This window comes from Homalodisca vitripennis, chromosome 2 (assembly GCF_021130785.1).
Source record: "Homalodisca vitripennis isolate AUS2020 chromosome 2, UT_GWSS_2.1, whole genome shotgun sequence".
Taxonomy (NCBI): Eukaryota; Metazoa; Arthropoda; class Insecta; order Hemiptera; family Cicadellidae; genus Homalodisca; species Homalodisca vitripennis.
The window spans coordinates 65,929,840-66,001,928 of NC_060208.1; positions in this window are offsets into that span (position 1 = coordinate 65,929,840).

Below are 72,089 nucleotides of genomic sequence, written 5' to 3' on the forward strand. Positions count from 1 at the left end.
TATAGCACAAGGAAAACAATTCCAGAAAAGACCAATCAAAGTTTTCCTATCAACTCCGATATCTTACACCAGCTCTATCCGTTGTTTACTTCATTACAACAGACATGTGGTATTAGAAAGTTTTGTAAAATATTAAAATCCATCACCTTTATTTACAGAATATTGTTGTGTGTTAAATTTGTAGCAGTTTAAGATAATGTCCATCAACACAAAAAATTGTTCATGTACTGCACGTGAAATTTCAAGTATTTAAAGAAGGAAATTTAGATATTTTGAATCAGGGCAAAGATAAAAACTTGAAATTCTTACATCGTGTACATACATACATTGTAGCTTTAGGGACTAACAACATCTAATTTCCACTTAATTTAATTTTAAATAAATAATTTCATTAAATCTTAAATAAATTATAACATTTTGTATTTATGAAATCATTAAATGAGTTGCTCAATGCAAAACTATTAACAAAGAGAGTTTTTGGCGTTATCATTGCGTCGTTAACATTTAATGTTTGAATATATTCACCATATTATTTTTCAATTTTAAAGTTTTATTGTTAAAACACGATAAAATAAATTAACTAAGAAAACTACCAAAGTAAAACACTCTTGTAATTACAAACAACCTTATTCACTGATCACATGTATAAATTTACAAAGAGTTATATGATTATATTTTATTTAGCATAATATTTATTTACTAAATTAATTGTTTCATTTTAACTTACTATAATATTTTATTTATTTTTCTTAATATGAACAATACAACATTTGTACATATTACACCAGAACCATGAAAGAAAAATCAAATTTTCCTCTCTCGCTGCCGTTTTATTCAATTCCTGGCGCTTACACTTGAAGATCTTATCAAACAAGAATCACTTTCTTAAATATTCCAAAAATTAGATTTTCATCAAATAAAATTTCGTATACCCAGAGGAGGCGATATTGAAATATAATTCCTCAAGAATCCCATTTCGAAATGAAATAACAGATAAAAAGCACACTTCTCCTCGATTAAAACTTAATGTTCTGGAACTTCTGTGATCATTTTGCAGAATTATAACATCGCCTCTTTAGGATCACTTAGATCTTTTGGACGATGAAACTGTAATAAATTCTGTATTAATTATCTTCTCTCAGGCAAACTTTTATGAATAAAAAATGTTTACAACCAAAGGCCTGAGGTTTTATGGACACTATGTCTTTGTTTACTTGTAGGGACACTTATAATAATAACAATTCTTTACTGCAGTAAAACAATTAACAAAATTGCATTGCAAGCGCCATTTCAACAAGTTGATTAAAACATCTATAAACTAAACCTATCTTATCATAGGCGCAGTCAATTCCACATATTAATTTGTGAACCTAACAATATAACAATATATTGTATTTTGCATGTTTAGATATCAGAAAAGGATAAATAGAATAACAATAATAAAATGCTAAATTTCATCCCATCGGCCCATCGTAAACTTATCAACGGAGTAAAATCCCTTTGACAACAAAAAGTATCTTAATCGAGATTTCAATTGTTTAGGTTCATTAATTCGTTTGAGAACTTCAGGGAGCTTATTGATTAACTTGACACCCTATTTGAGATGGCAAGTGTTCGAACATAGTCGTTCTATGCTGTTCAGTTCTAAAGTTGTTCCTGCCTCTGGTCTCGTAATGATTGACGTCCCTGCCCTGAACCAGTTCACATTTGAATCGGCAGTACAGGGTAAGTTCAAAACCCAAGCTCAATGAAGGCACTTTTACACGACTCTCTGGGTTTTAATGTCGAAATTATTGTAACAGCTTTCTTTTGTGTTCTAAATACTCTATCAAATTTGTATTTAGAACAGCTGCCCTATAGTCTGAAACCGTAGGTCAAATGTAAACGTACTATGCCAAAGTAGGCTGTTTTCAGTACATCCAACGAGCAGAATTTTGCTAGAATGCGTAAGACATAAATGCCTGAGGCAACCTTTGAGCAAACTCTGTCAATGTGATCGCTCCAGGTCAGTCCCCGGTCCAGGTATAGTAGAGAATTTATAGCATGACCGGTGACTTCGAGATGCGCCGTAGGCAAAGACGGAACTAAAGTGGTGAGGGGTGGAGCGGCTCAGTCTGTTGCCGTATTTAGCCTTGTGAACTTCGGTCTCCAGTCTTCTATACGTGCCGCCCAAAAAACATTCGCTTGTGCCAATTCACGAGTTGTAATACAATTTGTGAATTAATTGCGTTGTGCTCATTACGTTTTAATTAAAGAGTTTGAGATGGATCATAATGTAAAAAGTAAAATTGGAGGTAGAAAGGTTATACACGGCCAAGCAAAAGAAGTGCTTCCCATTTTATAAAACGGAAGCAGAAACCAACACACTTATAAATTTGAAGAAAGTTCAACAGCGTGTGGTAGAGGCAACTGGAATTTCTGAAAGTACGCTGAGACGAATTTTGAAGGAGGAAATAAAATAAGTCCAATATGCAATTCTTTTAGTACGCCCAACAAAGTAAGAAAACGCAAACATACTAAAAGTAATCTGGACAATTTTGATTTGGGTGTAGTTCGAAGAACAATAAATAATTTTCATCGACAACGGGGTTTTGTTATGTTAACTATTGCGTGTGGATCGTTGGCGTTATTGTTATTTTAAGTATACATCATTAAATTAACTTGATACAAGTTGGTAGATAAAACTGAGTTTTTTCTTATTCTGCTGTGTATATTGACAAATTAGTTTAACCAGTTTTATATTAATTTTTAATGTAGCAGCTAGGCTATGTCAGTTGAAAATGTTGTAGTGTATAATTGTATCTACTATCGTAAATCCTGAAGCTTACACGGTTAGTATATGATAAATTGAATTTTAATGGCTAAAAAAGTGTAACAATTACAATTCTGAACTGTTGTCGTCGTTGGAGATCAAGAATAATATAAATTCCTACCCTTTTCCCAATTTATGAGAACCCTTTCTTACCACCAGGTATCTCTACTGCGAACTCATTAAGAAGGGTGAGCTATGAACACAATTTCGGCAGAACATAGTCATTGTTAAGATCACGTACATCCGGTCCCAATATTTCCAAGATTTCCTGTATTGAATTCCCCATCATAAAAGTCCGTCGCCTTAACTTCAAGAGTCTAGAAATGTTCAAATATTCTCAAGGTCTCCTATACTAAATTGCTCATCATAAAAGACCACCGTGGTAAGAACATAAGGGTCTAGAAATGTTGGCAAACACTACAATATTCGGCTCCCGCCACCACTATGAGCCGGGAGCCGAAAACTCTCATTAGGGTTAGTATCACCGTATTCACTCCCCTACTTTAGATTGTGCCCCCACGCGCTCAACTCCTACACTCCTCACGCGCATCCCACCGGTCATGCTATAACTTCCCTAGAGTACATCCTCAGAAACTTGGTGGATTCGGCTTAATCTAGGGTAGCTAAATCTTATTCAAACACCAACTCATACTATCTAGCCCACGTGCTTTTTATTAATATAAGTAAACAGTTTCCTAATTTTAGTTTTTTCAATGAAATTTCTACAATTATCTTTAAAAGGAAAGTTAACCAGTGGATATTATCATTGTCTATTGAGGAGGCCGAGGCAGTGTTGTCTACGAACTACGGGCGGACAGTTTGACATGTGGACAGCCACCACTCCTATCCCATCATTATTCATTATCACTACCCCATTATAATCTGCGGTGACCCTGCTTATTTACCCTTGTTGCTAATATGTAAATGTTTTTAAAATTAATAATATTCAATTCTTTGAAACATGTACATATTAAAATTACACGGTTTTTTTCCTTTTAATATATTCATTCCAGATTCACGTGTGTATGTGGTATATAATAGTGTATTATTTTGTATTATATTTTATATTCATTTTTTTAATGTATATCCAGTCCGATATTTCTTCAGGCGTGAGCAACTCGAGTCTGCGCACAGGCATCATAGCCCATGCAGGCTCATTTCCCGAGGACAATGTTTATACATGATGTTATTTTTATGATGTTTATTTTATGATGATTATTTCTTATGATATTTATTCTTTGTTCTCATTTCAAACTACGTTCGGTAATGTAATAAAAAATTTTTAGAAGTTAATTGTAAAGTTTGGATTGTAATATTGTACATATATTTGGGAATAAATCAATTCAGCTTCATACGCCATCACAATTGGTCTGTATTCGTCATCTTGTTGATGGAGACAAAATTGTATTACGTTAGTTTTGGCATATTTAGTTTTCAGATTTATCTTTGCAAAGTGCTCGATGCACGCGTTCAGTTCAATAAAGGCTTTGACCTTAAGATCTTGTTTCGTATTTGATGCGATGCAGAGAGTCGTATATCTCATACTGAATCACCTCTCCATTTTGAATTGATGAATTCAATCTGTTGACGTAAATGAGAAAAATTATGTGCCCCCAAATTGAACCCTGGGGAACACCGTACTGCATTTTTACTTTGCCTGACAGGGTGTTAGCGATCTTCACACACTGCTCTCTGTCACTGAGGTATGACGAAAGCATTTATGCGGCTGACCTCAGACACCACATGTCCATAACTGATGCAACAGTGTCCCATGATGCACACAGTCATAGGCCTTTGAAAGGCCGAGAAATATGCTGAGCACTTCTTCTCGGCTCTCCAAGCCATCAATAACACAGTCAATGAGTTTTGTTACAGCTCCAATAGTCAATTTGTTTTTCCTGAATCCGTACTGCTCAGGGTTAAGAATTTCAAACTGTTCAAGAAAACCTTCAAGCCTTATAATGAAAATCTTTTCGAAAATTTTGCTCATGACTGGAAGAATGGAAACAGGACGATAATTACTTGCGATGCAAGGATCATCCTTTTTAAAGATCGGAACCACTCTTGCTGTCTTCAAAGCTGAAGGGAAAACTACTGGGACGAAGGACAGATTTATCAATTTAGTAAATGGTGTTAAGACGTGCTTGAAGCAACGCATACGCAGCAACGGTTGTGAAGGTTAGAACTGTAGCATGAGTACATATAGTTCCTTTGTTTTAAACGCACTATAAAATGGCGCGGTATTTACAACCACATTTTTGTTTCCAAGGAAAGCTTTTCTCAGGTCGTTAAGGCTAATCAGGAAACATTGTTACATTGTCCATAATACCCTTTAAACTTAATATCTGTTTCTTTTAATTCACCATAAGTTAAATTGGTTTTGGGTTGCGGACATTTCCCATAGTTAACCATACAGGTAATTCGACGCTGTCGTAAATGTCAACGCGTTAAACAAATTCTATTTTGATATTCATCAATATTCTCTAACTATATAAAATGCTCTCCAAGAATTTTTGGGTTATTCTAAAACAATTTTCCAAAACTCTACACCGGGTTCGAACTTTCTATGAGCTCTCTTCAGTCAATCGCATGCATCCAACATCTGTTTAATATAGCTTTACCTCCTTGTTGTCTTTTCTATCATCGTAAAGATTAGGTTAATTTTCTGCGTTACTGTTTTGTCAATGAGAAATCAGTAGTCATTCGCAGTCCCCGCTAATACAGTCAAATCCAATTTTGATCTTAAACAAATATGTCCGATCAGCACTTGATCTTCAAACCATATCTACAGAAAAGCTGAACAACTGCACTTCAATCCATCCCTCCGACAGCTCATTCCAGTATAGCCTGGTGCGGGTAGAATCGTTAGACTCGATGGCTCGGGTTTTGAGGAAAATATAAAATTTTCACGTAATTTGTGGTAGTATAGGATCATTTCAAAAAACATCGTTAATTAAAGCGATTAAAAGGTTTACTCAAATTAACTAAAACTGTAATTTTAGTGGTGTCAAGTAACAAAAAGAGTTGTGCTTTGGAAATTATTTTTTATCTTATTATTTATTTTAAACTGATTAAACTTTATCCTTTTACCCAAAACGATGTCTGACTGCGCATGTAATTATGCTAATCACAGCTCCGATAACATCACCACATTATACTTTCAAATATCTGTTCGGACTGTAATATAAAGTCCGTTGTACGCTGCCAGTTTTATATATTTTATGATGTCGATCAGCAGAATCAGCTATTTATTAACGGTAATGGAGCGATGAGAACTTTGTTCCAGACATGATGTAGGAGTGAAGGTTAGTTCTGGTCTAATAGAGACGAGATAACAACTCAAGTGGAACGATGTCGAGGGGGAAAGAAGTATTGAACCAGTTACATTAAAACAATATTTGTTCTCCAAATAAAACATTCCCATAGTTCATCCATTTAGAATTAAATAAACTCTACTAGTTGCACTTAGAGAGGTAAAGACCGATGAGATAAAAGTATCATTTTTCTAAGTCAAGATGGTTCCATTCTAAATATTTTTTTAAATAATATTACTGTTGTAATATGCTTATCGATATACGTTTATTGATATAATAAAACAAAGAAATTTAGTTTATTCCTGTGATTGACATGATATCCAATGGTTGACATTCATTTTGGTAAAGAACAATATCTATGACATGAAAGACAGATTTATGAAGTCAATCCTAAACTTTAAATAAATAAAACTGTTTAGTTTTTATTTATGGACATAACATATCTAGTGGATCGAGATATATCTACCTAGCTCAGTTTTTACAGATTCTTGTCTATTGCAATTGTATCTTTATATAAAAATCAATAAGCACCAAAATGGATGTTCCTCCAGATGCACTTACCGAAGTGTTACATTTACAAAGTGACTCAGCAAGTTACAAAACAAATTGATCCTCTTCTCCTTTGCCAGTTCAAACCTCCGAATAGACTGTGTACAATATTATAAAATGTGATGGTTTAATTATTGCGTGTCATTTTATATCTAGATTGCATTGTAGCATATTCTTAGAATGTGTTTACATCAAACTACTTTTAGAAACTATCTTTATAATTATCTTTAGTTTTATGGGAAAATAATATTTCTTCATTTTTTATATATTAGTGAGTGTTTGAATTATTATAGTTGCGTTATATATTACGTATAACATACTGGATATATAATATTTAGGAAAACGTAACTATTAGCCACAGAAAGGAGTAATTATTTGCCTTTTTCTTGCATCGTCAATCCCTACAAATTTCAACTTTGTTTAAGGAATCCTCTTTCAGGTCCACATTACTTCAGGGTTCTATTGATTCAGCTTTCACAGCCTCTCGACATGACCTTGCACTTAGCGCTGTCACTGGAATCTTTAACTTAGAGGCTGAATAAACGGGCCTTATATCCGAATTTGTTTTAATATTACGATTTTCTGATTAGGCTATGCTTATTACCGTTCAAATATTTACTACCTGAGGTACTTAAGCCTCTCTCACTCCACAAGGCAGCCTGAACGTTTTTTTCATGCCTCAGTTTATAGCATTGTGTAAGTTATTTATTGTTTAAACACTTGAGTGGGATAGGATATTTTCGTTTACTCGTAATTTCTTGTAATTACATTTCATGCATTCTGTAGGAAATATTTCAATTAAATTATCTATATTATCTATTAATGTTAGTAAAACTATAGTTTTATAACTTAATGCGATACTACAAAATACTTGCATAACCCAATAAAAAATTAGTAGTTTTAATGAGTATATGTTTGGGAACTTCCCTACATTATGTGAGTTTTTATATATGAGTTTAAATAGGGCTTAAGGTGAAGTCATAAGAATATTTTTTTTAGTTTTACCACTTTCGGATATCAAGTGTCTACTGATGGCACTATTTGATGTCCTAAAACATCGATTCTGGGCAGAATTCAGAGGTTGAGGTTTCTACCGATAAACGCGATTAACCTCATCAGTGCTACAAGACATGTTTATACTTATTTTTGCTCTTAGTGATGCTCTTGTATGGTGCTATGTGGTTCCGTCCTAGAACTGAGACTATTGGTAAGGAGGTTCGCCCTTATAGCTATTAATGAGTACAGTGATGCTAGTGGATATTTCGTTCATGGTATAATTTATATACACACTTTAGAAGTTGTAACATAATTACAATAATTATTGTATTGTCACCAAACACAACACCTTTAATAACTTATGGAACGTCTTGGAATGGTGCATAATCATTAATTGTATTCTGCATGTGCGCAGTAAGAAAGGGCTGCGGGCTCCGACTTTAAAGCTCAGTCCGCAGGCCTCATAATTATATCTCATTAGCAACGATTAGTATGGCCTACTCAACTAAGGTAACTCTACTAGATGTCGGTAATTATGGACAAACATTAATATTACAAAAGCGACTTGCACTAAGAAATACCTTATGTGTTCCGGAGATCCACCCCACTGGTTATAAAGGTTTCAATAGCAATTTAGAACAACCGAATCACGTTCCATGTAATTTAACTTGAGCATATACATTTTTAATCCAGAATTTGAAGGCAAAATCCCATACAGTGACTTATGAAATAATATTAATTTCCACTTACTGATTAACTTAGACACACATTCATTCAGGAAAGGGCCGTGATAAACGTATGGCAACCCAAGCCCTCTTGACAAAGATTATGGTAATTAAAGGATGTATATAGAAATATATATATATATATATATATATATATATATATATACATTCTCAAGAGGCCTGGGTAGCCATAAAAATCAATTTTGTCTGAGATATACCCATAATTGCTTACATGTTATACTCATATTTGGAGTGGTCAGTGTGAAGTCGCGATAACAACCAGTACCCTGCAGGTTTGGAAAAACGTTCCGATTATTCTGCAATTATAGAAGAACAGACATCAAAGTATTGAAATGTATCTTATTATATAAATGTATACTTCTAAAATGTATGATGCAGAATTAATTGAATTGTTGATTTTGTTAAAATTTGATCTCTAACATTACTGCTCCGTTGAAGTGGTGTATTATCCTAACCGTGGGATAAGAATCACATGGTACACATACTGGGACGTTATATTCACAAAGTGTTCGGTGATGCGGAATAAATTGATCTTCTCTACTAATTCTGGTCAAGTTTCAGTACTGTCTGCCTGCAAACTGTGGCAGTCTAATGACACTATATGCAATTGTGTATCAGGAAACTCACATGATACCTCCCAATAATGTGGAATTATAATGTTTTTGGCTAATAGGGAAATAACTATGGATGGCAATCCGTCAAATATATCAACTTGTGTATAATTATATTGTTCTTTGCCATATGAATAAAATTAAGCAATTTACATAAATGTATTAAATCCATTAGATAAAACAGTGTGTAAATAAATTTATGACCACTTCCGTAATTTCTTACCATGTCAAATAAAAAAGAAACCTTTGGGCCATTCCAGTAGTAATGCCATTGCATTACAAAAGATAAATTATTGTTTGTAATTTTTTTTAGTTTTCTTTAGGAATATTTCCTCTAGTAGTTTTAATAAATTAAAACTAATATAAGTCAATAATATAAATTGTATTAATATATTCACACAGCAATATTATATACACATTTTTTACTTATGTTCATATTAACTTATGTATGTATCTTATTAAACCATAATGTGTGGAAAGTCAAAATATAAATACAATTGTACGTCATTTAGAATTTTATAATTATCCTTATGTTTCTATCATGTGTATCTCTTCAACTAAGAATGGTGCATTCTGAGAGTCTTTCTTAATGTAAAATTACAATAGGTCTCTCCATATTTAACTTTCTTCCACCAGTTAATGTTCTCGACAAACTTTTACATATGCTATAAGAGTGGTGCTTTTATGTCTTTTATATAACAACATCAAGTTTACTCACACATCTTATTATAACATAAATGTAAGGAGAATTCTCACGTAAGTTCGTGCCGTAATAAAATTACTTAATTTTAAAACGAATAGATTCCTGTAACAATAATTTTAACTGCTTTAAATGTCAATGGTAACATCGACATTTAATTTTTGTAATGTATTATTATCCTATAAAAATAGTAAAACAATCCATCTTAGTATCTAAAGTTACGAAATATTAATTGAAAGATGCTGTTAAATGTAATCAACTATGATTTTGACAACGCCATCATATGGATTCATTCTATTGGAATTATAATTCATCTAATCCCTATTTTAATAATAATATTTATGTGTCATAATAACTGTGAATGTTTATGTGCAAGAATTTCAAGACTGGTCGGCTTCCTTGACATTACTACAGTCCGAAAAACAAGACTATAAATTGTTACTGAAATGTTGCATTAACTTCTTAAGGATACTCGTTATACCGGGACAAGATGATTTTTACTGTAGTGGATTCCTCAGGCCTAACTATATATGTATTTTTTCTTCATCGTGACAACAAGGTGAACTTAACTATGGCACTAGATATATCTTAGACCGATCGAAGACTCTGTCTACTCTGTCACTTTAAGTGACGTAAGTAAGTCCCTTTTGACAGAAGTAGGTTTCTCAGTCCTACGTGTTTACATATATTCTATTTATCAGGGCAACGTGGCATATTACACTATGGCACTGGAGATATCTTAGACTGGAATTCAAAGGTTTTTGAGAAATATGTGTAAGTTTTCATGACTGGGACAACAAGGAAAGCTCAACTTTGGCAACGAAAATATAATTCATTTGATCCAGAAATGCTCCTATAAGCGCAAAACGTGTTATACGAGTTATTCTCTCAACCTCTTACCGTCTGACCGTGAACGGTGAAATGATACGTACCTAATCGTACACCTTATTACTTTTGAACAAAAGTTAGGAAAATTATATTACATCATAAGAGCTACAGCTAAGACTTCAGACATTGATTGTAAAAACGGCGGGTGAAGCCGCGGGCAACATCTAGTTATATAATATATTTTAAGTAAAATAACTACAGCGATGTCAATATTTTATTTAAAACTATTTGAACAATAAGTAGAATTCATGGTGAACTTAATCAACGGCGGAGGTACTCCTTCTATCATGGAAGTAAGAATGTATAAGTAAAAATATATTTTCTATGTCATGGTGCAAATACATCTTATAATCGCAATATTTCTAAAAAATATATGAAAAATCTTTATACAATGTTATAATTCCATGAAAGATATAAGATAGTCATCATAATCTATGTGAACTAATGTGCATTTTCGGTTACGAAATATTAGAGCCATGTATTTATTACTGTAAATAACTTAAATATATTTAGTTTTTCGGATGTGTAGGGCCACCTTAAAAGTCCTTTCAGAAATAAGTTTTTATCGAGATCCCAAGTAATAAATTTGAAACTCCACTCTGAAAGAGCACTCACGTAACTCGACTCAAGAACTTCCGGAGAGTTAACTTTAAACAGTGTTTCTAGAGTTCTGTAGGGCAGAGTTTTACTTACTCATACCACAAGCCAAACAATTTGAGAGTATGTGTTTTCATGTGTACTTGGTAATTACCAAATTACATTCTACACTATACAACTTATAGCACTCGCGTCACTCCAAAGTAGAACCTATGTGAAGTTTACATAAATAGCCTTCCTAGAACACTGATCAGCAGCTTTGTCTGACTATTATTAATAAGAGCAGACTGTACTGGCAGCTATCTATATTGAAGACATATAAGAAATATTTTAAACCTCGTGCATTTTTATCGTCTTATTTATAGTCGTAGAGTTATGAAAGATGTCTTATTTTAGACATATTTTGTTAATACCAAACGCATTAAAAATAATTATATATTTGTATTGGCTTTAATTAAATAAACCTTTAACTTTTTGTACTTCACCGTTGAAATACTAAAGACTTACATACATTAAGAAAAATATAATGTGTTTGGTTGCTCATTAATTATACCTTTAAAAAAGGCATGTCTTTTAACGGTACGATGAAAAGTACGACCGTAAAAGTCACTTAATTTACACCCTTAGATTAAGGCAAGGGGTTGTTTACCGATACTTCTTGCGAGGATCGTCATAGAGATGTTTTGTTCATGTCATTTTATATCTTTTGAATTTACCTTTCAAATGACATGTCACAAGTTAGGGGTTGCAATTTGAAGATTTAAAGTGAGCCCCCTCTACCCCCCTTTGAAATAGGGGTGAAATATTGTTATTAGCGGTAAAAACTCGAGACACTACAGCCAGCTCTTAACTGAACGGAACGATATTGCGTGCCTACGTATGCAATGGATAATTAAAACACTTTAGTCAACATCATACAACTTAGATAACCCACACGACTTGAGACCTTCCAGAAATATACCTCTAAACAGTGTTTATAGTACTGTTAAGTATAATTATATATTATCTCAGCATTATCAGAATGAGACTACGTAATGCATTACCTTACTTTAGAGTACGCGTCACTGTATCATTTAAAAACGAATACGTACGTTATGTGTTAACACGACTCTGAATAGGATAATATATGGGATGCAATTTGAAAATTTAACGTTACTCCCTTCTATTCCCCTTTAAAATGGGGGTACATTCTTTACTCCCAAAATATTCAAAAACATTAATCTAATAAGTATGGTGAAGGTTGTACATTGATATCTCAATCCGTTCGGAATATATCGAGGTGTATCAGGATTTAATTTATACCCTGCATAAAGAGCCTCAGAGTGACTAATTTTAGGTTCACCTAATTATCTGAAGGTGATGATGGCGATTTAAAAACAAAGATGAATTTCTAGACTTTTTTCTCTTTTGTAAAAAAAATTGCATTGTGACCTCACTTCACATTCAGTTCGATTATTATTACACTGCTTTAAAATGTTTACTATGATTCTTCGTTGATTTAGAAAAGTCTTAATTTGATTTAGAACTTTAAACCTGGCTAACGTTGTATTCTGTTTTTATTTTATTGTCAGTAAGTAAGTTTGGAAGTACGCCCGTACGTTGTTTTTTTTTTTTTTTTTTTTTTTTTTTTTTTTTTTTTTTATTTGGGTAGGTTTAATTGTTAGAGTATTGCATTGCTTAAAGATATTTAAAACATGTATTTAATTTACATTTACTTAATAGAGCTTAAAGTCAGTTGGGAAATATTCGGTTTTTGTTCATCTTAACTATTTGAGCTAATTTTAAACGTTTAAATAAATTTTGGTTTGAATAAATGTTTCAGTATTAATATATTTCAAATATTTAAACATTTTGTTTCGAGGCTTGAATAATTAATGTTATGTTTTGTTGGAATATTTGTGAAAAATTATTAAACTTGACAATGATTGAAATATTACATAGTTTTATATGAGACTTATTTGCTACTAACATGGTCCCGACATTGATGTAGGAGTTTTCAAACTCTACATCTAACAAATTTAGGTTAATAGATACAAGTCTTTTTAAATAAGAACCGTGATTATTAATTCAGAGCTTAGATTAAACAGTTATTAAGAGGCCCGGAAACTTTATTGGCTGTTAATAACTGTCTGAGATTGGCGGAAGAGAGCGAAACGGAAATAATGTTCTTATATCGACGTCGCCGGAAGCATCGAATTGTCGTTTCGATAAAAGTAATATCAATTTGTGTCGAACATTTTCGTCTTAAATATGTCAAGAGTACATTTTAGAATTTTTCGATTTCATAGGGAACAATGTAACTAATTTTACATGTTAGTTTTTGAATTACAGCTTAATACAGCAGTTATGTTATTTATTTGCAATACCCACCAATACATGGTGAGAATATTAGACTCACTTAATGTGTACTTAATATAATAATAAGGTATGAAATAATACTGATATACAAAAGAATATGCCCTGACTGATTAACTTAGATCTCTGTAATTTTCTTCTTTCCTTCTCTCTTTAAGACATTTTATTGGTTCTTCTTAGAAACATTTAGTATTATGTACCCAGTTTGAGTAAATTTTAAAAGATACAAATTTGAAATATACGAATAACAATTTTTATGACGTTTAACCAGCCACAGGGGTTTAAATAGGGTTACAAACACTATAAGAACCACATTTTTTATAATTCCTAATGTCATAAATATATGAAATTTTACACACCGTGTATGACTTACACAGAACTTACATAGAAATTCAAAAGTAGTTTCACGAAGATCAAACTCCTGCAAAGGATTGAAATGGGCTTGCAACCCCGAATACTAATATAATTTTGTGTTTCTGCTTTCGCACAAGTAACCAAATGCGCTGTTTACTTATAGCTATACTTAAATATAATCATAAACATAGAAGAACCGTTATTCCTGTAAAAAAGATACTCAATTCTCGAATAATTTTAAATTCATTATTGATGCCATCGTCAGGTGTTAAATCAAAGAAATGAAAATTAAATAATTGGAGATTTTTGTATTTCTCATACAGCAATAATTTACGCAAGAAGAAGTGCGAAGTAATCAATTTTTTTATTTTTGAATATAAATGTATTAGGTAAAACATATTTAAATGCAATCAATTGCAACGTTGAAATAAACAACCGCATATTTCTGGGGTGTGTTGATTTTGATAAATAATTGATTTGTCAATGGATGAATTAACATGATAGTTAAAAAACATACCCTTTACTCACTCAAAAGTTCTTATACTTTGAGGAAAAGTGCAAAGTGGATTTAAACCCAGTATCAAAGCCAGTTAAGCTGATCCAATGTCGAGAGAACAGGATTTACTGAAGAGCCGTGATAAGATTATGGGTGCTGAGTTTAGAACTAGAGTTTCTCAGTTTGAATTGTTAAAATGGCCTAGGCAGTAAATTCTTTGGGAAGGAGTGTGTTATAAGCACATTATAAAATATCTCAAAATTTGAAGCATAATATTCTAGATGTTTGTGAATTCTCATTGTAGCTAAATATGTGAACATAGCTTATGATGGTCAATATGGCTTAATCGAGTCAAGTATACTAATCTTTAATAATGGAGAGATAATAAATCTGAATATGGTTTAATTTTGTGATTATTCCTTATATTTTGAAACATTCGGTATTGGGAGAATGGGAGGTTTTAATACAAAATAAGATTGTTGGTGATTTTGCGTTAGTAATGAAACAGTCAATGTTTGGATTGAAGGACATTATTACTCTGAACAGTTTAAAAATAATGGATTGAATTTAAATTTATATTTAAAATTATTTTTTAATTTTATAAATTTTAATTAAATTAGTGTGGTAAATACCAAAATATAATACTGCATAAAATCCGCCTTAAATTCGTAACATTCTTGTGGTGGTAAACGGAAACAATAGATACATTTTTTTATTATTATTAATATATATATATATATATATATATATATATATATAATACATATATAGATATTATTTTATTTGAAAAGTACAGAAGTAGTGTATGTATAGGTACAACATACTGTGTTGTGTGAGTTGATGATATTCTTAAATTGAGAGAGAAAGAGAAGGTTACTATCTATTTTACTAGCAGAATATGAGATAAGACCGTCGCTCCAACATGCACATGTACAATAAAACGGCTGTAATTAAAAGCACCGGTTTGTTTTAATGGACACTCGCCAGACCAATTACAATGCTTTGTGTTGCTGTTTTCCCATCAAAATTTTCAACTTTAAATTACTAATAATAAAATTTGGAATATTACCTTTATTAACTAGCATTTCCATTACTTGGCCAATTTCTTCCTCATTCTTACTTCGTCTGTCCAAGTGGTAATAAAAGAAAGAAGTACAGAGGGAGAAACTTTATGAATATCACAGAATAGCGGAGAGCAGGGATTCTGAATTTGCTATAATTGTATTATATTCACGTTAGTTTTATTTTTTCCGACTAATTTTTAATATATAAAATAAATAAATAATTTGTTATAACCTTTAAAGATGCCAAAGAATTTAGGGGACTTCAAAAAAATTAATAATACTCAATCAATATAAGATTCCTTTGTTATATTTTGGGTCCAACAAACTGGGAAAGAATTTAGTTTTAATATCTTCAATAATTTTTTTTATGCCTAAGTAAAAGTTTCAAGCTGTATTCAAGTGACGGTGAGTTAGCTACTATGAAATGCTATTAAGCTCCTGCCAGATTAATAATGGCTATATAAGCAACAGATCGCTCAGACGATTAACGGGTTGGAAGAAATTAAATTTCTATTCGTCTGTATGTTTATCCAGACGATACCTCAAAAATAAAGTAATCTATATATTTTGCATGAAGCTTCTATAAATTTCTATGCTCCACACTAACTTCTTTGTCGGTGCATGTTCAACTAAGAAGTTTAGCTGAGCGTCTATCACTAAGTAGGTAGATACAATGTTTCTTTTGTCTGCGATGGGATGTAAAATTTTCTTTCCTTATGATTGCCTGCCTGTTTATCTGTCCGAAGGACGTCTAGAGAATGTTGTTGCCTCAGCGTAGCCTGTTACGCAACAAGTTAAGTTTGGTAAGGATAACATTTTTAAGCATTTACATATTAAAATGAATGAAGAAATTGTGTTTTTTGAAAGTACTGATTATAACAACACAAAAGAACGGTTATTATCATGGAGCATTTATTCTACCCAAATCGTGTAATCACTTTTGTAAATTTAGGAGTAAAATTAATTTATCACATACTCTTCAATTTAATTCGACAAGCACAATAAATTTAAATGGGATTATTGTTGTGGTCTTAACAATTGTGATTAACACTAGAAATGACGGAAAACTGTAATATTATACAGTTTTTAATTTATTATATATTTTACATTACTATTTTTAATTTTATGGATTATCGTAGCTACATAATAATACAAAATAATATTTTCCATTTATTATTAATTTTACAATAATTCATTTTACAAATAGTTATTAATTATACTAATTCTTCCGCAGCATATTAACAATAAATATATGATCCACCATCGGAAATACTACAAGTTCTGTCCTGAACATTCAACGTGCGAATGTAATAGAGTTTTCTCTGTAACGACTTACTAAAAATTATAAATATTCCAACTGCTACCTGTTTATAGAATAACACGAAAAACTTTGTGCCATTTTTTAGTAAACTTATTTGAACTATCCAAATTAGTAACGTTCTAAACATATGCTAGATATTTGTATTAAAGAGATTCTGTAAAAAGCAATGCAATCAGTTATTTATAGTATTAGACATTAAAACACAGTGCTGAGAGATTGGTGGAAGTAATAAAATAGAAATATTTTTTTCTGAAAATTCCTCCTTATTTATAACAACCTACGATTCAGGTTTTTCTCGTGATTTTGAATAGTTAGTTTTACTCTGTGACAACAATCTGTTTATTTAGAAGGTTGCTACAATTAAGAAAAACAAAAGAAAAGTTTTTTTTTTATTTAATTTAATATCTTACACTGTAGTAGATCTAATACTTTTATTAAACCGTGACATATGTTTCCTCTATAATCACACCTCTCTCATGCTTTTACGAGCACAAAGGTGTTCGTTATGACATCACCAGCAGTAAACATTAGATGATAATCGTTTAGCAGGACAAATGATCTAGGTTGAGTTGTCCTTGTCTTGTCACACATACCGTACAGAGGCTGAAATGGTCGCGATTAGTATCTCTACACATAAATATCTAAGTGCAGCTCCGATGTTTATGTGACATCTGTAACTACACAATAGTATGTATCTTGTCACACGTACCGTACAGAGGCTGAAATGGTCGCGGTTAGTATCTCTACACATAAATATCTAAGTGCAGCTCCGATTTTTATGTGACATATGTAACTACACAATAGTATGTATCTTGTCACACGTACCGTACAGAGGCTGATGGTCGCGGTTAGTATCTCTACACATAAATATCTAAGTGCAGCTCCGATGTTTATGTGACATCTGTAACTACACAATAGTATGTATCTTGTCACACGTACCGTACAGAGGCTGAAATGGTCGCGGTTAGTATCTCTACACATAAATATCTAAGTGCAGCTCCGATGTTTATGTGACATCTGTAACTACACAATAGTATGTGTCTTGGCTGTATTATTGATTTTTGTTTCATTGTTACACATCCCACGTCTATATCACGTTACAGAATATACCAAGATGCTATAGGGTAGACTGTAACTGTTTGAATATATAGAAAATAGAGCATTCAATTACCTATGACTAATTGTAGATATAAAATTGAACTGGAGCAAACTGTGAACCAAATGTATTACGAAATCTTTATTCTTCATCAATTAAGTAAAAATTGAGGTAGGATTAATTTGTTGGAGTGCGTTTAAAGTGTTAATATATAAGCCGAGAGTATTTATAAATCACATAATACGTATAATATACAAACACCATTATAATATCAAGTTTCTTATATTATTCTACTTGATAAGCGGAAATGATGGAACATATTTCTTAAGGTATGACACCTCCACAGAATGATTAGCCATCTTCATGTTTTAGTTTAAGAAAGAATTTTAAAGTATTAAAAAGTAAGGTTTACACAACTGTCACTGAAATGTCTACACAGTTTTCCACTACAACCTAAGAGGGAAGTTGAAGCTCTCCAGCCCAGATTTTACAGTTTTATATCGTGATACACAAGTTCAAGTTGTTCACAGCATAAATATATTTTTGGGCTACAAAGGAATCTTCAACAATCTATAACTGAAATTAAAGTACAAAAATAGATAATATGATCATTCTAGTATAAAAATTAAATTACTTTATTATTGTTGAAGATGGACATAGCTTTGCTATCGAAAGGCCTCACAAAAATAAAAGTTTTAAATATTGGTTTATGTGTTTGAATGTAAATAAGTTTTTTTTGTGTTCTCTTACGACAAGAAGCTTATAAACTGCACTTAGTCCTATAAGAACATTTGTGCTGCTTCCGGATTGACAGGATATTCAAGATAGGTAGGGTTAGTGGGTAGGGTCCGCCTCCTATCGAAATCCATGAGGAAGAATTAGAGCACTAACCTCAAAGTCATGTCTCCCCGGAAGAAGGGGAGGCCAGCTCTGAACCAGCCTCTCCAGTCAAAGCAGGAACGGGGTGGCACACCCTTATTGAGGCTAGCAAGAACCTCTGATACTTAGGGAACGAACCCCTACCAACTCCAACAGTCATCTCCCGCAGTAGACTAGACCTATTGAACTACCCTTGCATCCCATAATCTCGACATATGCGGTTAGTGATGTGCCGCTCTTGGACATCCATAAGGTTGCCCAGATTGAAGTGACACATTGGTTTTTTGCTCTGCCTAGTGGTAGGTTCAACTGGAAGGTATAAACCAGGCAGAAGCGATCCCTACTGGGTTATGTAAATAAGTTACTTTATTATTATTAAAAAATATTGTTCTTAAACTCTCCAATATGTAAACAAAAACCGTATCAAACGTAAATTAATAATTTTGTTCAACTGTGGTTTGATTCTTTTATTTAACATCAGAAATGTGTAATTTCTACCTTATATAAGAGTATTGATTGATTTAGTACTTTTTCTTAAATTATACCTCATTTAGTAATTAATTAAAACCTCTTCTCAAAACATTTGATCATTTAATTAGAACGGTAAGACGCACCAATTACAATACTCATTCCGCAATGTCAACTCCATCAATTAGAGGGAAACAAGAATGAGAACAATGAAATATTCATGACCTCTGCGAGGCTGAAGCCATCGTTACAAACAGAACATTTGCAAATCAAAATTAAACGTTTTTTTAATCTCAAAATGTATATTTTGTTCCTTGGCGGGGATGTGTAAGATAATATTTAATATAACATACGCGATATACTAAATCTGTGACGATTTCACAATTTAAATTTATTGTAGTTATTCTTTACGCTACAGTGAGACCCCCGATGTACTTGAATCCATACACAGTTTATTGTACTTATTACTTAATAATTATGGGAATACTGCTCTTAAAAAGAAGATTTATTGAAATGAACTTGAAAGTTTTAGATCAAATTGAAAATAAAGTAAAGAACCTAATCAATCAAATGGAACCTTTAATTTTCCCCAGAGATGAATTCAGACCCTGATAACAAGAGGACCGGAGTGGAAGTTAAACTTTTATCAAACTTAATGTTCTGGAAATCTAGTTATAATCTAGTTAAAGGTTATTTGAATATAATATATTTTTTAATTGTAGCTCAGGAGCGCTGACGTGAGTAGAGTGAGTGAATCCACAAATATTTAACCTAATAGTTTTAAATATAACATGCCAAGGTTTGTTTGACTATAGAACAGGCACTAATGTATCAAACTAAAATATAATTAAATCTTTACTACTAATTTCACACCTGCACAATGGAGAAGGAAATAATTTTAATTTAAAACTATATAAGTGAATAACATTTGCTAATTTGGGGCCAAACCTTTCAAATGTTTACCCACCTGCAGAAATACGGTTACGTATCAAAACAAGATTAATTATGTTAATACTGAGGTGCCATAAATGTCTGGGACAAACAGAATACAATTTGATATATTAACTGAATTCATATATTTGAATTTAAGAACAAAAGTCTTAGTACTGAGATATTTGAATGTAAATAATAGCAATCTATAAAGTACTTTAATTGTTAAGGAATGAGAAATTATAATTGTTATAAAGTTGATCCAAAGGAAAGATTATAAACGAATCTAGAAGAATCGTTTTGTGTGTGTGTGTGTGTGTGTGTGTGTGTGTGTGTGTGTGTGTGTGTGTGTGTGTGTGTGTGTGTGTGTGTGTGTGTGTGTGTGTGTGTGTGTGTGTGTGTGTGTGTGTGTGTGTGTGTGTGTGTGTGTGTGTGTGTGTGTGTGTGTGTGTGTGTGTGTGTGTGTGTGTGTGTGTGTGTGTGTGTGTGTGTGTGTGTGTGTGTGTGTGTGTGTGTGTGTGTGTGTGTGTGTGTGTGTGTGTGTGTGTGTGTGTGTGAAACATCTCCATACATCTTCAGAACAATAATTTAGAACATTATCAATTTGGATTAGATGTATATAATGTATTGGCATTTTGCGGAAAATAGTGACCTCCCGAAGTACATCACTTCTTTCTTTTTTTTGCAGCAAGTATTAAAACTAAAAGTTGTCTTTGTTATAAAAAGTTATGTGCTTTTTATCTGAGTATGTCAATAATTTACAATTAGTTTAATTTTTAAACAAGGGGACAGGGTAGGGCCTATCTAAACAATGTTAAATTTACCAAATATTTTTTTAAATTACTTATTTGATTTTTTTATAAACTACAACAAAAAATTTGTTTTTAGCTAAATTTTTTTTCTAGAATGAATATTGATAAAATCTCTCGTTAAACCATACAACTAACTTAGTTTTATATGTGATAAAAATTTCAGAGCTTTAAACCTCTCCAATGCTGAGAAAAGTGTGCAAATGTATTAAAAAAATGTAAGTTTCGGAAATCGCAAAAAAAAAGGCCAAGAAAGAGACTGTTTTAATAGTAAATACATGAATTTAACGTAAACTTACTTTTAATGCATCCCATAACCATAGCTGGGGTTATCAGGATCCTCTCCCACATCTTCAATTTTCATTTTTTTATGTATTCTCATTTGTTTAACCTTCTTTGTGATCTCTAACACTTGTTTTTGCGCAAAGTATACTCGGTCCTTATCCAACCTTTTCATAGCTTCAATTGTGTTTAGGCCTATTTTCATGTTACATTTTTTCATAGTTTCACGTTTGGCAATGTAACCATCATTAAAACATGAAATTGCATCATAAATGCCAAAATGCAATGTTTTATTAGCTACAAAGACAGTTTTGGGAATGCGGTTCTAAACAACATTGTTCACGCTCTCATTTGGATTTTGGGTTTTCCCATGAACACATTTTTTAGTGGATCTGTTTTGGCTAGGTCATTAAAAATAGGGTTAATCTCCTTCATAATTACTGCAGGTAGTGCCTTTTTATGGGAAAAATTTTGTTGGTTCGCAACTGCCATTTGGTACTTGCACCACGATTTCTGGCGAAATCGGTGCGTGTAATCTCCACAAATATCGTAAATAAACATGACTTACATATAGATATTATTATATATCATTATATATATATTATTATATGTATATTTTATTATATATCAAAATGTTCAGAATACTTCAGAGAACAAGATAAAACATTAAAATGATTTTCAAAAAAAAATATTTTTTTTTGCTTACCCTGTCCCCAGTAGCCAGTGTTAAAAATTTACTTTAATGATTGTACTATGTTATTAGGATATTTCATTTAATCCAAAACGTGAGAAAACAAATCGGCCGGAAAATTTTACAATTACGTTTACAATACCATAAGAACAATCACTGCTAAGATATCTATCAAGGGTTCTGTAACACTCTGTATATGTTTATTTCCACATTGATATTTTCTCTTCGATTTAAGAGCATGATGTAGCATAATAACTCATTTTATATGTGAAGATATACATTTCTGAATTACTAATCTAATCTCAAAGATAATTTTTGAAAAAAAATCTATAATCTAGAAAAATGATAATGAATGGGTTAATTACAAACAAATTGAATGTATGAAAATTAAAATAGAAATAGATTTTCTGTACTTATAAAACCGAATGTTTTATAATATTCTTACTAATGTATGTAAATACTCATGTTTTATATAGTCCATTAAATTAGTAAAATAATAAATACTTAACGTCTTTTAATTGTGATGCTCTAAAGTTTTCAAAATTTCATGTTGTCTAAAATGGAATGAACCCCATAATATGTATAAAAATATGCATGCTAATTTGAAGTCTTAAATTTAGACTACAAATATAGTCTATAAATTAATATATTTACTTTTAACTTACTTACTTTTAATTTAAGTAAAATAAGATGAGAATATTTTTTTATTTAAAAGTGTTAAATTATCATTTGCATACAAAATTCATTCAGTTTCCTAAGTCGTCCAAACATATCTTCCTGTTTTTTTGTGGGGGGGGGGGGGTTTGTGGAAACAGTGAAATAGGACGTAATAGTATTTTAAGGTAGAATTATTATATCACAGTCCACTTTGGAATATAATTTTTTTAACACTGTGTTTAAATTTCTTAAACATAAAAACGAAGACTGTTTTATCCACATTTAAATGGTCAATAGAAGAAATATGACATTTACTTATCTTGTCCGCATCAAATGCTTTATTTTACTTTCAGCCATTTTCCAAGTGGTTACTGATATTACTAATACTCTAGTATACAATCTGCAGAATTCTGCATTGGAGAACAACTGTAAATGAAGTCGTTTTCCATTAATACAGACGGTTAAGTTTCAGATGTAAGATTTAAAAAACTGTTATTTTCTGTAGTAAGCAAGGAATTTTGCCAAAATTAAAACTCGAATACATATCATTAGTGTTATAGGCTACATGTAATGAAAAATTGTTATAATCGTAAAAGTTTCTATTCACCTGTGAATAAATAATTAGTGTACATCAGTAACTGAAACTAAATGAAATGGATATTAAGTGTTAATAAGAGGGAAGGACGTAGGGAATTAATAAAAACTACGATGCATTGTAACACCCTGTTACAAATAAAATATAAAACAGTAATGGAGAATGCTGCAATTTACCGTTTGATATGGTAATATTTATAAAGAAGAGTCATCCCTATATTTATGAGAAAATGAATATTTACCATCAAGGATTTTCATTTCCGACTAATTGGTACAAATAAAAAGACGTTTAGTCGTCGTTGAGTAAAATAATGACCTGTGTAACGATTTACATTTACTCCCTTCGCAATTCATTTTAATAATACATGACCCCTGTTTGAATGGTTTTATTGTATTTGATTACAACATTAAAATATTCGCTCTCCATAGTTCGATAGTTGCCGTTTATTCAATGATTTTTTTTCAATTTAGAAACTCTTAATCATATATATATTTATTTATTTATACATATATATATATATATATATATATATATATATTTATATACATTAAACTGTATAAATGGTAATAGCCTTATTTAATTTCAATAAACATTCAATCGCAAAAAGTACTTGCTCCGCCGGGAGTCGAACCCGGATCTCTCACTTGCCGGGTGATTGTGCTACCATTACACCACAGAGCGCTCACATTTTCCGATTCAATTATTTTGTATTTGGCCGTATCTGTCACATATGCGTTTAAATAAGCAAACTAACATATGATCGGAAGACCAAATACCTGTCAAACGGCTTTTATTTACATTAAACTGTATAAATGGCAATAGCCTTATTTAATTTCAATAAACATTGAATCGCAAAAAGTACTTGCTCCGCCGGGAGTCGAACCAGAATTCTAGGGAGTGGAGTGGCAAATGTTGAGTTCAGGTGTATTTCACCATCCGTTTAGTGTGCTATCTTAAGTCTGAAAACTTCTCAGGCTTAACACCTGGAACTTTGAGTGTATTTTCATCTGGAGAGACCTCAAAAATTCGGCGAAGAAAAAGCTCAAAACGAATTATTTGCATGATTTTGACATCAAAGACACCTATTTACAAAACCACGTTAATCTAAATGAACAGATGTTATTGTCTAAATGAAGAGATGTTATTGTCTCTTGAGGTGCACAACTGAATGCAAGTTGGAGACTGCGTTGGATTTCAAATGCTAAACTAAGATAAAGGTGAAATGGAGCTGAACCCCAACATTCATTACCATTGAACCAATCCTTCCTACCACGTTACGTGAGGGAGAGTCATTTACATACAGGTCCACTATGTTGTGATATTCAATGTTAAAGTTTACAGTTGGCCCAGCCTACTAATGCTATTAGCCTGGGAGGGACACTTTTGATACTTTCTTGGCTCTGCAGTGGAAAGTGTAACACAGCCCTGATGGTTTCTGTATTGTTGTCAACAATGCACTGAAAGGCGTCAATGCAGTGTAAATTAAAATTAGTGTGAGTAAGAGATTAGTTTAAACTTTCTTCTACCTTAATATTTAATCTTTCATTTAATTTCCTTCTGTTTCCACATTACATCCGTTATCGCTCCGTTATATTCGTGTTAGTAAAAGCTATAGATAGTTAGCTCGATATAAAACTATTGACTTATGGGAGACAGACGACTTATAGATGTGAAGGATTAATTGCCTCCTATTTAATCGGTGGCGTCGTATGCGTAACGCAGTTTAAGGATGGGGGACTCCACCACCTTCCACCATTATAAGTTCATACATACGAGTAAAAGTAAACATATCGTTGTGTGTGTGTGTGTGTGTTGTATGTGTGTTGTATGTGTGTGTGTGTGCGTGTAAGTGTAAGTGTAATCAACACTTTCAGAAACTAACTTCAACAATCCAAGTCCCTTACCTTAACATTTTAAATTAAACCAGAAATATGATGCATTCTGATCATCTAATAAATAATTCGTAATCATGCAATGTGTGAGCCAAAATTATTTTAATAAGGACGCTATTCTAACGTTACTATATGCGACAAAGATGCGGTACTTCAAGTTTCTCCCCAATTAGCGGTAAATACGACTGACAGGAATGAAATATTCATCGACTCTGTCAAGTGGACAGCTCTCGACAGCCATTACAATATCAGGCGCCCGCCGCATTACACAGACGTCAGTATGGGTTTTTCTTGCGAATGTTTGGATAGTAATATTACGTTTACAAATGTTATGTTGACTGCTGAGTGGTCTGCGACAGTTCATGAAGTATATTGTTTTATTTGTAAATTTTATAATTTAAATTCACAAATCAGAATGCATGAAAATTACTAGACGAACCATCAAGGCAAATATAAAATACTATCCCTAAATTACTGATTGGAATATGCGGGTTTTTGTTCTCTCAGGACAAGAAACTGAGAAAATTCCTCATTGCAATTAGTCTTGACAAGGCTTTTCGCCTGCTTCCGGAGTGATATGATTGTTCAGGATGGGTGAGGTTGGTGATAGAGGCCGCCTTCTGTCAAGTTCCCGTGAGGACTGACAGCGGGCTCTGTATCTCAGTTATGCCACCTTGGTAGAAAGGTAGGCTAGCAGTTCTGTTATTAAAACACTTTTTGGATTTTTTGAATGCTACAAATTCCCCTCCCCTTTTCAAAGGGGGGTATGGGGGGTAGCTATAATTTTCAAAATACAACCCCTATAATGTGACATCTCATTTTAAAGATATATTCAATAGAAACACAATGACACTAAGAAAACACATCTACATCGTTTCTAGTAAAAGTTATGGGCAAATAACGGAAACAAATACTAATCTGTTGGGATGATGCCAATGCCTTGCTCATTTCAACAAAATTTATGTGTGTTTGGCATTTCAATGTAAGGGGTTATTTTTCAATAACTTTTGCAAGGATCGTCGTAGTGATGTTTTGTTCATATCATTGTGTTTTATTAAATAGACCATTAAAATGATACGTCACAAGATAGGGGTTGCAGTTTGATAATTTAAAGTTACCCTCTCCCCGTACCCTCTTTTGAAAAGGGGGGAAATTTTTTATCACTCCTAAAATCCAAAAAAGTAGTTTTATAAGTATGGTGAATGTTGTGCATCGATATCTCACTCCGCTTGGAATATATGCAGGAGTATCAGGACTTAATTAACACCCATAAATTATAAGCATAAAGCATGAGCAAAAAAATAAAACTACCGCAGAATTAACCATTCAAATCAACGTCCATTGTTTGAAAGTTTAACGTCTTTAAAAGATTCGTTAAACTTCATCACCAGGAAATATTTGTTAGTCTCCTGTTTCGAAAACGTTATGTCTATAGGTAACAATTTCCCATATGTGCAACCATGCCAGTCAGTTGCACCGTGGTTGGACGTTTATAAGACAGAACAATGGCTTTGCAGGGAAAGAATAGGACTCTACTGTACAACCACACCAAATTTTCCTGAGGTCAGTGATCCTCACAAAAGTCTCCTGCGTCGCAAAGCGTTTCGTTCCGCTGTATGATACCAGAAACCTTGTCCTCTAACAGATTCGAGCTTAATTTTAATTTTAACATTTATGTTTATCCTAGCGTGTCTGAAATCTGTTTGAAGTTAATTTCATACTGGATAGATCTTCCTTTCTTGAGATCGAGGGATAGACTAAACAGTTGTGTTGCACAGTTTTAGCAAAGGCATACGAGATTATATACTTAAGTAGAAACTCGTTACTTCCCTCTTACATGTAGCCAGTAGGGCGAGGGACTTTTATTTGGCTGTTCGAATATTTATTGGATTTATTTCTCTTGAAAGATAACGTTTGCGGGAAGCTGATGTAACTCCATTAGTGACACTGCTTTTAAAATTATCCTTTCTTTTCACTATACCGAAAGTACCTGATTAGTACTTCTAAGCATTTTACTTGGTTAATCTAAACAGATAACATCCTACTTTGATCAGTAGTGATATAATTAATTACGTCTGTATCAATATAATTACTCCTATTTCAAACAATTACATTACACAGTGTGAAGGAAATCACTCGTATTTCATGAGCATACCCTTGTAGTTGTCTGTAACTACGTGTGCGATCAGTATGTAAATCTACCTAATTTGTTCGAATATTTATATAGAAGCCAATTAAACATAATATTATTTTTGAGGTGATATGATTTCCTTTTTTTTAGCTTATTACATTTTTATTGAAAAGGAAATAACAGGTTTCAATAAATAGTTACTGTTTAAAATTATTAACTTTTAAAAACTAAAATCCTGCGTTTTTGGAGTGCAAATCTGACTTACTTAGTGCTAGTCGCAATTTTTAATAAATAAAAATTTCAGAACATTAACACAAGATTACACAATATTGAGAAGTAAATAATATTAAGCAGTGGATATATTATTGAAATGAGTTTTTAATTTTTAACCTTTAATAATGGTATGAACAAATATAATTTTGGAAGTCTTTTTGCTCCACTTCTTTTTTAAACACTCTGACCATCACAGGCACAACGAGAGTAGGCACATAGTTACACACAGAGTAATGGCAGGCTCATGAAACATTAATAATCATTACTTATGTTAATACGTTTGAATATACTTATGTGATAAATGAACGAAAACAATATTGTCAGATGCAAACATTAAGTAATATTTTTTACAATACCAATCAGTTTCTATTGAGGACAGATAATTTCAGAAGCAGCGTAACTAATGAAGTTACATAAACCTTCTCGCAGAGTTCATCTTTTAACGGAAGTAAATTCAATACAGGTTCGCACACTCTAGGAAAGGTTACTAAACTACCCCCCTAGGTGTATACAAAAAAATTCAAGTGATGGATGAAAAACATATTCAATTAAACGTAATCAAAGTTTCTTCATCCATAATCATCCTAATCCATCCTCTCAACATATAACATATGACTTGTATGGATTGATCATTATAAGGATAGTTGAATAGTATATTATAAAGGAATTAAATAATTCTTGGATACGGTAGAAAAGACTAAATACAACAAAATCATCAAAACATTTGTGTCTCAGTAGTATACAAAAGGATACTACAGGGGTTGGCAGACTAATATTAAAATTATTTGTGATGGGACTTAAAAATTTAAATCGTTACAAAGGTCGTTATTTCAACAATGACACGACTACTTTTGTATCAATTAGTGGGAAATGAAAATTCTTGAAGCTAAATATTAATTTTCTCATAAATATAGAGCAGATTCTTCTTTATAAACTGTACCATATCAAACGGCATATTGCAGTATCTCCACGTTACTTTTTATCTTTATTGTGTAATAGGTAGGGTGTTACAATGCATCGTAGTTTTTATTCTTCCTGAGGGTATTCTCTCATAAGCACTTCATATGCATTTCAATCAGTTTTGGTTGTTGGTATACTCTTATATATCTTACGATAATTCATTCATAATTTAACTTAAAAAACCTTCATAAGCATTTTTCAATACACGTACGTAGCTTTTAACAACTGGTATGTTATAACGGTTTCCACAACTGGTGTAAAAACACCGCTTCTTTTGTTTTAAATTTGACAGTACGATTTGTTTTTAATCACTACAACAAATGACATTGGTTCTAAAAACTTAAAACTGTACCATTTATCGTTTAAAATTACTACCAGTTTTTATGTCGCAGTATCATGTTGGTTAAAAAATTAATTAAAGGTTATTGAAAAAAGGTAGGAAAAATGAGAGCCTGCGTAATTTTCTAGGGATTTTTTAAAAGTTACTAATTTCAGAAGAAACCCATAAAACTGCTGAAGAGCCGTGAGTTGAGGAAAGTTATATTTCCAATGCTTATACAGCAACAGTAACGTCAAGAGTCTCATTTGACATGAGACCTGTACACGTAATATAAACAATTACTCTCAGAAATATGATGCATTCTGATAATCTAATTATACAATAACAATTTGCTAACGTAATCATACAATACGTGGCCCAGACATGTATTTAGAAAGGACGCTTACCTAAAGTTATTGTAAGCGACAAAGAATCCTCTACAAAGATGCGGTACTTCAAGTTTCTCCCCAATTAGCGGTAAATACGACTGACAGGAATGAAATATTCATCGACTCTGTCAAGTGGACAGCTCTCGACAGCCATTACAATATCAGGCGCCCGCCGCATTACACAGACGTCAGAAGCATTTTATGTAAATTCTTTTCCAAGTTTATCTAGACATTCAGTTCTCTCTTAACATATTTAGAGAATGATTACAAATCTAACTTTACTTTATAAAATGGTCTGTGACTGTCAATACGGTCGTTACGTTAGTACAAAACTAATATCAAATAAATAGAATGCTCTTAAAGGAAATCAAATGCGAGAAAAATGTGAAGCAAAAAACCAATGTGTCAATTTCCAACCAAATATTTCTACAATTACTTGTAGAATACAAGTGTAATTCGTGATTTACATCAAGCAATTTAATCAGTTATTTTTCTCTAAGAGAAAATAATTTAGTTAATTTCTATCTACATAGATTGTATTACACTTTCAAAAAGAATTATATATTTTTCTCCTATATTGCTTTTAAATATAGGCTGCAACCCTGTGAAAACGTTAAATAAATTACTTAGTAAGATCGTTATAGTACAAGAATATCAACTCCTTGACAAGACCAATTAAAGTTTTCTTATCAACCCCGATATCTACACCAGCTCTATCCGTTGTTTACTTCATTGAAACAGTCATGTGGTATTATAAAGTGTTATAAAAATACAAATTCATCACAATAATTTACAAAATATTTTTGTATTCTCAATTAGTAGTTGTTTAGGTCATATTTTCTAAAAACATAAATAAAAAACCTTTTTTTATCGTCACACGTGAAGTCACTGGCATTTAAAGAATGAAATTAAGGCATTTTGTAATAAAGCCTGTTATAAAAATGTAAAATTATATTATATCATGTAAAAGAGTTAAAGCTTCAGGAACTGTGAATTGGACATACAATATTCTCCAGACACAAAATTTATTCCACCACCCTAATAGATCTAAATCCTGCTCTCTTCCAGAAGTGATCAATTATCTTTATATAATACCAAAAAAAATCTAGAAATTTGTTTTTGGTGTTAGAATAGTTTTTTATTTTTGTATGCAAGTTTAACATATAATTTTTTACTAATTTTACCAAATTGCGTTGGCATTTCAAATTTTTACCGTTAAAAAATATTGAAATATATAAGGTAAGAAGACTACTAAAGTAAAACACATAGTTATAATTTTTTTCACTGAACACATAAATTTACAATTATTTACATGAGTATATTTTATAATACAATATTTACTTTTTAACTTGATTGTTTTATTTTAACTCACAATATCATTTTTTATTCCTGTCTAATAATATGAGCAATACACAATATTACACCAAAACCATGAAATGAAAAATTATGTTTCTAGATTTCCGTCGAATACAATGTCATGCATGCCAGAGGCAGTAATAGTGAAATATAAGTTCCTATAGATTCCCATTTCAAAATTAAATAAGAGATAAAATTGCAGGCTTATCCTCGACTAAAACTTAATGATCTGGAACTTTAGTGATCATTTTGAGAAGTTATGACATCGCTTCTTTTAGAATCACTTGGCGTTGAAAAAAACCGCAAACATTCCTGCATCAATTATCTTTATTTGATTATATTCTCTGAGGAAAATTCTCTTGAAAAAAATGCATACAACAAATCGGCTAATTTTTATGGACACTATGTCTATGTTTTTCTTTGAGAAACGTGCTCTAATAATGTTTGAATGAACATAATTAACACATGTATTCATCAGTTAACAAAATATGTTTGTGGGTTATGTGTGTTTATGGACATTCAAATGGTAATAAACACATAAAACTCACATAACGATAAGCTTAACTCTTAATTACAGCACTAGATATTTTCATTACAATTTCCTCAGAATCCATATACTGAACATTTTCAGTGCTCATGTTTATTGAATGAGTGTATAGCATGCCTAGTGCGCGTACTATATTCGTATATGTACAAGAAAACATTTAAGGGGAGTTAAACGTCAAAATTCGAAAAAATTTAGTTTTTAAAATATTTTTTTTAAATATTTGGTTATTTCTGAACAATTTACTGCAAACCCAACAAAAAATAGACTTTCCACTTAGCTTCTATGATTTTTCAAAGATAAAATTGCTCGAGCTGCCGTCATCCCTTTCATATAGTAATGTTTTAGTTGGCTGCAAAAGCTTGTTCAATGTATGTGAAAATTTATGTTGTTTTATTCCTCATCAAATCTACCCATATAATAAACTGATACAAAAATTAGAATGCGTTGGGCATGTGGAAAAACGTATGGGCTCTAGGCTGAGAACAGCAACTTGGTAGTACCCCACTTGAAGATGGAAAGCCATTGAAAGGACCAAGTCGATTGATAGATAAAGTCATTGATGAACTGCAGGCCTTTTATGGACAACTTTATGGACAAAAGTATTATAGACAACTGCAATGATTTGACAGCTATGCATAGGGCAGTATGGGCAACATAATTCCATAGGTTGTCGACAACTGAGAAACCGTTACATCAACTTTGACCTTCGCCACCCAACACCTGGTGTAAATACAGGATAGCACAGCAAGACGAAAAAAAATACCTACAGTCATAAATATTCCCTCCCAGAAGCTGTATTGACAGCTATAAAACCAATATATAGGGACTTGTCAAAACTAGACCTTCTAAAAAAGTGCCTCCATGGCCAAACACAGAACGTCAACGAATCGTTTAAAAATGTTGTGTGGAACCGAATTCCAAAAAGTGTGTTCGTAGGAAGAGAGACTCTTGAGCTAGGTGTCCATGATGCTGTACTAACTTTTAATGAGGGAAACATAGGAAGAATAAAGGTTTTAAAAGAGCTAGGAGTAAAGGACTGCGGCAGATACACCATTAGCGCCTTGAAAAATCTTGATGAAATCAGGATGAGGAAGTCAGATGTGAAAGCAGAATCAATGACTAAGGAGGCAAGAATTAAGAAAAGAAGGCAACTATTAGGGGAAGAAGAAGAAATGGGTGACAGCTACTGCCTTGGGGGCTTTTAAAGGTGACATAATCCTAAATATATGTTGATTTTTTTTGTTTTTCGTCATTTCTGAAAAATGTGGTTTTTAATGAATATGTACCTTTTTTCTCAGAAACCATAAAAGCTACACAACTGAAACTTTTACTGGGTATAAAATTGTCTCATAGAAGTATATATCTCTAGTTTTATCTAATTTCATTCATAAATAATTATTTAAACAAATATTTTATCTGTAAATATAAAAATTAAAAAAAAAAAATTAAAAATATTGTTCTTTGGTTGTACTAATTATTTTACAAAGTTTTTAGAGCTATGTGTACAGTACATCATCCTACAACTTTTGAAAAAATTTCAACCTCCCACCTGCTATGAGTTCTGAGAAAAAGGTACATAAAGTTACCTTATTTTAACATGCGGTCTTATGGACCGTTCAACTCCCCTAGATTTTAAGTGTATATACACTAATGTATTATTGTTACAAATTATATAGCAGTGATGGTGGTTTCTGCCAATGTTCGTTACTTACCTCAGAACCCTTGAGATAATAGTTAGTTAAAAGAGGGTAATATTAGTTATATGATCTCACGTCTTCATACCTTTGTTAGTAAACTACGCATTTTCCGTTATAAAGAGCGTGATAACATAATAATAACATTAATAATTGTCGCATAGCTTAAATATGCTGTAAAACGTCTTAAAGCAGTGTCGAAAGGAGCTTTCTACCAGCTTTCTTAATTTAGTTCAGAAATATTAGGAAATACCTTATTTAAAAATTAGTTTTGTAATTTTTCAGATCAAGAAATATGATCTTTAGTGTTTGAAGAATCTCCTTCAACTAGTAAAGGAACTTTCAGAATTGAGAAAATAATGATTCTACTATTAACCGTAAATTGCCCAGTGATGCTAGGAGACTTTTTGACTAACAGATACGTAACTATGTAATAAAACATATGGTCATTTTCAATATGGTAGAAATAAGCTATTTACCTTAGTAAAAGTATTGTTTTAAGTTAACCAAAGAACAAACAAAATGTCACTACTATAGTATTTTAAGCTGTCATACAATTTATACTGCAATTCATTGTAGCTATGTTAATGACTCGTTTAATATACAGTTATCATAATTGACATAAACATCGATATTTAAAATAACTAAAATTTACAGTTCAGGGCATAATGCTGCTAATAGAAAAACACATTGTATTGTGTAGATTTATTGCGAGTAATGTATCCATTAATATTGTTACGGGAAGAATGAGGAACTCGTAGTTTATTTAACAACTGCATGAAGGAAATAATGATCATTAACCTTTATGTATGCAGTCGAGATCGTGTCTTGTTTTTTGTCATAGAAAAACACGATACAAATATATCATAAAAATGCATGAGCTAAAACTTTAGGTACTCTCATAAATGAATGCAGTACAACAAGTTTGTTAAATAGCCCGTGTTGGAGTATAAGTTGTAGAGAATATTGCTAGACATGTGCCATATCGGCTCTCAAGTTTTGTTGGACTTCGTAACAAAAGCAACTGTTCGCAATACAATGCAATTATATTCCACCTCTACAACAGTTGTTTCTACTTCGAACTGGATTGGAATAAGTAGCATATTCTAGTAGCATAGATTCGCCGACTTTTTTACCAATCTAAAATTTAAATTGTCGCGAGGAATAATTAGTACAATATTAAAACTCCCTAGGATCTTTACAATTTATATTTATAACAACTGCTACAACAAATTAAGTTACATTTCACGTTATAGTTTTAAAACTTTATTCTTATTTGAATTCGCTAGTTATTAATTTCATAAAATAATGTAGAAATAAGAGATTTTTAAATTTTTATGACATTTTTCTGGAAATACGACTAATAAGTATCGAGTTTGCTACAGAGCTGTCGCACATACCAAAACTAGTTAGTAGCTAAGGCCTGTCTACACTGCATGATCACGGGACTGGTTGTTACTACAAGTGATCTCACAAAAGTAACTGTCGTATATTTCCTGGTGTAATCCTACTAATACAAGGTAGGAATACGCAACAAAAGGTGATGGGCAACAAACAGGCTTCTCTAAGAATGCATGCAAAATTTCAAACATATAGATCGCTTCATTCTTGAGATGCACTGCGATCAGATAGACAGACATAAAATCATCGCATAGTTCTTCTGTGTGGATTTCATATTTACCATGGTGGGTACTATTTACCATTTTTAGGATCCTAAATGTTAAATAGGAGAAGGAATAGTAATAAACATAGGATTAAATAATATTAATACCTTAAGTAGCATATTTATAAGCCTTGCTTCTGGCAGGTCACGGTCTTTGCCAACTCTCAACTTCTAGGATATCCTGGCCTCTAGCAGGACCTATCCTTTGGCACCTTCCAGCCCCCGTGAGGTCTTGGGTCCTGGCAGGTTCCAGTCTCTGATAGTTCTTGACCTCTGGGAACTTTCAGCCTCTAAGACCTCCTGGCCTCCAGCAGTGTAGCATTTTTCCTACATCGGCCTAATTAGAAATTTATTTGGTTATTTATTGTAATAAAATTAAAGTTAATTTAATATATTTAATTTAAATATTATTATAATACAGAAATATACACGATGAGTATACATTTGCTGTAATTCTTCAAGATAGTGTTGACGTGGCTAGGACTTAAAGGGGGGACGGCAAACTGTTTACAGGGTAGTTCTCTTTGTTAAATACACCTGAATAGATATGATAGGGATGCTTGTGAATTCATATCTGCTCGTGGTTGAGATCCATGTTTTCAATAATACACTAATGTTCTCTTTTGAATAATATTTCGATATTGAAACAATGTTTTAACGTTCTTTTTCTCAGTTAATTATACAGCTGAAGTATAATATTTGTTATGTATAAAATTATATATATATATATATATATATATACAATTTGTTGGAATTCTAGGATAAATTTGAAAAACAGTGAGGAAGAATATATAATGAGAACTTACAACACAGTAGAGCTACTTAGATATAAAAGTAGTGTTGAGACAGAATAGCCTATAAGGATACGTAGGAGGTGGTAGAGTAATGCTTCCGTTGTTGTGGGAGGAAGGCTAGATCAGGTCAGTCTGCCCTGTAATCAGCTGAGAAGTAGGGCTCAGTTCCATAATGGTAATTAAACCAACCACTGTGTCATTGTCCTTTGAAACCTTCGAAAGATGTTTGAGTTATTGTGATATACGTCAGTATTTATACACAATCATTGGAGATCTAAATAATTATGTAGAGATGTGTGGTAATAACTTATATTTAAATTGACAGACAATTTAAAAGCACTAATATTTTAATCTTCTACCACTAGAAGTTAGTAATTTTCTAGTAACAAAATTGCTTGGACTGCGAAAGGCGTATGCGGAAAAGATTAGAAACTGTTGGCGAAAATGTAACACTGGCGTTTCCTGGATATTTGTGTCAGTGGAATATTATTATTTTTGTTAAAGATAATTCCTTACACATGTTAATATCAAATAATGAGGGAATATAGAAAGTATGGTTAGCATAAAATAACTGGAACGGCTGAATATAAGCACAGTAAGCTGTCTTAATTTATTCTATAATAGAACAGTATTTTTCTTGTATTCTGGTATTCTGGATCGATATTGTGAGCTTAGTTCATTCTTAAATAAATCAAAATACATCAAAGCATATTACTCCTAAAACCTAGTAATAGGCGCCTTTATATAGAAGCTATCTTTTCAATAGATCTCATTGAATGTCAAACCTTTCTTTGGAAGTTATCTTGGTTAAAATTCATTGTCTGACAAAGATATACAGGACGGGAAGTTAGGATATTTATTTATACCGATTGCAGTTATAGAGATTTTATTTGTTAGGACGAATTAAAAAAAAAACTAAAACCTTAAATTTTAAGGAATTGTTCATATTTCAAGGTCAAGTAGTACTTGAAAAAAGTTAAATAAAATGTATGTAAAAAAAATAATGAATTTAAGCAAAAACAGTTAATGGATTAATGCCTTTGTATATTTTTTATGTGTGATAAGTTAAGTTGAACACAAAAAAATTGTATTTGCATTATATTTTTGACAGTGTTGTAAGCATGTATGAAATTATGCAAATAATTATTAAAATCACGATAGGGTTATGAGCAGTGGGATAAATATTCGTGAGCGTAAATCACGTGCAAGTAATCATTACGGACTCTCGGTCCATCGCGTTGAGTCCGATTAAGATAAATGATTTCAACAATTCGCTCCCGACGGAATTCAGGTCAATAACTGTGTTTTTTCATCAGCTCATTGAGTATGACTTTAGCGATCCTCTCTCTTTCTCTTTATGACATATTCCCGTGATACTTGCACGTAGTTAGACACGCAACTATATAAAAAGGTTAAGAGATCGATAGCGTGGCCAGTATTATGTTACCTGCGAGTTGTTATTACTATTATAAAAGCTAATAATTAATCAAAACCCGTATAAAACTTCTTAATTACCTTTTTCTTTAGTTATTAAACATAGTAGTGTGATCTTAAATGGCCTTGGACATTTATTAAAACGATGCATTATTTAATAATGAATATTTGAAAATATTTAAAGAAGAAATCCAATTATATAGGCAACTATATAGTGAATTATATATGTATCCTAAAGACTATATGTTTTTACAAATGGATAATGTTTTAATAAAAGTACTGAATTCCAATAGAAGTCATATAATATATGTTTTATTAAAAATAAGTGAACAGTCACAATTAAGTTTGGGACATCTTATGAACGCCCTATATGTGGCAATAAGAGGGGTAATATGTGGCAAGGTACGTATCATAATTATCAAACATTGGTTTTAGAAGGGTATTCTAAAGGATGTCCCAGAACTCGTTACCAATATTTTAAGGTATTATTCCAAGACCAACGGAAAATCTAAATATCATAATAAGCTTTCGAAAACTCAATAATTTCACGAATATTCCCTATTTTGATTTTCGCTTCACTGTTCTTATTTGAAGACATCATCTTTTTACAAGTTAAAGTTTGGTATGAACCTTATTAACGTGAACTGCCTAGTTACCGAAAAAATCACTTTTTTAAAGCTTTTTTTCTTTAAATGATGGCTTCCTACATTCGTTAATCGTAAATATTTTGACAATGACGTATGATAAAAAAACATAAATTTTTAAATTTAGTCAGAAAAATTTATTAAAAATCCAAGGATAACAGATCAAGACATTCGGTTGATAAATAAGGGAGATAATGCGCTTTAAAAAAGACGAGTACCAAACAATATCCACTGTCAACTATTTTATGTGACAGTATTGTTTGTGAGCCAGAAAAGTCAGCTGATTATAGAAATATATTGTTGAACTGTGGTTATAATATATCAAAACACCTGTTTCAGGATTAAGGCTTCTTTCAATTAAGAAATAAGAAAATACAAATGTTTGTATTTTGTAAAATCTCTATCTTTATTTGAAAAATTAGTAGTATTTAAAACGTGTAAGTTCTAAATACACTATAAAAATATAAAAACCTGTTATTCTCTGAAGCTATAACCCATATACATGCTGTAAAAGGCCTTTGGGGTTTCATTTTGAGCCTGATTACAAACTTTCCCGAATTTAATACTTTGAATGCCACTAATTCCTCTGGGAGTAATCAAATTTTTCTACTTTTACATATTAGGAAGGTTATCTTAAATAACTATAAATTTAAGATTTAAAATATTTTCTAACTCAATATCCTTTGCACTGCCTTAGGACGTTCACCCTCATCAAACCTTAACCTCTGAGAACTCTGCAGATGAAGCAAAATTACAATCCTAAACTACTTCCAATTTTCTGAAGTTTTTTGCTGGCTCATGAACGGAAACTATATTGTTAATGGACAAATATTATCTATATGAACATTGTATAACGAAGTAGTACATGATCTGTGTTCTTGCACGTCAATCAATTTAGTACTTTAAAGAGGTTACAGTAAATTTAGTTTGTATATATAAGGTTACACTGATGGGTTGATGAATGATAACATTAGATTACAAAAAATGCTTTGGGGAATGGGGCGAGAATATATCACCCCAACCACAATCACTCCATTGTTCCACCATTCTCCTCTCACAATTTTTAACTTGCCACAACAACGTGAACGTTATTGTAGATGGTAAAAAATATAACGATTCATTGCAATACTGCCAATACAGCAAATGAGAAATAATACAAAAATTACTCACCTTTATATTCAGCAGCGACAAAACTAAGACATCGGACTAAATAAACCAATCAAATATGTAATACCAATTCTCGTTGGAAGAACAAATTACAACGAGCCGTCTGTTAATATCAACACCTGCAAACATAACAATTTTTTGTACTTAACAAACAGCATAGCACTAATAATTAAAAATATTTTCCATCCCCGCACCTTACAGATCATCTCATTACTTGTCAGTGAAACCGGTCTAGTAGAAACGCCAAAAATCTAGTGTCGAAAACAGTCCGAGGCCTAAACATTCAAGTAAAATTAATTTAACCTAATATGAACCAAGTATATGTAAATATGATGATATTAAATGAGCTCACATGCTGAACAACATTTTTCATTCTACAAAAATATAAACGAATTGTGTTCTGACAAAACATCAAAATGGATGTCTTATACAAAATGTATACAAAAAAACCTTACATGTATAATTTCTCCTCCTAGATTGTAATCATGCAAACTTTAAATATGCAACAGGTTTACGACTATATAACGGAACTAACAGCTTAGGACGTTGAAGCTCCTTATTCCTCAATCGGTTTGGCAAGCTTCAGGATAATCCAGGATAAGAAATCCGTCTGTACTGCCTCGATTGATACATTTCTGTAGTCCCTATGTCATACAACGGTGGCATGCTAAAGTTGGTTTCGAAGGAAAGATCTGTAAATTATCATTCACGAGTGTTGCTGAAAATCCACATCACAAAGTTCAAGATAGAAAATCAAGGAGATAAGATCGATTTGAAATCTATGAGAGCAATATTCACCTCAAATAAGTCTATAGATAAAACAACAAAGCTATTGAAGAGTCATTTACTTATTGTCTGTCACTTTTATGGCCATCAGAGAGATCTCAATGTTCAACTTATGAGTCGTGGATATAAAAGTTTACGATAAATATTATTTATGTCTTGAAATTAGAAGACAGGTAGGGAACCCAAAAATGAAAAAAACTAAACCATGGGGCAATCTTGAATTAACACTTCACAATTCACGCAACAATTCATTCATTACACTGTGTAATTTATAAAGAGTAGGATTTGATCCAACTAATATAGTTGGGAGAAAATAAAAATCAGAAAACCACATTGTAATGTTGTATCTTATCAAACACTTTTGAAAGTTGAGGATAGCGTCAATGTGATCTGATTCCTCAACCCCATGAAGGGCTGCTGATAAAAACAATGGCAAGTGTGTGGAGTCAAGAAAATCTCTCATGTTTATCCCTTTATCATCGTAACAGACAAAATAGTTACATTACGGTTTTCTTACTATGGTTTGTAAATAGTAGAGTTTATGTGTGATTTTAAATATACAATTTGTTGTAGGGATGTTTCATTTATCGTCTATTCTTTTTAAGTAAATATAATTATGTCAATACACCGTAGTGCACTCAATTTTGCACCTGATAAGACAATGAGAATACTTCTTTAGATTACACTTTATTTTGTATTTTAGGTGATTCTGATGTCAAAGAAATACAAAGATTTCGTTTTGAGCTTCTTTGTCCCGATTTTTTGGGATCTCTTCAGACACACATTGAAATCGATCCAGATATCAAGTCTATGATAGCGTCAGATTTTCATATGTTGCTCTAAGTGGAAGGTTAAATAGAACTGGAATTTTCTTATTGAATTTAAGTTGATGCAATCTTTGTTTATATATATATATATATATATATATATATATATATATATATATATATACATAGATATATATACATCAATTATTAATATATAAATGTAATAGAATGTGAAAGCTCACTAAGTAACGCTACTGCAATAGCACATTACCTGCGGCAAACAGGCGGATAGACGTAACCACTACTAATACTAATTGTACAAACACACAGAGAGGGTGACTTGATATGTCTATTGTGCTCCTTCAGTTCTGAAACAGTTGATGTTATGCGAGTATGTTTCACCCATCATCTTGTACATCAGTCTTTAACGACACTCAACATTTCTCGTTTCAGATCATAATTTTTAGTATAAAATCAAAATTGCAATTTACGCGATTTGAATCAATATGAAGTTGTAATGGTATAAAAAAATAACCAATGAGTTGGACAAACTAAAACATTTTATACAAAACACAAAATTCTAGGTTTAAAATATTTTTCTAAATAATTTGATAAAAATAAACTTAGATGATACTGCTAATAAAACGTAACTTACTAGTTCTTAAAATTGGTTTCTTCAGAAAAATATTTCAGGGAAGAAAATCAAATAAAGATAATTGAAACAGACATAATTATTCTTTACCCTTTTTCAGGGTAAAGTGATTTCAAAAGAAGCGATGTCATAATTCTGCCAAATGATCACAGTACTTCCAGAACATTAAGTTTTAATCGAGGAGTAAGCCTGCATTTCTATCTCTCATTTCATTTCTGAATGGGAATCTAGAGGAAATTATATTTCAATATCGCTACCTCTGGGCACACGACGTTTAACGGAAATCTAATTTTCGGGAATATTAAAAGAAGTGATTCTGGTTCGATAAGATCTTAAAGTGTTGAGCCAGAAATTGAATAAAACAGCAGCGAAAAGGTAAAATGTAATTTATTCCTCTTCGGTTCTGTAGTAATATACGAGTATAATAATATAGGGCTCGTAGTATTAACGAAAGTATTCATATTTACAGTATATAAAAACCAAAATAAGGAGTTTAATGCATGCATAAATTTTATATTGTATGAAGTATTTTATATTCAATATCATTCTTCGAAATACATGTTATGAATTAAAAGTATTAATACCCTTAATTCTATGAATCTTTATTTATGCTGGCATTTTAGTTCATTAATTTGCATTATCTTTATTTTGCTTCATTAAATCTAAATATTTTGAAGGACAAATTGACTGCGATTAACCATCTTTAAACATTTAGTGTCAAACTAATAATCTGAAACCAAATATCAAGATAAAACAAAAAACAGAAAGCAATGCTGCAGCTACACTACATTTGTCAGATTAATGCGAAAACGAATGATAGGTATTGTGATAAAAAAGGAGTTTATAATAGCTCTGAATTTTACCTCTTCACCAGTATATACCATTGAAAGAGGAGTTTGAGTCTGATTATAAAATACCATTGATATCAAAAGGTTTATTAATTATGTGTAGTATACCTACCTAATCTGTGTGAACCTTGCCCAGGCATGTAGCTTATAACCTATAGAAACAGACAGCAAGACAATAAAACAAGCTTCTACAAAAATAACATTGTAAATTTTGTGAGTTTATCATCAGATACATTCGTACTTTATAAGATGAGCACGAATTATAATCAGTTGAATAATATTATATTTGAGAAATATAATTTCACTTAAAAGTAATGTTAAATTATTTCCCAGAAGGGTTCACTTCTGACTGGCTTATACCATTCAGTTTACTATTATGATTGCAACAAAAACCAATATCTCACTTTTATTTTATCAGCCCTATGGATATCCTGGGGTATCCCGCAAATGACAGTGTATTAGGGTAAGAGTGGGATCGATAGATCTAGAGCGGAGTATGAATGCTGGAGGTCGATTAGTGCTAAATGCTGTTGCTAGCTTAAATATGAGGAGTTCTTTCTATTCGCGCTGACTGGATGATGCTGGGACAGAACTGCTAGCCTACCTTTCTACCTTTCTAACAAGGTGGTATAACTGAGATACAGAGCCCGCTGTCAGTCCTCTCGGGAACTTGACAGAAGGCAGCCTTTATCGCCATCCTAACCCATCCCGAACAATCATATCACTTCGGAAGCAGGCAAAAAACCCTGATAAGACTAATTCCAAACGAGGAGTTTTTACTTTCTTGCCCCGAAGGAACAAAAAATTCGGTTATTCCAAACAGTAATTTAGGGATAGCATTGTATATTTGCCTTGGTGGTTTGCTTCGTAATTTTTATGTATTTCCTTTTTGAATCGTACATTCTATCTATTACATATAATGTATCAAATTAAAAAAAAAAACAGCTTAATGATATGTCATGAACAGCAGCAGACCACTTTTTAAACTCAACATAACATTTGTAAACGTAATATTATCCAAACATCCGCAAGAGAAGACGTTATTTACAGATGAAGTTGGACAAGAATTTACATAAAACGCTACTGACAACTGTCAGTGTAATGCGGTGGGCGCCTGATATTGTAATGGCTGTCGAGAGCTGTCCACTTGACAGAGTCAATGAATATTTCATTCCTGTCAGTCGTATTTACCGCTAATTGGGGAGAAACTTGAAGTACCGCATCTTTGTAGACGCGTCGACCCATATAATAACGTAGCCTCCTCCTCTTAAAAATTATTCTGGCCCACATGTTGCATGATTACGTATAAATGTTTAGATTATCAGAATATTATGCATTTCTGGGTATAATTAAAAATTTTAATGTCTCAATGAGGCACACACACACATTTATGTATTTATTTATTATATCCAAATTCAGACGTCCAAGACTATGCGACCATCAGCTTTCGTAGTATATACATGTACGATATGTTTTTTTTTTACTCCTATGTATGAGCTAATAATGGAAGGCAGGGGAAAATATACTTGGACAGAAAACAGTCCATGTCTTAAGCCGCGACACGACTCAGACGAAACCGATTAAAATAGGAGACAATTAATACATCAGACCTGCAGGTCGTCCGTCTTTCATGAGTCAATCGTTTTATATCGAGTTACCTATCTATAGCTTTTACTAACTGGAACAGGACGTAGTGATAAAGGAAGTAAGGTGGAGGGAGAAGAAATTAAAGTTTAAATAGCAGAGTATAAGAAATTTTAAATTAATCTCTTACTGGTCTTAATACCTAACCCTGTGCAACAGTTAAAGCTCTGAGGATATCTTAACCTTCCTGTAGATCATTCTCGTTTGAAACGCTGTTTAGTGTCCAACGCTTTTTATAGCGTGAACGAGTTTATGATATATAACTGGGAGACCGCACAATCAGAAGACTTGCTTTCGAATTGAGGTGGGTAAAAATTGGCGATGAATGGAGCAGAGTGAGTGTCAAAATGTATGTATGAATGAGAGTTCGATGTAACATGTGTGTCAAAATTATTAGATACTTGACGTTTACTATACAAATGTACTATTTGTCTCCGCAATAAATACTTGACTATTGACTATTGACTATTCTCGTCCACACAAAAACGTGGAATTTATAATTGTTTGTGTTATATAGATTCTTAGCTAAAACGAGATTTATAAGTTTGTGATATTCAAACCTTTCTACAGATTCCTGTCTTCGTTGTTTGCCTGGTTGTGCTGTTAAACTCCAAAGAACCTCAAAATGTATGATTGTAAACAATCCTTACGCCTCATTAAGTAGAGTATGTTTGTATATTTAAAAATAACCAATCCATCATTTTTATTTTCACTGTATTGATATCTTTTTGTGTATTGCACAACAATACAGAAATAATCAGCTGTTTCACACTTTCCATTGCAGAAGCAAGGGAGTACCACAAGAGATCCACCCAGGGCAATAAAATTAGTAGCTCGGACAACTTTAAAGTTCAACATTGAATATCACCACATACTGACCTGTAGGAAAGTTCACTCCCTTACCTAACGTAGTCTACGGTGAGAAGGATTGATTCAATGCGAATGTTGAGTTCAGTTCTATTTCACATTCCGCTTAGTTAGCCGAGCGTGGCTGCTGTTTGGACAGGTGACCGCTGAGCGATCCTGTCCTTGCAAGCGGCCCGCCTGCCCGGCCATTGGTGGTGGTTCGGAAGTCACCTTTAAGCCGTTGGTCCCCAGGTTAAGTGTTAGAGAGGGCTTCTTAGCCCTAACTTCGCCTGGTACTTTACTTTACTTTACTTTTACTTTTTAGTTCAGCATGTCATCCAACGATTTCTCAGACTTGTACTTAGTTGTGCACCTGAGAGAACATTCTCAAAAGACAACGAGAACATATTTTAATTTAGATTACACTTATCTAGGTGTTTCTGATGTCGAAACGATGCAAAGAGTTCGTTATGAGCCTTTTCTTCGTCGACGTTTTGTAGATCTCTTCAGATTTACGTGGAATACAAACTTCAAGAATTAAATCTGAGTCATTATCAGATTTGAGATAGCGCACTAAGCGGAAGGTGAAATAAAGCTAAATTCAACATTCGCAACATCACTCCCTCACCAGATTTCTGGTTAACGTATACCTGTCTTTGTATTGCTTGCTTACATATATGATTAAGAGTTTCAACATTGAAAAAGGTTACTAGATTACACGGCGATTATCGTACTCTGGAAAAGGAATCTTGTTGTATCTTGTAGTAGTGTACCGAGACACAACAAAACCATCCAAACAGGCGAACAGCAGGGGTTGGATGCTATTAAAATTAATTGGGAAGGGAGTTAAAATTTAAATCGTTACACAGGTCGTTACTTCACTCAACGACGACAAAATTGGATTTTTTATTTGTACCAATTAGTGGGAAATCTAAATCCTTGAAGGTTAATTCATCTTCTCATAAATATATAGCGGACTCTTATCAAGCATTACCGTATCAAAGGGCATACTGCAGAATTTCTCCGTTACTTTTTTTATTTTATTTTTAATATGGTTTTACAATGCATCACAGTTTTTATGTATTCCTACGCTCCCCCATAAACACCTGATATACATTTCATTCATTTTCAGTTACTGACAATTTTTTTTTTATACCTACTGTATTCCCAGTTGAATCGAAATTATGTCTATAACACAAATGATATGTATTCGAGTTTTTAAAAAAGTAATAATAATAGTTGAAAAATAAATTTAGTTTATTTTCCTTTACTTTGACAGAATTGCTTGTTTACTACAGAAAATAACAGTTTTCAGTTTTTTAAATCTTACATCTAAAAATAAATCGTATATAAATAAGGAAAAACTACTCTTCATTTACAGTATTTCTCCTGGCAGAGACCTGCCGATTGTATACTAGAGCATTAGTAATATCAGTACCTACTGTAAAAGGGTTGAAACTAAAATAAACTAATAAATATTTTTGCGGACAAGGGGAGTTTATACATTGTTAATAAGAACTGAGACATTCATTTGCCAACATCTACTGTACGACAATAACCAATGACTCAGGGACATACATACATATCGACCTCCCTCATATTGTATACGACCGTAACAATGTGGATAAAACAGCCTTCGTTTTCATGTGTAAGAAATTTAAACGCAGGGTTAAAAATTTATATTCAGGCATCTCAAAGTGGACTGTGATAGAAACATTGTACCTTAAAATACTATTACATCATATTTCGCCGTTTCCAAAAAAACAAGACGACGAAGACAAAAAGTTAAGACGACTTTGGACTGTACTTTTTTAAATTGTTTTGTTTGCAAGCGATAACTTATTACGTTTAAATAATATAATTATATATCTTATTTTACCTAACAATTAAATTGAATATATATGATGAAGTCTTTATAAACTATAATTTATAGTCAAATTTTAAGACTCTTAAATTATCCACCACATTTTTATATCTATCATAGGTTTCATTCAACTTTACGCAAAATCAAAGTTTTAAAACTTATGAACAATTTAAATTGGTAAGTATTGATCAATTTACTAAGTGTAATAAACTATAACAATTTAATTTTTATATAAATTACTAAGGAGTATTAAAAAACATTTGGATTTTTAAATACAGAAAATCTATTTGCGTTTTATTATTCATTGTTATTTATTATGCAATATCAGGAAACTGAGCTTAGTTCATTATCTTTTCTGGTAAATCGTGTTTTGGGATTCATTTTATGATATACTTGTCCGCAAACGATACAACTATAAATGCCTAGTACTAAACATTAATTATCTTTGCTTTACTGAATCATAATTTTAAGTCTGTTAAATTGCACTGTTTATTATACGCAGTTTATACACACACAAAAACTATAATTAATTGTATTAAATAAAGCAGTAATTATTTTATTAAAGACAGTGAATTATCTTATCGATGTTTAACAATGGAAATCAAATAACTTACTTTGTTATATTTTCATGTTAAATCGAAACGTGTTAGTGATTGTGATGCAAGGAATCACTTCAGTTCTATTTGGAATCGTACAAATTAAGAACAGAATGAGTGTAGTAAATTCTCATAGTAAACTAAACTCTCACACTCAACTTACATTCTCACACTTAACTCTGACTGTAAACGCAGAACTTGTTAAAATAAGGAATTTACAGTTATAATTTAATTTTATAATTAATAAAAGAAAACGAGATGGTTTGACGTGTGCGAAGATAAAATCATATGCTTTGCAGTATCAATCAGGTTCTATTGAAATGGTAAAAAGAACTGGTAATTTCAGAAGCAGCGTCACTAATGAGGTTACACAACCTTCTCACACAGTTCTTTTAACGGAAGTAAATCCAATAAATGTTCATCCAATCATACGGTATACGTCATTAAACTACCCTCCTACATGTTCACTTAGAGGCCCTTAGGTCTCGTCAACTTTCAAACTTGCTATTTTTTGAAAATTGTGATATACAACTGTTTAGTCCATCGCTCCGTCTGATACGATGTTGCAGTCTAAAACTGTTTGAATTCATCTAATGTGAGAATTAAAATTAACTTAAACTCTTTGGAGGTCAAGGTTTCATGAAGCGGAAGGCTTATATGAGGATCACTGACAAGGAAAACTTGATGGTCGTCCCTCAAGTCCCTTGATTTCCATGCCAAACAACTGTACAACCTTAAAAGTTTCTGATCATGGTGCAAATGGCTAGCAGGATTGCGGAAATTCAATATTACGTTTATAAAGACAACTCAAAGCCGGAATGATTTTTTTATCATATCGCAATGCGTTTTCGTTGGTGCAGTGGAAGACCTCAAACCCTCGATACATCAGGTTTTTGTGCTAATATTATTCTGTGCCATATACTCATATTAGAACTTAACTTAGTTGCTGTATGACAAATATACTTAAATATATGTTCGGTCAGTTTGTTTTCCCACGTTTTGCATTCAATTAAATAGCACAATAATATTGTACAATTATTGAAACTAATTTTTGGTACACTCGCTACTTTCATTCTATAAACTAAAACATTTTAAAATTATAAAAGCACTCAGTTATAAAGCACATTGCTTTCTCAAAAATTACAATTTATAGGTTTCATATTTGCTGTAAAAAAGTCAAAAATAAATCAAATAAGAAAGAAGAAGTGATGAATACGGAGACATTACATTTTTTTAAGTAGCTTATATACATTATACGTTATATACATTAAATTCAATTCCTTATTTCCATTCCAAAGATTTCTGGAGATATTTTAAACATATATAATAAATATGCAACGATTCTTCTGGATTCGTTTGAAACTTTCCTCTGGAATCACTGAATACCAATTACAAGATCATTTCAATTATTTTAATTCCTTAACAATTGAAGTATTTAACAGATTAATGTTAATTTTATTCAAATATCTCATTACTAAGATTTGTGTTCTTAAATCGCAAATATAGTAATTAAATGAAAATGTTAAAGTCTATTCTCCTTGTCTCAGATATTTATGCACCACAGTATAAAATCAGTCCACCTACTTTTGGTACGTAACAGTAATTCTCTAGGCGAGTATGCATCAGTAAGATCTGGCCCCAAATTTGCGAATGATATTCACTTGTATAGTTTTCAATTTTTAAATAAAAATTTCCCCTTCCATCGTGTAGGTCTGAAGTTAATAGTAAAGATTTGATTACATTTTAGTTTGAGACATTTATGCCAGTTTTATAGTGAAACAATCCTTGGGGGTTATATTTAAAAATATTAGGTTAAATATTTGTTAATTCACTCTACTCACGTTAGCGCTCCTAAATTACAAGTTTCTTTTTAATATTATTCAGATAACCTTTTAAACGATAACTGGATTTCCAGAACATTAAGTTTGATAAAAGTTTAACTTCCACTCTCGTCCTCTTGTTATCAGACTCTGAATTCGTCTCTGGAGGATATTAAAAGTTCTATTCATTGGTTCGGTTCTTTTTTCTTGAGTTTCAATTTGATCTAGAAATTTTCGAATTCATTTCAATAACTCATATTTTTGAGAGCTGCATTCCCACAATTATTAAGTAATAACTACAGTAAACCATATATCAATTCAAGTACATTGGATTGGGCCTCACTATAGCGTAAGAATAACTCAAATAAATTTAAACTATCAAATCATTACAGATTTATTAAACCACGTATGTATTATTAAATATTATCTTACACATCCTCATAAACGAACAAAACACACGTTTTGAAGTAAAAAAACATTTAAAGGAGACCAATGTTTGTGTATCGATTTTCAAATGTACTGTTTGATATTGTAATGATGGCTTCGGCCTAGCAGAGGTCATGAATATTTCATTGTTCTCATTCTTGTTTCCCTCTAATTGATACAGTTGACATCGCGAAATGAGTATTGTAATTGGTGCGTCTTACCGCTCTAATTACAATACTAAAATTTGTCTATACAAATTTTAAATGTCCTCATCTAAATGAGGTTTTAATCAATCACAGAATGAGGTATAATTTAAACATAAATAATAAAACCATTAAATACGTATATACAAAGCATAAAGTACACATTTCAAATGTTAAAAAAGAATCATACTACAGTGGATTATTATTTGCGTATTGGAGTTTAATAACAATATTTTTTTATAATAATAAAGCAATTTAATTTTGATACTAAAATCATAATATTATCTATGTTTTTACTTCACTTTCAGTTAAAAATTTTTAAAGATTTCTTTGTACGCCAAAAACAAAATTATGTTTTGAACTCTGAATTATACCATGATCTCAACCCGTGAGGTCTGGGAGAGCTACAACTTTCCTCAGTGGAAAACTGTGTAGATATTTCAGTGGTATAGTTGTATGTGAAATAGTTGCGTAAACTGATAGTTGTTTAAACCTTACTTTTTAATACTATAAAATTCTTTATTGAATTAAAACCTGAAGATATCTAACCACAATCGTTTTGTGGAGGTTAACCATATTATTAAAATCTTTTATAATATATTAATATGAATACAATATGAATTAAAAAAAGAGTAGTACATTAATTTTCAATTGGGTATGTATTAACGAAAAACAAATGTGTTATAATACATTTTGTAATATCAATAAGACTGAGATAGGGACTAAGAGTTGAAATTAAGAGTAGTCCAAAATACAATTTAACATTGTTATGGTGGCAAAATTGGTTTCTCTTTAAAAAAATATTTTTAGATAATTTAAGTTGTAAATGAATTTAGAGGTGACATAATTAGACTCAAAGAACATTGTTAAATATAATTATATGAATTTCATAGTATGTACACGAAAGACTACTGGAGCGAATGTCATGTTTTTTGATAATTTTCGCAGTAAAATGTTAATTAAGAACATGTAAAATATGTTAAAATATAAATTAAAATATAATTTCCTTAAGTCATAAATAATCTAAAATATGTTACACTCAGAAGATATAATGTATGTACACACTGTAAAATTCACATTTTTTATCTTCATTAGTTTTTATTTACGCCTGGTTATGAAATTTTCTAAATTTCCTTTATTAAATCCCTGCAATTCCTCGTGGAGTGGTTTAAAACCTTGTTTATTCTTTTCTGTCATCATAAAGGTTATCGGCTATGACTTTAAAATAAAAAATATGTCAAACTGATCCACTAAAATTTTATTTTATATTTTTCAATTATGAGAGAAAGGCGATTGTATAAACTAAATAAGCATTCATACATACATGTTTAAAAACTTTCAAAGATATACATGTATTTTTTGTATATAAGCACGTTACTTAATACAAAGCTTCTTAAAAAACTTGTATTTTATGAAGAAATAATTCAGAAATCTAATGGTGTTTTATTAATTACTATTACTTTACTTAGTTATATGAACTTTCAAAGTATTAAACTTATATTAAGTTCCAACACACATGTTGAGTTATGGTCTCCTTTTTTATTACGCTGTAGTGAAAATTGAATTACACAGATGCACAATTGGTGCAAAAATGAGACTGCCATTTAACCTACTTATAGGTGTTTCTGATGTCGAAAATAAAGGTTCATTTTGGGTTTCTTTGTTGCCGAATCTATTTAGTATATCTCTTCAGACGAACATGACTCTAGTCCAGGAGTCAAGTCTGAGACAGCGTCAGATATCAGACGCTGCAATAAAAGAAAGGTGAACTGGAGCTAAACTCAACATTCAAATTAAATCAACCCTTCCAACCATAGCTGCATTCTTTGCAGAAAATATTTTAGTTTTGACATAATAGTTATTACTGATTAGGAAATCAAGATTTTCATAGTAACACAATAAGGTAAGGACAAGTTAATTATTTGCATTATAATAGACAGAAAAATACAACATAACCCTCTTATTAAAGAATTTAATAGAGATAGGTATTTCGTATGGGTACAACGGGTAAAGATAAATTTAAATTAAAATAACAGTTTATTTCACAGAACAAATAGTTTTTCGCCACTTGACACTACCACGGCTCTTACTAACTTGTCACATTCCTCTCTAACTGGGTTATAGGAGGTTAAATCTTAAAAGAAAGGGAGGTAAATAAATAACTCTCAGCCCCGAAAAGTGTAAATAAAGACAAGGAAGCAACGTCTAAAAACGCCATCACACCTCGGAACTCTGACTCTTTCCGGACATTGCAATCTCCTTCTGGTGTAAGACATTCTCGGTGTTGTAGTAGCATTTGCATTGTTGTCCCGATAAGGAACAAGTAAATAATTGTATACTTATATAGTTCTGAAAAATCTACTTCCGGCAATTATAATATACTTCCGGTCTAAGGTATTTCCTGTACTGGTAGTCTCTTAAGAGCATAAGAGACATGTATGTCAAATTCTACGTTTTAGAACAGTGGAAAGATGAAAAAATAGTTATTCAAGAGTTCCCACCCTATTTTAGCCTCTTCTGGGTTTTGACCTTCATGAAACATGTTTGAAGTTGCCTTTTGAGAGCATAAGGCGTGCGTATTTCGAATTTCATTGTTCTAGGTCCATGGAAAGTTGGAAAACAAATGTATGGTTCTTCTAGGAGTTGCAACTTCGTTTTAAGCTCTATGAATGGTTGATATTCATCAAAATGATTTTGATTTTATATTTAAGTCACGAGACACATGTATGTGAAATTTCATCTTCTTACATATCGGGAAGTTGAAAAGAAAATACGGTTGCCCGAGGAATCACAACCCTATTTCAACCCCTATGGGTGGTTAATTTTTATAAAAGTGTTTTGGTTTATGTCTTTCAGTCATTAGGCATAAGTATTTGAAATTTCAACTTTCTGAGTCATCAGGAAGTTTTAAATCAATGTTGAGTGAGTAAGAGCTATGCCTTTTGTATATAGAGATTAAAAAGTGTATAGAGGTTAAATTTATGTAGATTTTTAGGCCGCCATTAAGTTATAACAGGTTGCCATTTTGGACATTGTTGAGAAACAATGTAGTACTCTTTCAGTAATATCTTCTAAAACAATAATAATTGGATATCTTCTCTATTTTATTCTTGCAGCTTTAATGGTTACTTACAAAAATATATAAACAAATTAAAAATACATAAGCAAATAGATAGAAAAGGAAAACATTAGAACTCTAATTTATAGGGCCAGTGTAATGCGTATTACTGTTTTCTGAAGACTGTGACCTATTTTAGAATCGTGCTTGAACATGTTACATATTACTATTTGTTACTATATTTAAAACCCATTAATAGAGAAATATACACCAAACCGAGAAAATGTGCACACAGGGGCCAGTGGTAACACAAAGCTACCAAGCTAACACATTAATCCCTAGAACTGTAGGTTAAGTTAGCCCTGGGGCCTCAGTAGCCAACTTTGCAGAACTAAGTTAGGACAGCCGGAAGTTGCAATATATATTGATTATACTGTAGTAGGATTCTTTCAGTCATAAACTTGTTTATTTTAAGATTTTGTTCATTTCCTGTACATATATTTAAACAATAATATCACTACTGCTTCTCGGTACGAACTTAAATAGTAATAAATTGCATTTGTAAACTTATTTTCCAACAGCGTCACTCTCCTTTACTTGTTTTAATTAAATCATCATTACATTAAATAAATTACGATTATCATAACTATTACACTCTAATTTTTAGTTTATTTTGGATAACTATATATTTCAATATAACACTTTTTTAATACAAGGCAGAAACATTAAAGGGCGTTTATAAAAAGCGACAGTTAAAACGGTTTCCTAACGTTTTTTGTTTTGCATTCGATTCCTGTATTAATGTAGCCTACGTTTCACATTCTATATGGAGAGCTCTTTTAATCTTAAGTGCGCAGTTATTACAACTTGTAGAGTGTTCTCAAATACTGTTTTCGTTTCGCATATCAAAAAGAAAATACTTAAAAGGCCTCTTATTGTATTGACCACTTTACAAGAACTAAGCACTTTTGTACTTTATGAAAACGTGTATTATATTCTAGAATACAGTGTACATTTTTGTTTACTTTATGATACAATTTTAAATTCAAGGAGATTGTAAAATGCTTGATTTAGAAACATAAAAAATTGCTAAACTCTATTTGGTAGTCAAAGTTAATCTGCTGGTGAAATTTTTCAAACAATTTATCACTGGAAACATTCTGAGAACACAATATGTCACAACGTTTTGCCGTACTCAAATTTATCTTTTATGTATAAAGCTTATGTTGTACACGGTTCATGTGCAAAATGTTAATTATTTGGGATGATTTGTACGAAATCCTTTTTATTTATAAAATTGTATGCAAGTCCTACAGTCAAAGTTAATCTGTAGAATTAAACACACAGTTTATTTCCAGAAACATTCTATTGTTTTCAAAAATATCAGTTATTAAAAATATTCTTATAGATTTCGTCAGTTTATTCCACTTTATGTTAATGACTTAAGTTCTTACTTACGTATAAGATTGTTACTTTAGTAGTGACCACTTTTAGTTGTAAAACTGAGTATATTTAACGTGTTACTTAGATACGAGCAACCTAATAGGTGAACAGGGGCAGAACATAATTAAAAGCAAATATCGAATTATAGTAGTACAGGAGTTAATCGAGAAGTGTAAGTAATTTACTGCTGAAGATAACTGTTGGAGTGTGAGGAACTTTCTTTGTATTGAAATTTGTCATTGTCCACATTGACTACAAGAGGCTGGATCAGCTACAATTCCTTCTTCCCAGGTCTAGTGAGGAGTGGAAGGTTTTTACGGAATCTCAACAGGCGGCCCCGATCCACAACCTTAACCATCCTGAAAATCCTGTCTTTCTGGAAGTAGCGCAAAGATTCTTTTACAACTAATTAGATAGGTAGATTTTCCCAACTTCTTGCCTTTAGTGAACACAAAAGGTTATATAAACATCGAAATTGGGGGAAAACGTTACCCCTGTGAAGGAACCAACAGACCTTTTAGTATATACTAGTTTGTATCGCTAATTATACGACCTGTAAAAGAGAAAGCAACGGCTTTTAAAATATTTAGTCTTACATTCGTAGAATGGTGTTAACTACCGATAAATCTACAAAGATAGAATCATTTTGAACCCAACGGATCGGTCTTGTATCAAAAGCTATCCAATAATTAATAGTTAATTTAGTTTCACACATTCAGTTCATTCCTATCCTGTAAAATTAACTCACAGGGGTTCTACAGCACATCTCGGTTCGTTAGTTCTGTAAATGTTCACACTCGGCACATATCCAGAATAATCTCTGACATGTAAATTAGTTTTAAACGTTGATTGTTACTCATTACTTTAGTAACAACTGTTATACAATGCGCATATTTTTCCATCATTTTTAGAAATTAATGCTTAATCAATGAAAATAAAATACGATTTCGTACTTAACACGTACGTAACTCAATACATTATTTTATAAGTTTAACTTAAAGATATAAAGAAACTAGTCGAAGTTCCAATTTTCTGTAAACACCACCAATAACTTAAAAGGTTAAATAAATGGTAAGGGAAGTTGACTGATTGGTTGTCAGTCGCAAAGAGGGTCATTATGGCCATCAGAGGGAGCGATTTAGATCTTATCGGCGAGGCGCTTTCCTCTCAACACCAATCATTACTCCGTCTCACTATTATAGTCTAGGCTGCTCAACGCCATAGGAAAGCACAATTTATATTCATGAAAATTAAATATAATAAAACATTAATAATATACGGTTTCTTTAATTTTAAAAGTATTATTCAGCTGCTGCCGTTTCCCTTAAATAATTTTTAAGGATATTTCTGCAACTATAAATATTTATATGATATTTTAAAATTAGTCTTGTTTTAAACATTTTTATCCTAATTAAAATAAATAGTTTATTATTTAACTCATATGTGACCATAGTTCTGATATAAAGGCAGCAGGAAACTCCAGAAAGTAACCGCTCACTTTTTATATGGGTTAAGAAAATAGTGGTACCCCGTCACCGAAATAACCAAATAACCTTAAGTGTAAATATACCTTCCAGTTTACTAGGAAGATAGGTAGATTTCACATGAGTCAGTCATCTAGAAACATCAAACTGAAGGTGCAGTATTATTTGAGATGTTTGATTAGCCAACACTGAGGGACATTAACCCTCAATGTTATCATATTCAAAAAAACTTTTATATTGCTTGGAATTAATTGAATATTTTATTAAAATTTACAATTTCTCATTTATTTTGTGACATACTTGAGATAACAATTATTTTCAAATGTGAATGACCGCTATCATGAACCTAGGGAAATGAATCGTTATATATTTCTTATTGGTCCTCGGCTTGCTGGGGGCTGTGTCCGCAGCCCTTAATGGTAGGTTTTAACAAATTCGCGAATAAGAGGATTTATGTGATAACTTGAATCCTTAAATAGGATTTGCCATGACGTTCTGTAGACCGCAGTGTTTATTTATTTAAACTAGATTTAAATGCGTTTTTTGTTTTGATAGAATATGTTCTGATGTTTTTAGAATATATTTTTGAGTGTATATATAATTTAGAATAACGTTTGTTCGCACTTATATATGGCTCGTAGTTGAGTTAAGCCTTTGCTTAAATGTAAACGGCCATATTGAAACGATTTATTGTTTAAGACTGACAAACGAACTCATTCAAGCTATGTGCAAGTAGTGTATACGTAGCAAGGTTTTTCTGCATCGGTTAAGAAATACGGTACACAATATTATTCCCGCAATATATAATGCTAGTTAAAACATTCTATGCCCGATATATATAATTATATGGAAACCAGCGATATCAAAATATACGGCCGAACAAACTTTATTTTAAATGGACTGAGAATTCTAAAACATCTTATTGGTTTGCTCTATAATGCATAATAATTTATATATAACCTATTCTTTTCCAAATTTTGAAAGACCGCCATCTTGAAACCTTACCTTGTTAGGATGATACCAATAAGCACATATCTATGAAATCTTCCTAAGATTCTAAATAAATGTATAAAACTGTCAGAGTTAGAATAGAACTGTTTCAGAAACTTAAGTATAAGCTCACTACCTTAAATAGTAGTTAATAAATATTAGTTACTATAACCATTCTGAATATTTGATGACAATGATAAAGTGTAATGATAATGAATAAAGTGTATATACGTGTCGTCTCAGCCTTAGCAGTTTTTGAGCCTAATTATCTTATTTTATACCACTAGGTGGCTCTCTACTTGGCGAAGCTGCTTTTTGGTGTGTTGTTTGTTTCCCAATTTTCGTAATTAACTTTAAATTTATAAAATACATCAATCTTTTATCGGTGAGAACAACAGTATCAGATTAACAGCTTGATAACTAGATCTTCTAAGAAGAGGTAAGCCAACTCTGAAGGTATAAAACCTTAGCAATAGAAGACAATGATTTAGCCATGCTTATAAAACTACATCGAAAGATAAAGAGTGTTGAGAGAATAAAATGGATGTCCACCCTAAATTTACGAAAATGGACCATGAGATTTACCCTAGTTAGCCGAAACTGTCTGACCTATGCAAGAGACGAAAACTACAGTGATTATAGTTTACCATATGCCAATGTCAAAAGGGATTCTAAAAAAGAAAAGATATTCTTAAAACCTAGCAGCCTTGAAGTTGAAGGTGCCTTTACCGGATATGAGGTCTGCCCTAATGTTCCTATGCCATGCGGTTTATTTGTTTTTCTTTGTGGTTTTACTTTCTAGTACGTTTATGTTGTGGTTATGGCACTTGGCAACATAATACTAATAAAATGGTATTTTATAACAAGTAATACCTAAAACTATCTGAGCTCATGTAACAATGTCGCTAATAATTGAAAGATATTGTCATAAAACTCAATTTAAGCTTTTTCTGTTGGACAAAAATTATTGTTATAATAATGAGATTTTAAGGTCTTGAAAAACTGCAATTTTAATATCTCTTTTTTAGTACGGTAAATGCTATCTCAAAATTTCTTCTAAATGTCATTCTAATCTCATTTTATATCGTGTTAAACACTGGTGTTAAAATAAATAGCTTAAAATGAATTAAACAATTTATTTTAACGTTTGTCCTAAATACCACCTTGTATTTAACACTGTGTTTATTTATCACACTGACATTTTTATGGCTGATTTCAGTTGAAAATAGCAGTTTGGGATGAGAATGTATTTATTTTATTACATGGTAATTTAATGAAAAAAACAACAATATTTACAGGAGTTCTTTAATGCTGTCGTCGTTTCAAAAGTATCATGCCACATTTTATGGTAACCAATGTAAGAATAGAAAATTTTCAGTGTGTATAAAATCTTTTTCATCTGAAGATGAAAGATGTCAAGTTTGTACATACATTGATGACACATAGTTAATTAGTTCTATGAAATTAGTTAAATCTCGTGTTATGCTACTCTTTACATTGAGTTTGATTTACTGTGAAGATATAGAAAAATAATTAATTATCTATGTAAGGTTGAAAGACTATACTTGAAACAGTCTTATAGCTATGAATTATTCTAGTAAATGTTAAATTGAAGTTCGTTGAACAGCTTGGTATACCATTTCGTTCCATTATAGCGATAGTTTCAATTTTGAATAAATTCATAACTTTTTTAAATTCATACATGCATTTTAAGAAAAAGTAACACGTTATTTATAATACACATAAGATGTACTTAACCGTTTTATAAACAATAATTTTCATCTCGTACGATTTTTGGATTTCAACTACATGTAAATCCAATACAAAGGCATTAAAAAAGTGATTAAAAACATTAAATAGTGGAATAATTGATCATGTGGAATTTTCGGCTGAATTCGTTGATAAATTGGTACGCCATTATGGCGGCCATTCAAATTGGAAAATACTCACTCTCTTATTTATGGGCCTATATATAACTGTTTGTAAAAATGTATTTTGAATCCTGTATTTTAAAAGAAAATCATACTAATATTTACAGATGCCACAAAATTTACATGTATCCCGACTGAGGCAGTTTGGACGAGGTCATCGTTTAAGATATAATTATTGGACACTGGCCGTATTCAAAAAGTTTCTTGTATATTTAGTGTTCTGATCTTAAAAATTCTATATAGTGTAAATACAACTGTAACAGCATATCAAGTTACAACTGTATGCTGATAATGTAAACAATGTCATACTATTTCTATAATTTCTTGGGTAATTTTAATCAGAGTGCTTTAGTCTTCTATACACAAATAAATGGATGGATAGGAAACAGGCGACTCTGAAAATAATTACAGCATTTATGCATATTTTAGCAGACACCTTTTTTTGCCTGAGCTTTTTTTGTAATATATATATATATATATATATATACATATATATATATATATATATATATATGTATTTAATTTCTTATCAAATTCAGATGCTGCCTAATTATAATGTATTAATCTTTTCCTATAGGCTTTAAAATACCAGATCTTAACAACTTACGCGTTGTTAGATTAACAGTGATATATTAGAAGGTCTTTATTAGGTAAATATGTAATATTTCCAAGTTAAAGATTTCAATCAAATTGAAGCTTAATATTTTAAATAACTTGATGGGATAAATTATAACAGAATAAATACAGTGACAACAATTACCAGAGGAAAATGACTGACTGACTTCCACAGACAGGAAGGGCTGTGGCTTCCAGGGAAAAGCGATTTAGATCTTATCACTTCCACAGACCCCTCAGTATCGTTTGGTAATGCCCATACTGTACATAATTGGTATGCGTTTTAACAGAACCTTTTTGTAACCACGCGTTTACAGGTTTGTTATGGCCAATTTTTTATTTGGACGGTACTGCCCTCTCAAAGTCACTAAAATACTACATATTACCAAAATATAATTTTCCTTCCTAATTAATAAAAGGTACGCACAACACGTGTCACGTAACTGGCCTAGCCGAGGTTGTTTGTAAACTGTCAAAGTTTATAGCTCAATTCATTTTGGAGACATCATGTGGACAGATAGGCGTACAGATGGTTATGCAGAAACGAGATTTTTACATCCCCAACAGACACAAGGGCAATTGTGTCATTCCTCTAACTGATAGGTTTCAATAACGCAAGGCCATGTCTAGACATGCACCATCATAGAACTCATTATTCTGAAAGTAGAAAACAAGTTTCAAGCAAAATAAAAAGTTTACATATAAAAATTATCTCTATATACCTTAACATATAATGTATCTCATTAGAACCTAAGTTACGTTCCATGTCAGTGTTCAAATAATAAAAGTTGTATAAGGTTAGGGAGTGCGCTGAAATCAAATATTGACACCAACTTATAACGTTGGTTTTTCACTCTATTATTTTTTTAATTTTATCTTAATGAATTAAAATTTGTCAAAATGTCATAATTAAGATTTTGCTAGGATTTTTTTACAAATTTATTGATTGTGCATTTTCTAGTTGCTGCGATGACTTCATGATGGCCCATAAGAGGCATCTAAATATATTCGCAAACGCTAAAACAAATTCTGTAGTGACACTCACTATCATCGAACTCAGTGTTGCCCATATAAAAATTAAGCTTAATGGAAACTTACAAGTCTATAGTTCAGTTCGGTTTGGAGATATCAAGCGGACAGACAGACATAAATGAAACTGTTTATTACCGTTAACTGTAAAAGTGTCACTATAGAATTTTCTTTAGCGTTTGCGAATATATTTAGAATATATATTTATATATGAGTTGAAATTATTAATAGTCCCAAATATAATAATATTTGGGACTATTATTAATTTCAACTCTCAGTCTTAGTGTTATTACCAAATGTATTATAACACATTTGGGTTTCGTTAATACATAACCAATTGAAAATTAATGTACTCTTTTTTATTCATATTCTATTCAGATTAATATATTATAAAAGATTTTACTAATATGGTTAACCTCCACAAAACGATTGTGGTTAGATATCTTCAGGTTTTAATTTAAGAGAGAAATTTATAGTATTAAAAAGTAAGGTTTACACAACTATCAGTTTACGCAAATATTTCACATACAACTATACCACTGAAATATCTACACAGTTTTCCACTGAGGAAAGTTGTAGCTCTCCAGACCTCACGGGTTGAAATCATGGTATAATTCAGGGTTCAAAACATAATTTTGTTTTTGGCGTACAAAGAAATCTTTAAAAATGTATAACTGAAAGTGAAGTAAAAACATAGATAATATTATGATTTTAGTATCAAAATTAAATTGCTTTATTATTATTAAAAAATATATTGTTATAAAAATATCAATACGCAATCAATAATCCACTGTAGTATGATTCTTTTTAACATTTGAAATGTGTACTTTGTGCTTTGTATATGAGTATTTAATGGTTTTAGTATTTCTTGTTAAATTGTACCTCATTCAGTGATTGATTAAAACCTCATCTAAACAAATTTTAGTATAGTAATTAGAGCGGTAAGACGCATCAATTACAATACTCATTCCGCGATGTCGACTGTATCAATTAGAGGGAAACAAGAATGAGAACAATAATGAAATATTCATGACCTCTGCTAGGCCGACGCCATCATTACAATATCAAACAGTAACATTTGAAAATCGATACACAAACATTGGTCTCCTTTAAATGTTTTTTAATCTGAAAACGTGTGTTTTGTTTGTTTGTAACGATGTGTAAGATAATATTTAATAATACTACGTGGTTTAATAAATCTGTAATGATTTGATAGTTTAAATTTATTTGAGTTATTTTTACGCTATAGTGAGGCCCAATCCAATGTACTTGAATCGATATATGGTTTACTGTAGTTATTACTTAATAATTGTGGGAATGCAGCTCCCAAAAATGATTTATTGAAATGAATTTTAAAATTTCTAGATCAAATTGAAACTCAAGAAAAAGGACCGAACCAATGAATAGAACTTTTAATATCCTCCAGAGATGAATTCAGAGTCTGATAACAAGAGGACGAGAGTGGAAGTTAACCTTTTATCAAACTTAATGTTCTGGAAATCCTGTTTTCGTTTAAAAGGTTATCTGAATAATATTAAAAAGAAACTCAGGAGCACTGACGCGAGTAGAGTGACTTCACAAATATTAACCTAAAATTTTTAAATATAACTCCTTAAGGATTGCTTCACTATAAAACTGGCATAAAATGTCTCAAACTAAAATGTAATCAAATTTTTACTATTAACTTAAAACCTACAGATGGAAGGGGAAATTCTTGTTTAGAACTTGAAAAGTATAGTGATAATGAATACCATTCACAAATTTGGGGCAAGATCTTACTGATGCATACCCGCCTAGAGAATTACTGTTACGTACCAAAAGTAGGTGGACTGATGTTATACTGTGGTGCATGAATATCTTAGACAAGGATAGACTTTAAAGTATTCATTTAATTACTATATTTGCGATTTAAGAACAATGTAATAAGAAATTTGAATAAAATTAACATTAATCTGTAAAATACTTCAATTGTTAAGGAATTAAAATAATTGAAATGATCTTGTAATTGGTATTAAGTGATCCAGAGGAAAGTTGCAAACGAATCCAGAAAAATCGTTGCATATTTATTATATATGTTTAAAATATCTCCAAAAAACTTCAAAATGAAAAAAAGGAATTGAGTTAAATTCATATAATGTATATAAGATATTCAGGAAAATTGTAATCATAACTCCTTCTTTCTTGTTTGATTTATCGTTTACTTTTTTACCTCATATAATAAACCGATAAGTTGTCTTTTTTGAGAAAGAAATGTATTTTATAACTGAGTGTTTTTATAATTTTAAAATGTTTTATTTTATAGAATGAAAAGAGAGAGTGTAAACAAAATTAGTTTGAATAATTTTACAATATTATTGTGCTAATTAATTGAATGCAAAACGTAGGAAAACAAATTGACCGAACAAAAATATCTGTCATACAGCAACTAAGTTAAGTTCTAATATGAGTATGTGGCACAGAATAATATTAGCACAAAAACCTGATGTATCGAGGGTTTGAGGTCTTCCACTGCACCAACGAAAACGCATTTCAGTATGATAAAAATAGGTAATCATTCCGGTTATAAGTTGCCTTAACGTAATATTTTCACCATGACCAAAAACTTTTAAGGTTGAACAGTTACTTGGCATGGAAAAAAGGGACTTGGGGGACGACTATCAAGTTTTCTTCAAGTCAATGATCCTCATATAACCCTTCCGCTTCATGAAATTTTAACCCCCGAAGAGTTTAAGCTAATTTTAATTCTCACATTAGATGTATTCAAACATGTGCAACATCGTATCAGACGGAGCGATGGACTAAACAGTTGTATCTTACAATTTTCAAAAAATAGCAATTTTGAAAGTTGATGAAACCTAAGGGCCTCTAAGTGAACATATAGGAGGGTAGTTTAATGACCCCTCGTATGATCGTATGATTGGATGAACCTTTATTGGATTTACTTCAGTTGAAAGAACTGTGTGAGAAGATTGTGTAACCTCATTAGTGACGCTGCTTCTGAAAATGTCCGTTCTGTTCACCATATCAATAGAACCTGATTGATATTGTAAAGCATATGATTTTATTTTCGCACACGACAACAATCTCGTTTCCTTTCATTAGCTATAAAATTACATTATAACTGTAACAAGGTAATTCCTTATTTTAACTAGTTCTCGGTTTACGGTCAGAGTTAAGTGTGAGAATGTAAGTTGAGTGTGAGAGTTTAATTTACTGCGAGAATTCTGTTCTTAATTTGTACGACTCCAAATAGAACTGAAGTGATTCCTTGCATCACAATCAATAACACGTTTCCATTTAACATAAAAGTATAATAAACTAAGTTATTTGCTCTCCATTGTTAAACATCGATAAGATCATTTACTGTCTTTAATAATATTTTATTAAAGACAGTAAATGATTACTGCTTTATTTAAACAAACAGTTATAATTTTTGTGCGTGTAACAGACTTAAAATTATGATTCAGTTAAGAAAAGATACTTAATACTTAGTACTAGGCATTTATAGTTGTATCGTTTGCGGACAAGTATATCATAAAATGAAATCCCAAAACACGATTTACCAGAAAAATTAATGAACTAAGCTCAGTTTCCTGATATTGCATAATAAATAACAATGAATAATAAAACACAAAGAGATTTTCTGTATTTAACAATCCAAATGGGTTTTAATACTCCTTAGTAATTTATATAAAAATTAAATTTTTATTGTTTATTACACTTAATAAATTGATCAATACTTACCAATTTAAATTGTTCATAAGTTTTAAAACTTTGATTTTGCGTAAAGTTGAATGAAACCTATGATAGATATAAAAAAGTGCTGGATAATTTAAGAGTCTTAAAATTTGACTATAAATTATAGTTTATCAAGACTTCATTACATATATTCAATTTAATTGTTAGGTAAAATAAGATATATAATCATATTATTTAAACGTCATAAGTTATCGCTTGCAAACAAAAAATTTAAAAAAGAGTCCAAAGTCATCTTAACTTCTTGTCTTCGTCTTCTTGTTTTTTTTGGAAACGGCGCGAAATATGATGTAATAGTATTTTAAGGTACATTGTTTCTATCACAGTCCACTTTGAAATGCCTGAATATAAATGTTTAAACCTGCGTTTAAATTTCTTACACATGAAAACGAAGGTTTTATCCACATTGTAACGGTCAATAGGGAGGACGATATGTATGTATGTCCCTGAGTCATTGGTTATTGCCGTACAGTAGATGTTGGCAAATGAATGTCTCAGTTCTTATTAACAATGTATAAACTCCCCTTGTCCGCAAAAATATTTTAGTTTATTTCAGTTTCAACCCCTTTTCAGTAGGTACTGATATTACTAATGCTCTAGTATACAATCGGCAGGTCTCTGCCAGGAGAAATACTGTAAATGAAGAGTCGTTTTTCCTTATTTATAAACGATTTATTTTTAGATGTAAGATTTAAAAACTGTAACAATTTATTTTTCAACTATTATTATTACTTTTTTAAACTCGAATACATATCATTAATGTTATAGACATAATTTCGATTCAACTGTGAATACATTATAAAAAAAATTGTCAGTAACTGAAATTGAATGAAATGTATATCAGGTGTTTAGGTGGAGCGTAGGAATACATAAAAACTGTGATGCATTGTAACACCATATTAAAAATAATATAAAAAAAGTAACGGAGCAATTCTGCAGTATGCCCTTTGATACGGGAATGCTTGATACGGAGTCCGCTATATATTTATGAGAAGATGAATTAACCTTCAAGGATTATTGTTTCCCACTAATTGGTATAAATAAAAAATCAAATTTTGTCGTCGTTGAGTGAAGTAACGACCTGTGTAACGATTTAAATTTTACTCCCTTCCCAATTAATTTCAATAGCACCCAACCCCTGCTGTTCGCCTGTTTGGATGATTTGGTTGTGTCTCGGTACACTATACAAGATACAAGATTCCTTTTCCGGAGAACTATAAATTGCCGTGTAATCTAATAACCTTTTTCAATGTTGAAACTCTTAACCATATATGTAAGCAAGCAATACAAAGACAGGTATAAGTGAACCAGAAATCTGGTGAGGGAGTGATGTTGCGAATGTTGAATTCAGCTTTATTTCACCTTCCGCTTAGTGCGCTATCTCAAATCTGATAATGACTCAGATTTAATTCTTGAAGTTTGTATTCCAAGTAAATCTGAAGAGATCTGCGAAGAAAAGGCTCATAACGAACTCTATGCATCGTTTCGACATCAGAAACACCTAGATAAGTGTAACCTAAATTACAATACGTTCTAATTGTGTTGTGAGGTGCACAACTAAGTACAAGTCTGAGAAATCGTTGGATGACATGCTGAACTAAGCGGAATGTGAAATAGAACTGAACTCAACGAATGTTGAATGTTGGTTGTCATTGAAGGATTGATTCAATGCGAATGCATTGAATCAATCCTTCTCACCGTAGACTACGTTAGGTAAGGGAGTGAACTTTCCTACAGGTCCGTATGTGGTGATATTCAATGTTGAACTTTAAAGTTGTCCGAGCTACTAATTTTATTGCCCTGGGTGGATCTCTTGTGGTACTCCCTTGCTTCTGCAATGGAAAGTGTGAAACAGCTGATTATTTCTGTATTGTTGTGCAATACCCAAAAAGACATCAATACAGTGAAAATAAAAATGATGGATTGGTTATTTTTAAATATACAAACATACTCTACTTAATGAGGCGTAAGGATTGTTTGCAATCATACATTTTGAGGTTCTTTTGAGTTTAACAGCACAACCAGGCAAACAACGAAGACAGGAATCTGTAGAAAGGTTTGAATATCACAAACTTATAAATCTCGTTTTAGCTAAGAATCTATATAACACAAACAATTATAAATTCCACGTTTTTGTGTGGACAAGAATAGCCAATAGTCAATAGTCAAGTATTTATTGCGGGGACAAATAGTACATTTGTATAGCAAACGTCAAGTATCTAATAATTTTGACCCACATGTTACATCGAACTCTCATTCATACATACATTTTGACACTCACTCTGCTCCATTCATCGCCAATTTTTACCCACCTCAATTCGAGAGCAAGTCTTCTGATTGTGCGGTCTCCCAGTTATATGTCATAAACTCGTTCACGCTATAAAAAGCGTTTGGACACTAAACAGCGTTTCAAACGAGAATGATCTACAGGAAGATTAAGATATCCTCAGAGCTTTAACTGTTGCACAGGGTTAGGTATTAAGACCAGTAAGAGATTAATTTAAAATTTCTTATACTCTGCTATTTAAACTTTAATTTCTTCTCCCTCCACCTTACTTCCTTTATCACTACGTCCTGTTCCTGTTAGTAAAAGCTATAGATAGGTAGCTCGACATAAAACGATTGACTCATGAAAGACGGACGACCTGCAGGTCTGATGTATTAATTGTCTCCTATTTTAATCGGTTTCGTCTGAATCCTGTCGCGGCTTAAGACAGGGACTGTTTTCTGTCCAAGTATATTTTCCCCTGCCTTCCATTATTAGCTCATACATAGGAATAAAAAAAAACATATCGTACATGTATACACTACGAAAGCTGATGGTCGCATAGTCTTGGACGTCTGAATTTGGATATAATAAATAAATACATAAATGTGTGTGTGCCTCATGAGACATTAACATTTTTAATTATACCCAGAAATGCATAATATTCTGATAATCTAAACATTATACGTAATCATGCAACAAGTGGGCCAGAATAATTTTTAAGAGGAGGAGGCTACGTTATTATATGGGTCGAAACGTCTACAAAGATGCGGTACTACTTCAAGTTTCTCCCCAATTAGCGGTAAATACGACTGACAGGAATGAAATATTCATCGACTCTGTCAAGTGGACAGCTCTCGACAGCCATTACAATATCTGGCGCCCGCCGCATTACACTGACAGTTGTCAGTAGCGTTTTATTTAAATTCTTGTCCAACTTCATCTGTAAATAACGTCTTCTCTTGCGGATGTTTGGATAATATTACATTTACAAATGTTATTTTGAGTTTAAAAAGTGGTCTGCTGCTGTTCATGACATATCACTAAGCTGTTTTTTTAATTTTATACATTATATGTAATAGATAGAATGTTCGATTCAAAAAGGAAATACATAAAAATTACGAAGCAAACCACCAAGGCAACCATACAATGCTATCCCTAAATTACTGTTTGGAATAACCGAAATTTTTGTTCCTTCGGGACAAGAAAGTAAAAACTCCGCGTTGGAATTAGTCTTATTAGGGTCTGTTGCCTGCTTCCGAAGTGATATGATTGTTCAGAATGGGTGAGGTTGGTGATAGAGGCCTCCTTTTGTCAAGTTACCGAGAGGACTGACAGCGGGCTCTGTATCTCAGTTATACCACCTTGTTAGAAAGGTAGAAAGGTAGGCTAGCAGTTCTGTCCCAGCATCATCCAGTCAGCGCGAGTAGAAAGAACTCCTCATATTTAAGCTAGCAACAGCATTTAGCACTAATCGACCTCCAGCATTCATACTCCGCTCTAGATCTATCGATCCCACTTTTACCCTAATACATTGCCATTTGCGGGATACCCCCAGGAATCCATAGAGCTGACAAAATAAAAGTGAGATATTGGTTTTTGTTGCAATCATAATAGTAAACTGAATGGTATAAGCCAGTCAGAAGTGAACCCTTCTGAGAAATAATTTAACATTACTTTTAAGTGAAATTATATTTCTCAAATATAATATTATTCAACTGATTATAATTCGTGCTCATCTTATAAAGTACGAATGTATCTGATGATAAACTCACAATTTACAATGTTATTTTTGTAGAAGCTAATTTTCCAAGTTTTATGTCTTAAGCTGTCTGTTTCTATAGGTTATAAGCTACATGCCTGGGCAAGGTCCACACAGATTAGGTAGGTATACTACATCATTAATAAGCCTTTTTATATCAATAGTATTTTCTAATCAGACTCAAACTCCTCTTTAAATGGTATAGAGGTTGTAACTGGTGAAGAGGTAAAATTCAGAGCTATTATAAACTCCTTTTTTATCTCAATACTTATCATTCGTTTTCGCATTAATCTGACAAATTTAGCGTAGATGTAGCATTGCTTTCTGTTTTTTGTTTTATTTGGTTTCAGATTATTAGTTTAACACTAAATGTTTAAAGATGGTTAATCGCCCTTTAAAATATTTAGATTTAATGAAGCAAAATAAAGATAAAGCAAATTAATGAACTAAAATGCCAGCATAAATAAAGATTCCTAGAATTAAGGGCACTTTTATTCATTACATGTATTTCAAAAAATGATATTCATACTTCATACAATATAAAATGTATGCATGCATTAAACCCCTTATTTTGGTTTTTATATACTGTAAATATGAATACTTTCGTTAATAATACGAGCCCTATATTATTATATTCGTATATTACAACAGAACCGAAGAGGAATAAATTACATTTTACCTTTTCGCTGCTGTTTTATTCAATTTCTGGCTCAACACTTTAAGATCTTATCGAACCAGAATCACTTCTTTAAATATTCCCGAAAATTAGATTTCCGTTAACCGTCGTGTGCCCAGAGGTAGCGATATTGAAATATAATTTCCTCTAGATTCCCATTCAGAAGTGAAATGAGAGATAGAAATGCAGGCTTACTCCTTGATTAAAACTTAATGTTCTGGAAGTACTGTGATCATTTGGCAGAATTATGACATCGCTTCTTTTGAAATCACTTTACCCTGAAAAAGGGTAAAGAATAATTATGTCTGTTTCAATTATCTTTATTTGATTTTCTTCACTGAAATATTTTTCTGAAGAAACCAATTTTAAGAACTAGTAAGTTACGTTTTATTAGCAGTATACACCTAGGTTTATTTTTATCAAATTATTAAAAATGTAGAAAAATATTTTAAAACTAGAATTTTGTGATTTGTATAACATGTTTTAGTTTGTCCAACTCTCTGTTGATTTTTTTACCATTAAAACTTCGTATTCATTCTGATCGCGTAAACTGCATTTTCGATTTTATACTTAAAATTATAAACTGAAACAAGAAATGTTGAGTGTCGTTAAAGATTGATGTACAAGATGATGGGTGAAAATACTCACATAACATCAACTGTTCCAGAATTGAAGGAGCACAATAGACATATCACGTCACCCCTCTCTGTGTGTTTGTACAATTAGTATTAGTAGTGGTTACGTCTATCCGCCTGTCTGCCGCAGGTAATGTGCTATAATAGCAGTAGCGTTACTTAGTGAGCTTTCACGTTCTATTTCATTTATGTATTAATAATCTATGTATAGGGTGTATATTATGTCTGGAAACACCCAAATATATCCTTTAATAATATAAATATAAATTTGAAACCTCTTACAATCGTGATAGAGATTGGGCATCTACTTTTTGGAACAATGTTTTGTTATGTCACACCAACGGGGGACGTCCTGCCGAGGGTATCGTGAATATTCTTAATGGAAGCCTATACCTTGTGATACATAATTTTAAAGGTAATAGCTTACTGAATTGAATGCCACAAACCGCATCTCAAAGGAATTATTCTATCAGAAAATAGAGCATTTTTAGTATTGAAAATTTACTGATGTTCAACAATGTAATTTTAACATGGTTCTTGCCACAAAATGTGTTACACTAATTTTTTAGCATTTTTTAAATGTTCAATTAAAATAAAATAAACAATTTATTTTTAAGCTGGTTCTATTAGCACAAATTTGCCATAATTGTTTTTATTACAGTACAATTATGGAAATAGGCTACTTATGTTATTGATTTCTTATTACAAATAAAAAAATAATGTATGCTGTTAGAAAAGTCTTACAACAAACGTTTTACCTGCCTTTGGTGTCAAAGCAATTGTTCGAACTGTGTTCCTTCTACGGTTTGACAATGAGCCAATCTTGTGTAAAATGATTCGACAGAGTTGCCTAACATTTCTTCAGTTATCAAAGCAATCTCCTCTATAATCCTGTTTCTTAGGTCTTCCAAATTATGAGGCTTTCTTCTATAAACATTGGATTTTAAATGACCCCATAGGAAATAATCGATTGGTGACAAATCCGGAGATCTTGGAGACCATTCGATTTCTCCTCTTCGGCCAATCCATTTATGAGGAAACCTTAAATCCAAATACTCTCTTACCTGTCTCCCATAATGGGGTGGAGCACCATCCTGCTGAAACCATACATTATCAAAGTATTCTCCTGATGCAATTTGAATAGCTGGGATTATTTCATTTTGGAGCATATTGTAGTAAAGTTCGGTATTTAAATTTCCATTGATGAAAAAGGGTCCAACAATTTTGTTACCTAAAATTCCACACCATACGTTCAGTTTTTGTGGTTGCTGTGAATGGGACTCAGTAATCCAATGTGGGTTTTCACTAGCCCAGTAACGGCAATTGTGCCTGTTAACATTGCCATTTAGGAAAAAAGTTGCCTCATCAGAAAATAGTATGTTGGTAAGAAAATCTCTATTGTCATCACATTTGCGCATCACAAGTTCACAAAACTCAACTCTTCTGTCGTAATCATCCTCACTTAACTGTTGGACTAAATGAACTTTAAATGGTTTGTATTTATTAATTTTCAAAATCTTACTCACAGACATAGGGTGCATATCATGTTGCTGTGCAGCTTTTCTGAGCGATGTATGTGGGTCTTCAATAAATGTTTGCAAAACATCTAGTGCATGTTCTTCATCTGTTGCAGATTGTATCCTACCCGACTTTGGCCGATTACGTACACTCCCTGTCATTTCAAAACGCTCAATAGTTTTTGATATTGTTGAAAAACTTATGGGATTCCTTTCTGGGAAAGTGTCATTAAACAAATTACAAACTTCCCGATAAGATCTTTGACGATCGCCATATCCTCGCATCATCAACAGAGTAATTCGTTCTCTTTCAGACAATTCCATTAAAATGCCAAATAAAAACTGAACTACTGTAATTAGAAAACTTGTTGACAGCAATGCTTCAGAGACACTGATTAACTCGACAGGAATGATATGACCTTTGTCCATTTGTAATTCCCAAGCTTAGACCTGTCTAGTGAAAGCTCCATGCTCAACAAACTGAAACCTGTAGACCAGATGATTAATAACACAATAATGTTTCTCATAGGCTAGTGACCTTTGTCTCTTTAAACCTTCCTGCTGACTGGAAAACACCAAGTACAGATTCATAAGTAATCAGAGAAAGTGACTCATAAGTTTTATTCATTGTAATAAAAACTGGTAAATTTGTACTAATGAAACCAGCTTAAAAATAAATTGTTTATTTTATTTTAATTGAACATTTAAAAAATGCTAAAAAATTAGTGTAACACATTTTGTGGCAAGAACCATGTTAAAATTACATTGTTGAACATCAGTAAATTTTCAATACTAAAAATGCTCTATTTTCTGATAGAATAATTCCTTTGAGATGCGGTTTGTGGCATTCAATTCAGTAAGCTATTACCTTTAAAATTATGTATCACAAGGTATAGGCTTCCATTAAGAATATTCACGATACCCTCAGCAGGACGTCCCCCGTTGGTGTGACATAACAAAACATTTTTCCAAAAAGTAGATGCTCAATCTCTATCACGATTGTAAGAGGTTTCAAATTTATATTTAAATTATTAAAGGATATATTTGGGTGTTTCCAGACATAATATACACCCTGTATATAGATACATATATAGATATATATAAACAAGAAATAATTACGTTAATTATTCCAATATATAAACAAATATCGCATCAACTAAAATTCAATAAAAAATTCCAGTTCTGTTTTATCTTCCGCTTAGAAAAACATCTGAAATCTGATGCTATTATAGACTTGACACCTGGATCGGCTTCAATGTCCGTTGGAAGAGGTCCAAAAAAATCGGCGAAAAAGAGGCTCAAAACGATATCATTGTATCTATTTGACATCAGAACCACCTGAACCACTATAAAGTGTAATCTAAGTGAAGAAATATTCTCATTGTCTTGTAAGGTGCAAAATCGAGTGCACTGCGATGTACCGACATAATTATGTTTACTTAAAAACGATAGACGATACATGAAACATCTCTACAAAAATTGTATAATTATTAAAGTTAAAAATAACCTCTACTATTTACAACTAAGTAAGAAAACAGTAAGGTAACTATTTTGTATGTTATGATGATAAAGGGATAAACATGAGAGATTTTCTTGACTCCACACAGTCACCACCGTTTTTATCAGCAGCTCTTCATAGGGTTGAGGAATGAGATCACATTCACATTATCCTTCACTTCCAAAAGTGTTTAACAAGATACAATATTATATATGGTTTCTGATTTTTATTTTCTCCCAACCATATTCGTTGGATCAAATCCTACTATTTATAAATTACACAGTGTAACGAATGAATTGTTGCGTGAATTGTAGGGTCAATTCATGAGTGCCCCTACCTGTCTTGTAATTTCAAGACACAATATTTATCGTAAACTTTAAAATCAAAATTCATAAGTTGAACATTGAGATCTCTCTGAAGGCCATAATAGTGACAGACAATAAGTAAATGTCTAATAAACAGCTTTGTTGTTTTTATCAATAGAGTTATTTGAGGTGAATATTG